Genomic DNA, 72089 nt, shown 5'->3' with positions numbered 1-72089 from the left:
AATAAGTTGCCCAACATATATGGATGTCTTCAATTTTAGCTTTAGGAAATGTATCCGAATTGTCGAACATCTAAAATTTGATTCATAAAATAGGCGTATTAATCAATCTCAAATAATATAATAAAATAAAACTTTTAAAAATATATGTACCTCTTTTGTAAATTTGATCATGCCTAATGTGATAATATTGAGCATGTGTCTCATGACATATAGACTACACAAGTTCGTTCTCACTGGTTGTTTATGATTTTGTATAAGAACAAATCATAAAAAATTAGTAAGAAATCTTAATAATTGAACATATTAATAAAGTATAGCATCACCTTTGGCTCAATCCATAGTATCCTTGAGCTCATGTCCATGTTTTTGTAAGACTACATTTTGATATGTTCTCATTGCCCTTTGATCAAGATTACCAAGTTAGTAAAAATATTCCAAAAAAAAATTAAATTAAATAGTTTAGTAAAAGTATTCTTAGAAGTCTATAATCTTCTTCATTTCTTTTCCAAGTTTATAATGGAGAGAGCATAAAAAGATGACAGTGTTGTTCTTCATTGAAAGAACAAATAACTGCCAATAGTCCCTGCTAAATATGATACAAGTTAAAGTAAATCTATATTGAAAAAAACTATTAATTATAAATTGATCCTTACGAGTGCGCAAATGGAGTCATAAAAACGTCCTTTTTGACTTCACATATTCTCTATTGGAGGTACGCAGCCCTTAACTCTGGAGTATTACCTTTCTCTGTCATGTAATGAGGGCAAAAGAATCCAAATTTATTACCTTTGCCCGATGTAATGCATAAATGATGAAGGTACCTACAACAATGCAATTATATTAGTTTACTAAACTTGATGATTAAGTTTACTTAAAATAATGAAATTATATTAAAAAAAACATACTTACATCATAAATAGTTCAATGTATGGTGTAGTAAGCTGATTATTCGACAGAAGTCAAACCAAATTCTACCGTTCAATTGTCACTATCATGTCTTTCTTACCCACAACCTCTGGATCCATTTCTAAACTATTGAATTCGAATGATAAACCATACGCTATTAGGATCATTCGTTGATGTGGAGTCAACGACAGTTGTGAAAGTTTTGGGAGATTCGGCGAGAACAGCTTCTACATAATGAAAAGGCAAGAAATAGTTAATAAAAAACATATATTAGGAAGTTGCTATATAATAAAAATTCATGAAATTTCGTACCACAACTTAAACCAGATTCACAAGTCTCTTGGGCCATAGGATAAAATTGCCAATAACTTCAACCACAGTCTTCACCTCATCAGTAGAGAATGGAACTAAAGCATCTGGTGCTTTTGGATTTGCAACCACCACTCTTACTTGATCATCTTGAATTTGCTTGTGGTGGATGGTTAAACCCAAGTTATAGATGCTACCAAGAGCAACCAAGCATTTATCAAGATCTTTTAGAAATATCTCACACGGTTCACCATTGTTATCACTAGAAGGACCCTCTGACACGCACTCAAGAACATTACTCCCTTTTGTACTATGAAATGCAGGAGACATAAGAACTAGTTAAGTAGTTGTTGTGAGCTTATCATGCTTATCATCTCTTCCTTCATTTGCTCTTTCATTTGTAGAAGCCGAGTTGTAAATGAAGCTTTAAACTCATCCTTAGTCTGCTGCTTCACAATGGATATCAATGTATCAAGCTCTTCTTTAGTCACTACACCTCCTGAATTGGGACGTGTAGGTGCTCCAAAGTAGTCATTAATGCCCACACTATATCTAACGCCCCTCATACGACTTGGATGCTCTAGCTTGCCTATAGCAATTGTTAAGATATAAATTCTACCCTCTGGAATGAAGCTTCCTTAGGCTTGTTGCTTTAAGAGCATCTTGTAATATAAAAATAACAATATTAATTAATAATATATACAATTGTATAGAAATTTAAAAGGGACAAGGAATAATAATTTTATTTACAATCCTCTCAGTAATCTCTCGTGCTGTCTTACTTGTTTAACCTCCTTTCTTGTACTAATGTCCATATCTCTATTTTTCCTCTCGAGAGACAGGTGATGGTGGAGAAAGGAGTATGGAAGGATTAGACTTAGCTTTTTCTTCTCTCTTCTTCTATTTCTTTGCCATCAATATATCATCAGCTCTAACATAACCTCCACGAGACAGGGTGTAGGGGCATTAATTTTGCCGAGCAATTTCTCGCCCTTTAGCTCATTTTTTCTGTTAATAAATTGAATTTTAGATTTTATAATTGAAGTAAATCTAAATAAAATTTAAATCAATTAAAAATCAATAAACCAAAGCCTTTTCAGAAGTCTGAATCCTGACAAATTTTTCCCAAGTATCTTCATTCATCAAAGAACAACAAAGATATATTTTCTAGCAAGATCAGTCTTAAAATTTCTCCAATGTGTTTCATAATAAGAAATCAACTTGTGTCAACAATCTTGATTAGATGGAACATCATATGTGAACTACAATGAAGACATAAGATAATAATCAGTAATTGCCCAATAATATATAACCATAAAAAAATTTTAATTTTTAATTATTTACCTGAATACTTTTTTAAATTTGTTCCTTCACATGTTCTGGCACATCAGGCCAGTCCTCAAACACAATAAGAGGCTTGGTATGCGATAGGAGGCCAAGAAAACTAATAAAATTGGCTTTATGTGGCCCTATCAGATTCCATCTCCAGTCAAATTGAATTGGCAACCTACGCCCAACACTCCTATTTAAAGTCAGATCTCTTAATCGTGTGCCACATCTCCCCCTCCTTACAGACTGGCTTTGACTCGGCTCCTCACTAGAAGCAACATCACTAATTGATTAGCTTGTAATGGGCTGGCTCTGAGTGTCATCACCTTGATTCTCCATATCCCTATAAATTCAAATAAATGAAGTTAATTAAAAAAATAATCAAAGATAAGATAATTAAGAAAAACAATCCCACAACATAAATTTAATTGAACTAAATTAACATACTTTAATTTCAAAACTAAACTCATATGGATATTCTCCTATATCCCTTCATGGTGATCACTTCTTATGGCATGTTCATCATCTACTTCATCTACTACATCCAAAATTGGTAGCCCACTTGAGAAGTTAGGAGTTTCAGAAATATCAAAATTTGATTCATGATCATCATCACTATCAATCATCCTTTTTCCTTTAAGTGCTATTGACCTTTATTTGTTGGATTCGTGACATAGAAAACTTGTTTAGCTTGGTTTGCCATAATAAATGGCTTATCTTTAAAAGTTAGTTTTTTAAAATTAATCATTGTAAATCCAAACTTATCATCATGAATACTATTGACGTCAACCCACTAGCATTTGAAAATAAGAATTGTAAATTTTGTATAATTAACCTCCCAAATCTCTTTAATAACCCCATAGTAAGTCCTGAATGCTAGTTTAGGTTTCTTATCTTTTGAACTAGAGAAATGTATGGCTTCAACCATTATCATAACTCTACTATTTTACACCGTACTCTTCTCATCCAAAGACTTTGTAGAATAGGAATACCCATTAATATCATAGGCACTCCAACATATAACATCAAAGTTGGGACCTCCAGCTAACCATTTAACTGTTTTAGAAAACACCACTTTCATTCAAAATTTTTTGCTTGAACTAATCCATAAAAGTCCTATTGTGCTCTTTCAACAACTTTTATTCTGTCATTCTCATTTGATAATTTTTTTCCTTAGAAGTTCTTTATGAGAAGATATGTAATCTTTAAATTTATCAATATTATTCAAGATATATAAATGTACTTCTTGTAATTCATCATGATTCATGCTCTTCACTGACACTCCATGTGTGCCTTGACTATATTGTCATTTCTCATGATGAGATTTAGGAAGTTCAATTGATTCTGTACTTGACAAGTAATCAGAACAAAACTCCATAGCTTGTTTAGCAATATATTTCTCAACTATCGATACTTTGGGTCAATATGGATTTCTGACATACCTTTTCAGTATTTTCATGTATCTCTCAACTGGGTACATCCATTATAAATAAACAGGACCACACAATTTTATCTCCCTTACTAGATGCACTATTAAGTGAACTATAATGTCAAAAAATGTAGGAAGAAAATGCATCTCAAGTTGGCACAAGATAGTACAACCTTCTTATTCTAACTTTTCCAGTTTATGGGGATCAATAACTTTACTGCATATAGCATTGAAAAAAAAAACAAAGTCTAGTTATTGTAACTCTTAAATCTTGTTTCAATATGCGTCGAATAGCTAAAGGTAATAGCTGTTGCATCATGACATGGCAATCATGAGATTTTAAGCCTACCAGTTTCAACTCTTTCACAGATACAAGCTTTATAATATTTGAAGAATATCCTGAATGAACTTTGATTCCATGTAAACACTCACAAAAACATATTTTCTTATATTTGCACAATGTATGAGAGACTGGGGGATAATAAGTTCATTTACCTTCTGGTCTTGGGTGTAAGTCTTCCCATATTCCTATTTCTTTTCAAATCCAATCTTGCATTCACACCATCCTTAGTCTTACTTGGTATGTTCAAAAGTGTTCCAATAATACTATCACACACGTTTTTTTCCACATGCATAACATCAATACAATGCCTTACTTTAACATTGCACAAATATGGGAGGTCAAAAAAGATATACCTTTTTTTCCATATGCTTTTTGCACCAGTATTCTTTTTAGTCTTATCGAAGATAATACTAATGTTTTTCACACGTTCATACACTTGATCCCTAGTCAAAGCATCCAAAGCATCATTATGTTCTTGGTAACCATGAAAAGCTTTTTTCAATTTATGATATGGGTGATCTCGTCCAAGAAACCTCTAATGGCCAAGGTAAATTGTCTTCCTTCCATGTTGAAGTTGATGGTAGTTTGTGCTTTCTTTACAAATTGGACAAGCTTTATGACCTTTCATGCTATAACCAGACAAATTTTCATATGCAGGAAAATTATTTATAGTACAAAAGATCATAGCACGTAACTTAAAATTCTCCTTTTGATTTGCATCAAACACTTCCATACCTACCTCCCACAACACTTTTAAATCTTCAATCAGAGATCTTAGGTAAATATCAATATCATTTCCAGGTTGTTTTGGTCCCGAAATCAACATGGATAGCATTATGTACTTCTGTTTCATGCACAATCTAGGTGATAGATTGTAAATCACTAAAAGAACAAGCCACGAACTATGTATACTACTAAGACTACCATAAGGATTCATTCTATCGGTAGAAAATTCGAGCCTTAAGTTTCTTGGCTCATTGCTAAATTCAAAAAATAATTGATCAATTTTCTTCCATTGAGGAGAATTAGTTGGATGTCGAAGTTTTTCATTAGATATCCTCTCATTTGCATGCCACATCAAGTTCTTTGTATCTTAGTATTTGCAAACAAATGCTTGAACCTTGGTATAATTGGAAGATACTATAAAACCTTTGTAGGAGCCCCCTTCTCTTTGTATTGTGGTGCCTCACATTTCAAACACTTCTCCTTCCCTTCAAGCACTTTTCTGTACAACACACAATCATTAGGACATGTGTGTATTTTTTTATACTTCATACCCATTGGACATAAGATCTTCTTGGCATCATAATAATGATTTGGAAGTGCATTGCCTTTCAGAAATATTATTTGAAGTAACTCTAGCAACCATGTGAAACTTTGGTCACTCCACCTAGCTCTTGCCTTTAAAGTAACCAGTTTTAACACCCTAGATAACAAACTAAAATCAATGCACCCCAGGTATAGAGGCTTCTCTGCGTTAGTGCACAAGTTATCATACACATGTGCTCCTCTTCCCTAGTATCACGAATCATGTCCTCTAACCGATCTTCATTTATTTCTACTTCATCATCAAGATTATCAACTTCCATACATTAACATGTGTTACTATACTTTTTCAATCGTTCACCATGCCAAATTCATATTGTATAATTTTTACAAATCCCATTACAAATTAAGTGCTCTCTTATTTTAGCAACACCTAGTCTCCTCTTATTCAAACAATTAACATAAGGACAATAGAACCTTTCGCTACTATCAACAACATTTTTCTTAGCAAATTTCAAAAATTCTTTCACCCTCTTATCATACTTGTCACTCGTTTTTCTAGCATTTATCCAACTATGATCCATGTGTCACCTTCTAAAGAATATGACTAATGTTATTACCTTTAAACTATTTCAAGAAACTAAATTCCTAATTAATTTAAGATTTGAAAAAATTTTGGCAGAGTCTCCCCTGAAAATTGGATCTCCCAAGACTTTTAAAAAAATTTACAAGAGAAAATTAACAATTTTAAACCAAATAAATAATCAGATGCAACAACCTGAGGCCTTATGAAGCCACTAACAACACTCCCAGCAATAATCAATATCATTAAAAACTAAATTTAACCAATTTAGAGGAAAGAATGAATTTAAAAAAAATTTCAACAGAGTCTTCCCTAAAAATTGGACTTCCCAAAAGTTTTAGAAAATTTTACACAAGAAAATTAACAATTTTAAACCAAATAAATGATCACATGCAATAATATGAGGCCTTATAAAGCCATTAATAGCACTCCCAACAACAATCAATATCATTAAAAACTAAATTTAAGCATTATAAAATTTAAAAATTCATATTCAACAAATACCTGGGTGGCGACAGCTGCAACAACGGCTCAACACTAAGAGAGTGGGAAGAGAAGAAAGAATGGTGGCAGGGCAAAGATACTGAGGAGGGAGGGTAAGGATAGGGAGAGGGGGAGGGGGAGGGGGAGGGGGTGGGTAAGGGAGGGGACAAGGGGGAGGGGGCGAGCGAGGAAGGGGACAAGGGGGAGGGAGACAAGGGGGAAGGGGCGGGTCGGGGAGGGGGGCGACGACAGGGTTGGATAGGGAGGGGGAGGGGAGTGGCGATAGGGAAAAGGAGGAGGGGGAGGGCGGCGAGAGGGAGGAGAGCAACTATAGGAGAGCAAATGAATGGAGGAAGAAGACTATAAGAAGGGAGGGAAATTTAAAAATATTTTTTACACTGGTTGGCCATGCACTAGATGTAAAAAGTATCAAAGACTTCAACATAATTACAAAAATGCCACCGCCTATATTTTTTACACCATTTGCCTTCTAACCGATGCAAAAAGTATCCTGTAAATTTCATATTTTGTACTAGTGTATGCTATATGGGCTAAATTATGCATAACATCCTTATATATAATTGTCAAGTGTTCAACTATATGGGCCTAACGATGCTGAACGAACTTGTATTTGTTAAATAAGTAAAGAAAGAGGTAACAAATATGGTAAAATTCCTATAACAAACCTCTTAAGTCAATAGGAATTGTTATAAATAATAATATAGAATGATGTACCACTTCTTATGACATGAAAGGCCAAAGATTTCTCAGCCTGCTAAAATAAAAAGGCATAAGGTCAGTTTACATCATGAAATGGAGAAATAGGTGAAATGTGACATCAAAGAAAGTGTAGGCAATCTTATTGATGTTGATATATCATCACTTCATTATGAAGGTAAAAAGTTAAAGCAAGCATAAGCTACATGTCTTAGAAAACTATAAGGGACGTCTTTTAAAATGCAAATAGGGTGAAGATTATGGGCATACTAAATGCTGAAAGGCGAAAGCACAAATTGATATAGCATAATAAGTTAGTTTGAAAATATCTCTTGCACACGAAATGGTAATACTTGGTGTAACAGGCTTTAAAGAAAGAGAAGATAGATCTAAAAGCATGTAAATGGTATGTTCATGATAAAGAACTCTTGTTTATAGATTGTGAAGCCTATTATTGTAGATAGCGATTAGGTCTTATTAGGTCAAGCATATGATAAATGTAAAAAAGGAATTATTTTATTCAATTTTATTTAATTTTGATCGATGGTAAAGGAATAATGATTGATAATATTATTCAAAAGAATTTATACACAAATAAGGATTATTTCAGAAGACTGATCAAACCAACATGTAAAATGAGGGCAAAGGAAAACTTGTATTACCCAGAACTAACATATTGACCCCTTGCATCATAAATTGTATTACTCATAATGTACACTCTATTTAGAACGCAAATAGGGTGTAAATTATGGGGAAATTAAAGGCTGACCAGTAAAAGCATAAATTGACATACTACAATAAGTTGGTTGAATATCTCTCTTTCACGCCAATGCTAATAGTTGGTGTAACAGGCTTTAGAGAAAGAGAAGACAAATCTAAAAGAATGTAAATGGTATGTACATATTATAAAGAACTTTTGTCTATAGCTTCTGAAGCCTAATTTTATAAACGCATATCAGTCTTATTAGGTTAAGCATGTGAGAAATGTGATAAAGGAATTATATTATTCAATTTTACTCCCTTTTGATAGCTGTTAAGGGAATTATGATTGATAATATTATTTAAAAGAAATTATACATAAATAAGGAATGTTGCAGAAGATTGATCAAACTAGCGTGTAAGAGGAGGCAAAAGGAGATGTTGTATTACCTATGTATTACCCAGAACTGACACTTTGACCCCTTAAATCACAGATGTGAAATGAGATCTGTAAAGAAAAAAAAATATTCAGTATGTTTATTGTCTATATTGATCACCCTTTTATTCATACTTGTGTAGTAAAAAGTAAAAACTTTTCATATGGCAATGTAATAAATTAAATTAAATAATTGTGATTTATCCTATTATTTGATGGGTAAAATAGTGAATGAGTAAAACCCTTGATAATAAACAAGTAAGATGAACGTTTGTTATAAATTTATATGCTACTCTCAGACATGACTTAGACCTTTCCTTCTACACAAAGTTGCCACAATAATAGATTGAGCGTGAGCCATTTTGCTCATTTCTCCAAGGAAAACCTCAATGCACTTATTCAAGCATAGAAGGATTATGGCATAACATCAATATGGGTATCTTATGGTCTAATTATAGTGGTTGAAAAAGTGCAAGTGAGCTCAAGGACAACCTACTTTGAAGGCTACCAAGGTAATTGCCTGCATGTGGGCTCACAAAGGTGGTATGAGCATTGATATTTAATGTTTCGTTACTTATATCGGGTTATGAGATCAAGAGGGTTATTCAATTATGAACGGGATGTAACAGAGAATGAACCTATACGACATGCTTCCTACTACATAGTATGGATAATAAAGCATGCACTATATTCGAAAGTTAGGTGGCCAAGAGCAATAGATTAAGCATTCATCATATTAGATTGGCCAAATGATACTTACATGAAAGTCATTCCTACCTAACCAGTTGTTATTTCAAGATAGGTCAATATCATCATAACTATAATCACAGTTCAATGGTAATGAAGTCAAAGTGTGGTAGGCAATGAAGAGCAATGTGACAACATAATAGTATTATGAAGTGAATCACAAGACTGCACTCTTTTAAAAAGTTCAAAGTTAGGGGCAGAACTGGGATTCAAATCAAATTAAAGAGCATGGTTTATTAAGAATGTCTAGAATTATGATGTTAAATTATATTGAATGGATAATTAGAAGTTATTAATCATAATGTAGCTGTAGGGGTCTTAAGAATCATCCTAGTAGGTGTATGTGTAGTAAGTAATGAAGAAAGGAATGCATTTCTTGGATAAAGTATGGTAAGAGTTTCAAATGTTGGTAACTGTACTAAAATCAAATAAATGCATTGTAACTTATCAAAGATAGCCATGCTTGACGTCTAACATGTCAGTTATTTATGAAAATTTTGAAATTATGGAAGACTAATAACTAAGGGGATGTAAAAAACTTTTGACTCAAGGAGAATGGAAATAAATAACCTTTGTTATACCTAAATATGTAAACAAATTTAATTTAGACACAACAACCATATACAAGCACCCACGTGACAAGAAAAAAGGCTAAGAATGTAATAAGAATTAATGGAAACTTAGCATATTGGTTAATCATACCATGTTAACCAAATAAGGAAAAAGAAACATCATCTGAAGGAAGGTGTAAAAAGCTGCACCTAGCATCTCAAAGGCATGTGATTTGACTTGATAAATATGAGAAAGTATGATGGTCAACCAAAAAACATGAAATGACAGCTGGCATGTGTTGTATAGCACTAAAAAAGTTGCTGCAATATAGCTGTATCAAGAATAAGATCCATTTTAAAAAATATTTGGCAAATATAAGGTGCATGTTTTCAACCAACATATAAGAGAGTTGGTCTAGCATTAAGTCCAATAATGTTGAATATAATAATATGAAGAACATGAAATGACTTGCTAAATATGAGAAAGTATGATGGTCAACTAAAAAACATGAAATAATAGCTGGTATGTGTTGTGAAGAACTAAAAAAGTTACTTCAATATGGCTTATCAAGAATAAGATGAATTAAAAAAAATATTTGGCAAATATTAGGTGTATGTTTCTGGCCAACATGTCAGAGAGTTGGTCCAACATTAAGTCCAACAACATTAAATTTAATGATATGAGTGTAACATTGATGGGAATATTTTAGGAAGCGGAAACATGAAATATTAGCATGCACTTGTATGTTCTCATTAAATGAATAAAGATATCATGAAGAACGTGTTTTTTTATTTATATTCTGTAGACACTTGTCATTTAAGTATGTTGGTTGCCAAATGTGTTTTCTTTCTACCTAAATATTTTAGGTAGGATAACAATATTAAGAGCTCCTAAACTTGAGTGGCTAACAATCATTTGTTGGAGATGTGAACTTTTTAAGTCAATTGTTAACCAAAGATGCTAACGTATTATAAGAGAGGTTGTATGAGACAAACAATTCCATGATCACTTCAAACAATCAAAATAAAGGTCAATCCAATCCCTGACAAAGTGAATATACATTATAAAATGACTCAGTGCCATTGACTAATGGCATTTAAGGAAGAGATATAATGCCTCAAATAAATATACATTATAAGATAAATAATTTAAACAATTAAACTGCGATTGCAGAATTTATATAATAAGATATAAGTCAGTACATTAACAAATAAGTAGTCATAACACAGAGACAATAAGTCTATTTAAAACGTCTATTAAAATATAAATAATACAATTCTTAGCAAACATATTACAGTAGTCTTAACAACAAATATAAGAATAATATTTTTTATTTCAAACACAAAAAGATAAAGGTAGACAAATATAAATAACAACTAAGCAACCTTAACAACAACCTACACAGATCTTGTCCATAAAAATTCATTTCTTCAAACAACTAAATTGCTCCCATCAAGGTTAGGATGTTTAGGGTTGGTATACCAGCGGACTTTGGTAGCATCAGTAAACTCCATTAGATGTTAATTCCCTAAAAAGGAATGAAAACACTATTATTAAAAATTACTAACATCTGAAGTACAAATAATTTTAGGGAAGGAACATATTTCATACAAACAACATATTACCCGGCACTTCATTATTATAGCATATTGGACAACTACATAAAGTGGGCCCTCATGGCCTATGCATGCCTGTTATGTGGTCTAAGCATCAACAGAACAATCACCATGTAAAACACAAGATATCATGTCCTTCCTTTCTCAACCACAAAAGGCAGGATCATGGATGTTAGATTAGAATGGCCATAATAAAAAAAAATTATATAGGATATAAGCTAAAAATTGCATGATTTAAAGAAGACTTTTACCAACCTGAGAACTCACAAAGATATGAACCTCCTTTGGTAAGGAGAGATATAAACATTTAATCTTTAATATTATTTTAAAAAATCCATTAATAAGGGAAACTTATTTGTCTATGATCACTTGTTATTACATTATAAAGTGAGGTTAGTAAAAACATCATTTACTTTGAATAAAAGACATTTCAGTATGTAATGAATATTATGAATAAATTACATGAAATAGTAAAACATGAGCTCACTGTATCTCTTGCACTACTATCCATAGCTCTCTTGTCAACAACCCAATATAGTCTTCTAGGTTCTTCCAATCTAGATCTCTAACATGCACACATAGACCAGTAATGTCTACCAGAGCAAGGAAAATATTTTTAGCAAATAAATGAAGGCATGAAAGTGTAAGATTAAAGGAGTTAGAAAGGATCACCAATTAGATATGTGTTAGGGAAATTATTCCTCTTCAGGTCCTCAACTAAAAAGAGCTTGAAGTTGTGGCTAGGAAAATTATTAGTATATTCACGTACTCAAGTTATATCCATTATCTATAGGTGATACTTCTTATGAACTGGTTGACCTCTATTGTGCACTGCTTAGTTTGTAATAACATATGTTGTATCCAACTTAAACATATTCCTAAATCGACTTATTAGCTCAGCTTCAAAAATAAGCACTTCTCAATGGACCTCGTGGCACGGATGACATGGCATTAATGACAAAGAAACTTGAGGATAGTAATTATGAGCATGGTGGCATGAAAAGAGCCCAAGACAAGGAGCAAGGAGCCTAATACTTCTAATCCAATGTGCCTAAAGACCCTTTACATCATATTGGAGATCTAATGATAAGAGCCCAAACTAAAGTGATGAAGCAAGTCTTTTCTAGTCTTGTGCAAGAATTCCAAGAGCTTGAAGAGCATTAGGGCACTCCCCTCAAGCCCAAAGGAAAGCATCTAAGGATGTATAATGTACTTAAGATCTAAATCCATGAAGAGTCAAGTTCAAGAGGTGTAAACCCTAGCCCAATGTAAGGAAGACTATAAATGGAGCTTCTTACAAGCAGGAAGGCATGAAACCTTAGTGAAGAAGTCAAGGGTGGTATGATTTTGAATCCTTTATGATCCCTTAATTGTCTTCTTAATTGTTTTCTATCTTAGTGACCCTTTGACTTGACTTCCTTTCTTAAGGAGCAAGACTAGTCATAGTTTCCTATGTTGAGTCTAGTCAAAAATTATGATTAATTATATTATTTTTAATTTCTAAGTTTTATAATTTCATAATTTTAGGATCACATCTCTTAAATTATGTGGCTAAATATTTTCTCCTTTATGTTATATTATTTTCTTTCTTCTTTTAGTATCAGAAAATTAAGGTTTTAATTTTAAGAAATAATCTTCTCTATGAGCCTATAGACATTAAACATACTCCTTTTTATAAACAAAAGAGAAGTTGAATGAAATTATTCATTTTGAAGTTTATAAGTTTTGTGAGCCTTAGCACTTTGTGGTGGCATTTTGTGTGAGAAATAGACGTGATCAAGAGTGTGATCAACTCTTGTTGTGTCTTCAAAGGTTGAGGTTCCTAGAAGTAGGTGTTCTAGAAAATCTTATCCTTGATCATTATCCTGTTGTTTATTTCATTTTTTTATTTTCATTATAAATTTCGTCCCTTTCTTTTTGTTCTTGTGTTTTTGTTGTATCTTAGGGTTTTATCCTTAAACTAGCACGATTCTGTTTTCGCATCCTCTATCACTTCCATTTGAGTACCCTTAAAGCATTTACAACCATCAAAATATGATTAATCTTATAGCAGATGTAGAAGCATGTGGATGATATAATCTATTTATAAAACACAGCTATCAAAGTTACCTGAGCATCGAACACCATAAGGTTTATGGATCTTGCACACTTGGGATAACCAAGATTGAGCTCGTAAATCTCCTCATCAACATAATTATAGATACAATCAACCTTCATAAGTATTTGCCATGTGCACTTAGTTAGATTAAGGTTGTTGAGGAGATCAAAATGGTCTTCTGTCACCGCCATAAGGTTAATAGCATAAAGATGTTAGAGTACTAAGGAAGGATAGAGGAGAAGAAAAAGATAGACGTTTGATGACAAACGATTAAAGGATTTAGAAGGAAAGGGAAAAGAGTTCACAAATTGGTTGAAGTAGTAGAGTTGAGAATTAGTAACTTAAGCCACTTAAAATAAGATACATCATCACAGTGGAGGTGGAGAATGAGTTTCGATAGTGGTTGGTTAAAGCAATAGAGGTCAACATAGCAGACATAATGAAGGAAAATAGGATCGACAATTGGGCAAGAATGAGAAGAAAGGGCATGATCTTTGTTTCTGGAGGCTAGGGTTTTCTTTTTGGAAAATGGAAAAAATAAAAGACACTGACGGGTATTAACAAGAACAAAAGGATGAAAGATAAAAGGGAAATAATGGAACTCTAAAAAAATGACATTATTTTTACACAGATTTGTACTTTTGCACAAGGAACAATTTGAGGACCTTAGGGATAAAAGAGCATGCCTTTGAAATATGTTATAGACCTTTCTTGTCCTTTAGCATTAAGGAGTGAAATTCCAAAAACATCCTTAAGATTCATCCTATTTTAAAAGAAGCATTGAGGAGTCTAAATTGTTATGTGTGAAATATACTATAAATACCCTCAGTTATTGTTCATGAAAGGGTACTTTTTGGAATAGATTTTTATAATATATAGACTCACACAAAAAAGTTGGACACCCAAATACTTTTTCATAACTTTTTCAACTAAAAGGTATCCAAAACCCCATACATGTGTCAAAAGAAATTCTTAACACCTAGATCACACTCAAAACACTTAGGACTTCATGTACAACACACTATATGCTCGTAATCCTAGCAAACCAAATTTCTACTCTTTAATCCCTTTAACAACAAAATAAAAGGGAGAGGTCTTTGTATTGTATTTAACCATAAAAAATCATGTTATAATATGATTAACATTTCTACAATTGTACTAGTATTTTAGCCTTAACAACATTCACAAATTCATAAACAACATTCTAGAGCCTAAAATACACTTCAAAGATCATAAATAAAAAAAATAGTACAAGTGTATGCAGTATATAACCTAATTGGCAATATATCAAATATTACACAAAAATAATTGGATTTAAGAGATTATACAGTAGGAATCCTAGATTCCTAAACCTCTAGAGCTTTTTTCCTTTCTACACTAGAGCTAAAGCCTATAAGGTATTGAAAGAGAGGGGTGAGCCTAGCCACTCAGTAACTAATCACGACAAACAAATCATATATGAGGCATACAATCACATATCTTACAATTTTCACAAATATCTCATGACATTTCATACAAATTATCATAATCTTATCTTTTCACAAATCAAATCACAAGCCACATTGTCATAATACCAACAACTATGTGATGATAGCCCAATTAAATATACAATACACATTGCCACAATAATAGCAACCATATGACAATGGCTAATTCAAATATCATGACTTGCGATAAACTTAATAACTATGTGACACATTGGATAACATGCATGATCGAACTAACTTTATATCCTCCTTATATCTTTTAACTGAAACCATAGGCTATTAATTAAATAGGGCTTAGTCCATATGAATAGACTACCCAAGCTTATTAATTGTGAGAAGTAACCTGATTAAAGTCATTACCCTTACTCTCGAACCATGGCTTCTCCCGCTCTTAAATCCTTAGGGTGTCGTAATCCCTAAGCTAGTCTCCTTGACAAATAGGTGGAGATAGCTTGATTTGAGTCTCTCGATAATCAATAGGACAGTTAATCGACAAACAGTGGGATAGTGGCTGCTTCCTAATTCCAACCGTAGGTAACTAGGCTAGCTTTTGATTTTAACAATAAGCAGCCAAATATCACATGGATTTTATCATTACTCCTCTCCCTATGTGAACTCCTGCCAATATAATTATGCATTCCCTCATGCTCACATATAACATGTTATGAACCCACAATAGCAAGCTCATTTTCATATATTGAACAAAGCTTTAACATGTGAACATCATGTATAATTCCATATCACTATCACAATTATCAACACATATCTCCACATATCTTATTGTATCATATAATATACCATCACCATTCCATGTGTCATAAGTTCATTTATCATGTTATCATCATGTGTTCACATCATATGGCTCACAATATCACATTATCACTTTTCTCAAATACGTAACAAATTTTCCCAATAGCACACAACTGTTCATTATTATGTTATAATTTAAAACTTATCATAGCCTCATTTATGTTTTTTCAAAACATGTTACAAATTAGCCAATAAGAAATCTCATCTATTCTTGCTAATCACATAATTTAGCAATGTATATCAACTAACATACAACTACAAAAATAGATTTCCCCAATTACCTCAAACCTTTAAGTGGTCAAAGGTTTATCCCTTAACAATTGCTTCCAAAGTTTGGCCTTAAGCCTAATTTAGTGTTAGGGATGATTAATTTATAATTAATCAAGTCTACAATCATCAACATCACTATTTACAATCTCTAAACTTCCTATTTCAACATTTTAACTATTACTTAGAATCAAGCTCTTAAGTTTACTCTTGACCAATGGGTACACTAACCCCCATAAACTATAATTAACTTATATGAACTTAAGTAATATTGATTTCAACACCCAACAACCCAAATTCACCATTTATAAAATTTTTAACTTCCTATTTCAACATAAAAATGTCCAAAGCTCTCATTTCTAGCATTTAGACTTACCCATTAGGTTTATTCACTCCCCTTAGCTCACATTAATCTAAATAATCCTCAATAATTTATCCAATAATCTAAAATCATGCTCATAAAGTTTTGGGTTCATCCATTAATGAGAGTTCAAGTTTAAAGACAACCAAAATCATCAAACATAGGTTTAGATACCTCAAACAACTCCCATTAGCCTTATTTAGACTAATGGGTTTAAACCCATCACCATATAGGTCAAAACATCAATTCTTATAATCAAACCTTAATAAAAAGTCTATCAAAAGAGGAAGAGGAAGAAAGATTAGGGCTCGACAAGTGATTAAGAGCTCCAAAATGCTCCCAAAATTTTGAATCTCCAAGCCTTAGTAGAAGAAAACTTGCGCTCTTCATTTTCTCTCAAACCTCTTTGTATCCTTTTATTTTTCGAGCTAATTTCGTGACTTATTACTATCAAATTTCATCTATGCACTAACATGTGGCACAGAGAGGGTTCTTTTGCGTATTTGTGACTCATGTGCACGTACCACGGCATATGGCATAAAGCCACTTTCCTTAATTTTTCTCCCATTTTAAGGTTCGGGTGACCCGACCTCGCTTCAAACCCACATTTAAGGCTAAAGACACAACCCAAAATACTCATTAGTTCTCTGTGTCTACACACCACACTAATTCTCACTTAATTATCCTTAATTAATCTTATTAATAGGAGATTAGATTTTTAGGATGTTACAAACACCCTTTAACAATCAACCTCTCTTTATCCTCAATATCATGCCAAGGAAATTAATTTTTCCTCCTAATTCTTGTCCCACATTTATTCTCAAAGTCCATTAACTTGACATTCTCCTCTAGAAAAACTAGATCCATCCTCACCTTAAATATTTTGACATCCAATTCCAAACTCCCTATTTGGCCACACCTTATATCCAAGATCTTATTCCAAAAGAGGCCATGTGATACATCTGGTCCCTCTCAACCCTATATGCATGTGCATTTGCTATCCTACAGTTTCTCATTTATCACTACCTTTATGATACTAATGATAAAGGTTCTAATCTTTGGAACTTCCTTGAATAATTCCCACCATTACCTCGGTGGTGTAAAGAACTTATCAAGTCATTAAATCCTTTATTTCATCGAAGCTCCCATTAAACAAGTAGAAGCTTTACTCCTTGTTCATTATCCATCATCCTTACAATTTGGATAGCCATAGGAATCTCTATACTGGTAATCAAACTTACTTATAGAAATCCTCTCTTGATTGGTCATCACATGAAAAAGAAGTTTTAACTGAGTTTAAAGATTTTTTTTATGTGACTTAAACAACTTTACAGGCATGGATCCTAATTTTAAGTATACTTTACTTGGTCTAATTCCATTCCAGCCTACTATCCCAGATGATATTCTAACCCCAGAAATACAATTACTAGAATGAGTTATTAATATTGCTTTATAGAAAGAGTACTCCACATGGATGGAACAAGCTTTTATAACCCATGAGGCCCAACCATCTTAAGACCTAGAACTTCCTCCTCCAAATAGTCAAGATCCATATGAGATAGAGTCTCAATTTTATTAACAATTTCTTGAAGCAAAAGACTTTTTTTACTCTGGGACAATATAAAATTAGACATGATCGACATGAGATATATACACAAACATACATCCCTTAAGCCTTGATTAAGAAAACTTTAATTTAATATTTTAATTCATTTGAAATAAGATGGGAAGTCATTATAATATTTTCATATAAATAAAAGATTTCTATACCATTTGTAAAAATTTTGAAAGAACCTCCCTTACAAATAGGACCTCCCCAAATCTTTACAACGACAATGTATAATTTAAATCAAGAAGTTAGAGCTTTGCTTCTTCACTACAGACAGATAAATAGATCACAATCAGGATTCTATCTCTAGTTAACGTGGATATTTAGTAATGAGCCCTTCAGAGGTTAGCAGAAGGTATATTATTAGTTGTGTTATCTGAAACCAAAAATATTTTCAGTGAATAATGTCTCAATTTATAGTTGAACAAAATAATAAAAAGTAACATCAATCAGTCAATTATAAACTTTTTAAAACAATCAATTGTGATGATATAAATGCATATTTATAAATATCAACATCAACATATATGTAAATATATAAAGTATGAATATATGAATTCAATTAAAATTATTAAAAATTCAAGTTCCACATTTAATTTCCTCATATGCTTAAACACCTTGGGGTTTATGTTTCCCAATACAAAATCCATATACAGTAAAATTAATCATTTACTTTTTAAAATCAAACTTAAGGAAAATAAGCATCATAACTCTTTCTTTAATAGGACTTAATCAGAACAATTAACAAGCGTGGATACGTAGTCCATGAGGCTAAGTAACATATCCAGTGTGGCAAGAAGTCATGACAAACAGGTACAAACATAAAGCTCATGAATAACAGGCATGGATTATATCCATGAAGCTACATCCTCCATTCCATATATGTTAGTTGGCATATGGGGCTACCACCTTCAATGCACCCTATTAGCTAGGTATACCATGGTGCACTAAGGGCTAATGGAATTGTCATTAGCAACCAGTATTTTGATTCAATCTCATAATTTAAATAAAGCATGTATAAGTTTATAAAACTAACTTATTATCTTTTTCAACATTATTTCTTATGATATTCAATGTAAATGAATTTAGTAGTAATTATCTCATGCATGAATTATGATAACATATGCATTATCAAATATAAAAAAAAATTCCTATATTCATTTGAAGAATAAATTTAACTCTTTTCAATGTAATCACCACAAAATAGTATTTTCAATGCTCAAGAAATGAACTGCAATAAAATATTCATTCTTTGGATTGTAAGATCAATCAATATTAACATCATGCATACTTATGAACATTGATTCCAAAACTAATTCCAACTCCTTTTGTAAATTTAATGTAATGCAAGAATTCCCAAAAATATAGAAATTAATAACAAAAATAAATCATAATATCTACTAGGTATATTATATATGAACATGTTAAATCATAATTTCAAGAAAAATAAATAAATTTACCAATAATTAAGTCATTAGGATGCTATTCACTTTCTTGGTACACTCCTATGTATTACAACTTATCTCAAATAGGCCACTTTTATAAAATTTTCACTCTAAGACTCTAAACTTTAACTTTTATAAAACTTTTATAAATTTACCAATCTAACATTAATCTTTTCGTATATAAGATGACACTAAGAGTTTAATATGCCATTTGCCCTAATGCCTATATATATACACTATCCATATTTTCCAAGTGCCACCACAAAACCAAATAACTCCATTACCTTACTAAAAGTTGTCACTATCCAAACAAATCCTAATTAAGCATATTTGAAAAAATTAACAAGAAAGGAAAATCTCGGTTCATTTCTTTCACATAGCACAATCACAACAGAGAAAGATTTTCTTTTTATTTCAATCTTTCTTAGAAAGAACATAGCATGGGCTTTAATGCAAGAACATAGATTCTCTCCTTATATGCATACTTCTAGACTTCAATAATTAGTCCATTCGTCTTGTCATACTATCTCTACACATATATCTCCAAACAACATTTATGCTTCGATATAAATATAAAATTCAAACAATCATAATCCTATTAATTTCATCTTTGAAACATTTTATCAAACACTTTAGTGGCACCCATACCTAACCAAAATACCAAGCTTTTTTTTCCTTCAATTTTCCTTTCAAAAATTCTCATAATCAATATTTAAACTATCAAGATTTTCCAATCTCATTTCTTCTACACAAACCATTTAAGCTCAAGAAAATTAAATTTAATCCCTTCCACATACAGTAATCCAATACATATATAGGTGAAGTTATCTACGAATAATATGATCTTAAATTCAAGTTTTAGCTTAATTGAATCCCAGCTACTCCCTCAGTGACGCATAATTTATAAAAAAGAAACATACTCATCTTTAACCATTAATCACCTATATGCAAATAGACAGATCAAATGTAACATCTGGAAAATTTTAACCCTAAATTATTAACTTAAGTAGAGTAGTTAGTGAGTTAATAAGGTGTGTGGCCAGAGGGGCTTAACTTGGCATAATCGATGTGATTTCAGCCTTAGAAATGGGTTTGGATCTAAGGTGGGCCACCCGGGCAAGGAAAGAGGATAAAAAAGTGAAGAGTTGTGTTCTGTGCCACATGCCGTAGCTTGTGGTTGGTCCGCCGTGACACACGAACATAATTTAAACATAACGAGCTCCTCTGTGCTGTGTGCCACAACGGAAGGCAGCATGCGTTGCGGCACACGGCCAAAAATTTGATAAATCTGACTCGTGAGCTGCGTGAAAACAGAAGAGGAAGAGAGGAGGAAAACGAAGAGCTTCATTTTGGCTCTACTAGGGCATGGTATTTGGCTCCATTGTGGATAGATTGAAGCTCCCAAACACCCAAGATAAGATTATGGTGTTTTCTTCTTCCCTTCCCTCTCTCATTTATGATTAGTTATGGTAGGGTTTGAGTTGGGAGATGGATTTTTAGTCCATAGGAGTATGAGTCTGATTCCATTGGTTTAAATGAGATTAATAGGAGTGATTTAATGTATTAGAACACCACATTGATGATTTTGGAAGTGGTTGGTCTATAGGAGCATTTAATATCCAAAAATTGGTATTTATGAGGTAGTTGGGAGAGGTTAATATGCATTAATGATGGTTTGAGGTGTTATTAATGATAATGTGCATTAGTGGAATCTAATGATCCCTTTGGGTGTGAATAGGTAGTGGTTATGAGTTGATAAAATAGTGTATGAGGAGTTTTTATATTGATAGAGCTTAAATAGCTAGATGATGATGATATCCTTATGATTTGGTTGTAGAGAGGTTTATCTTGGCACCTTTTGAGCTTGTTGAAGCTCGGGAAAGTTAATACAATGAGGGGTAAACCTTTGACCTTTTAAAGGTTTGAGGTAATCAAGGGAAACTTAATTTTTATAGTTGAATGTTAATTCTTTGTGAAATGTGATTTATGAGTTGAATTGATGATGCATATTGACAAATACTTGATTGTAAAATGGTTTTGGAGAAGAGAAAACCTTGATTCTACCACCCTTGATATTTTATGAAATTACTTGTGATTTATTACTATAGGTGGAGAATTGTAATGAAATATGAGTTAATTATGAGCATATGTGTTATGAGTTCATTGTTTGAGAAATGATTGTTAAATGCATATTATGTGTGAAATGTGCATAACATGATCATTGGCGGAAGTTCACTTAAGGAAAGGAGTAGATTGGTTGAAATCCACGTAGTATTAACAGTTATCATTGAAATTGGGAACTAGCCTTGGTACTGACCGTTGAAATCAGGAGGTAGCCCTTATCTCATGATTGATTCGGAACTGTCCCATTTGTTCTACGAGGGACTCAAACCTAACTAGTCTCCACTGGTTCATGAGGAGGCTAGATTAGGGGTAGACACCCCATAGTTGTTAGTATTAGGGGAAATTAGATTACATAAGTGAGTGAGTTAACCCTGGCCTGGTAGCTCCTCACAAGTGGAAGGTTGGGTTAGTCCGTGAAGGATGTAGTCACGTGATAACCACCGATTTCGTGTCAGAGGTAACAGGAGGACATAAGGTTGACACATAATCATGCATATAAGTTCGGCCACATGATTGTTAGTTTTGCGATTTGGCACGTGTTAAGGGCGCATGGTTGTTATTTTTACTACCCTGAGTTATGTTTTTGAAAACAACATGATATTTGTGTTATGTGTCTATTTGCATCTATTTACAATTAACATGTAGCTGTAAGGGTTAAGTGAAACTTAGTTACTGAGTGGTTGTACTCACCTCTCAAATTTTCAATATTTTCAAGGACTAGCTCATTAGATTCGAGTCGGGAAAAACACACAAAGACTTAAGATTTGTGGAGTAAATCCTCTTAATGTCTCTCTTTAGTAGTATACATGTGTAATTGTTAATGTATTTGCCAACTAGGAGCAATTGTCATGTTTGGTGTACTACTTGCATGATTTTATATTTAACTAATGTATTTTGTGCCCTGGATCAATGAGTTTTTGTTGTGAACCCGAGAATAGGGCCAAAATACTTATGTAAGTAAAAACATATGTTTTTTTTGAGAAATATGAATGAAAAGGTTGATTTTGTGCAACTTTTCCTCCCCCTCTATATTTTGTGAAACAAGCGTTTTTAGTTATATGTGGTGTGTTGCACGAGTCGACAAGAGTCCATTGAGTGTGATCGGAGGGTTGGTGTAGGCTATTGGCACGTGTGAGTGAGTTGGGACACCCATTTGAGAAATTTTGTGAAAACGTATCAAAATGGGTTATGGTATCCAACTTTTGATAGAAAATAAATTTGAATGTGAAACCGATGCCATTAGCTAGAGTTAGGAGAAAGCTCCATATACATACCAAAATCACCTCAATCGGACATCGAACAGAGATTTGAGATGCGTCAAAAGTTTGCTGCCTGTGTTGTCAAATGACAGCACTGATCTGTCAAATTTCATGCAATGCACTGTGGCATATGACACAGAGGAGACACGCTGCGATGCACGAACCATAAGCCGTGATGCACGTGTCAAATTTTGTGTGAAAATCTGTTTTGAGTTTAGAAACTCATTATTTGGATTCTATTGTCTTCCAAGCTTCTGCTTTGTGTTTAAAACTATGATTTGGAGTCCATAAAACATGTTTGAGATTTGAATAGTTGATAATTGGGATTCCTTGAATTAAATTTTGAGAAATTGATTTTTAAACCTCACAGTTTGGTAATTCTTGAGGGTTAAGCTCAGGATTACCATGAAAATTGGAGTAAAGTATGTTTTAACCTCAGGAAGGTTACATCAAATGAGGGAAAAAAGGGGGTGAGATTTACTCACCAGCAGAGCAATAAATGAAGAGAGAAAAATTTAATGCCTCCCACCGTTATGCACATTGGACGGCAGTATTAGAATCAAGAAGAAGCAGAAGAGCGGCATTACAAGGAAAATGGAATGACCAACAAATCGGGCATTTATGCAATCAAGAACTGAGTCAACTATTTCAACACCAAACTAGAAGGACCCATTGCACAACTCTAATAGAAGCAAATAAAGAATAGCTGAAGATGTGTATAAATGGTGGATTGATGAAATGAGCGACAACCCATGTAAATGAGTGACTTGCAACACAAAGCAAGAAAAAAATAGAGAGAAGAAATTGACATACCATCAACACAGGCGAAGGTGGAAGAATTCAACGCCTCTAGAAATGCCAGCATTAGGCAAAACATAGAATAGGAAGAAGATCGAGATAGAAGAGGATTTTTCAGTTGCAGCTTTTATACAAGCTGCTTTTACTTTTGCTTTTATCAAGCCTATTTTTGGTTTTAGTCATGTCTACTTTGCTCTTAGAAAAGTTAGCAAACATGTAATAATGGTGTGTGTTGTTTTTTTCCTCCCTTCATCTATAAAAGGGAGCTTCAGTCATCTTGTAAGATAGCACTTGCTCAAAACTCAATCTACTAAGAAAATAAGATCAGTGCGTTCCTTATGTCTCTCTTTTAAATTCTCTCATACCTCTTGAAAGTTTGATTTAATAGTATCTTACTTCTCTCATATAAGGATTCAATTATGCTCTACACTTGTCTATATGAGGAACCTATGCATTAGAAGGAATTTGACCACAATCCATGAGTGTGAGCTATGTTACTACACTTAGAGATCCAAGGTTTCTATATCAAGGAATTAAGAATCCTAAAACGGTTGTATTTGCTCAAGAGTGATGTTAAAGGGCCTCACCTAGATCAATTTTATCCCAAGGTATAGAGACACCAGGATCTTTAGGTTTGTGGTGCAACCTACCCCCAATGGTACAACATGTTATAAATCGAGATTGTAATAAAAAGAAGAACTAGTTAGAACCTACAAGGCAAGGACTTTCAATGTTGTATACAAAGAAGATTAGCATAGCCCCTGCCGTTGCACAACAATGAGATGCACAAATCCCATATTGCCTAATTCTTTTTTTCCCCTTCTTAAAGTATCAAAATAAAGTCCATACAATACCATAGCTGGATAAAAAATGTAAAAATTAAAAAGAAATACTTGACAAAATGCCAAGTGTTAACAATAGCATGTAAAGATTTTAAAATTGACCAAGGAGAATCTATCTAGCTGATAATCAATATCTACATTGATGATATAGTGATCCCATTATTTGTCCTAAATACTTGACACAACAATGAGATGCACAAATCCCATATTGCCTAATTCTTTTTTCCCCCTTCTTCAACTATCAAAATAAAGGCCATACAATACCATAGTTGGATAAAAAATGTAAAAATTAAAAAATTAAAAAGAAATACTTGACAAAATGCCAAGTGTTAACAATAGCATGTAAAGATTTTAAAATTGACCGAGGAGAATCTATCCAGCTGATAATCAATACCTACATTGATGATAGAGTGATCCCATAATTTGTCCTATAACTGGAAGAACATCAAGTTAAAGCAAGCAATGAAGATGGAGTGGAGCTCAATCCTCTCTTCTGCTGCGAAGCTTTAGTTTTAGTAGATAATGGAGCAAAGCCAATCATTTGCAAAGAAAGGATAACTTTGTAATTTCTTAACCTACCAGGTTAGACTCTATAACTCTTCTCCATTGAAATAAACTGATATACTAATCTTAGAAAAGGACTGATATTTGTTATTCTTGCATGTAAGAAAACATCTTGGAAGGTGAAAGATTTGCTCAAAAAATTTGGGAATTTGAGATACTCGCACAATTTCACCAAGAACATTGACATTTTCATGTTCCCTGTGACAAAAGTGCTTCATATGGTAATGGAACTTATTAATTTCCGACATTGCTTTCATTGAACAATTTCTTTTGTGATTGAGGATGGTGTAATTCCCCTATTGTCATAAATTATTCAAGATTATAATAGACTAATTGAAACATATTAAATTACCTACACTAGCTTTTGCATGCAAAAATCAACTTAAGCAATCATGATTGGATGAAATTGAATTGAATAAATTGAATTGAAATTGAATATGAAACCATACTAATTCAAATTCACTATAACCAAAAAGGAAAAAAATATGGAACCAAATCAATTGAAATGCAAAACCAAATACATTAGTTTTTCTACATCGATTAGAGCAGCATGATCAAAATCAAACCAAATCTGATCTATCAACATTCCTTGCCCAACCTATATTTGCCAGTCCTACAATAAAAAAACGTTTTCACATTCATGACCTCGGGTCTAGCATTGTCAGCCATCTCTCACTAGTTTTGGCAACGGATCCCCAACCTTAAAGCAGCTTCTGTTATTATTATTATTATTATTATTTCAATTGGACTGTTCTATTACTTGTAGACCCCACCTATAATGCCAGCAGCCATTCTACAAAAACTATGGACGACTTTGTATATATGATTGAAAATCCTTTTTACACGAAGGCCAAACTATTACACTTTGGGGAAACCGTTACTATAATGCTATTAATCCCAACAATTGTATGAAATTCATAATTGTGGCCAGAAATCTTAGTTAATCTTCGGTTTTGGTCGCCTTGGCCTCAATACCAAGTAAAGGCACCCTATAACAATCAAGAAGGCAGGGATTGTTGTCATGTCAAACACCAGATGAATTTTTCTCTCTCTCGAGCAGTTAATTGGATGGAGATAGGCCAGAGTTGTGTTAACTTGGTCAAGAAACCTGCAAAAGTGACGTGGTTAAGCAAAGCTTAGAAGAATAAGGAGTTTAAATTGTTATAACAAAAATAAATAGATCGCTTGTCACGGGGTAATAAAGAGTAAGATCTATAATTTAGAGCACGCTCCTCAGACAGGTCCAGCTTCCAAGAGTGAAGAAGAAAACTAAGGCTAAAATGAAAAAAAACTAAAGTACTATATATCAAAATCTACCACCACAAAAAATTACTTGCACAAAAACATTATCAACAGGTAAATTGTCCGTACGCCTCACAAAATGACAAAGGGCATGGCATAGACACACACAACACATACGCAAGCAAATAGATAATACTATTAATACTATATCAATGTCAAACCCACCTCCAACTGTCACTAATTGCCAGTAACGACATTACTATGTTTTTCCCATAACACTCGAGAAATGAGAAAAACTAAGTGATGATCTCGCGACACCTGATACCAGGTCAGTACGTCAATCCTATTAGGAACCCAACTGAACTACTAGTATATTCATTCTGATAGTAATCATTTGGTTGGGGACAAAAATCAAAACATCCATCATAAAAGTACATGTTACGTGCATGGAAAAAAAGTTAACTTTTGCTTGTGTGCTAATTATATAGGGATTAAACTTATGACTCATACAATAAAATTGTGGAAAAGAGTGATTGAGCATAGGTTAAGATTGAAAATTAATATTTTTGATAATTAGTTTAGGTTTATGTCAGGTAGGGCAACTATAGAAGTAATTTATCTACTAAAAGGATTAATAGAAAAGTATCGATACAAAGTTAAAAATTTACATATGATTTTCATTGATTTAGACAAAACTTATGACTGTGTATCGAGAGAAGTACTTTAGAAAGCCTTGGAGAAGAAGGAAGTCTGAGCTACTAATATTAGAGCCATACAAGATATGTATAAGGGGATAACAACTAGTATAAGAATGTCTGGTGGTGAAATAAAAAACTTTCCCACAAGGATTGAACTACATTAGGGATAATCTTTAAGTTCTTATTTATTTAACCTGGTCCTAGATGTTTTGATTGAGTATATGCAAGAGGAAATCCTCAAATGCATGCTTTTTACGGATGATATATTTCTTATCACGGAGACAATAGGAGATTAACTGTAAACTTGAATTAAGGAGGACAACATTGGAGTCAAAATTTTCACTTAAGTAGGAGTAAGATGGAATATTTGTATAATAATTTTGATAAGAAGTCAGTCGGTAGTAATTTGGAGGTCAAGTTGGAAGGTCAGATTATGCCTTAAGCAAAAAAGTTCATATATTTGGAAGCTATTATTCCACATAATGGGAAAATTGATGGGGATATTATACATAGGATATAAACTAAGTGGTTTTAGTTGGAGAAAGGCTAAAGGATTTATTTACAATCGTAAAGTACCTAATAAACTTAAAGGAAAGTTTTATCGAACTACTATAAGACTAACAATGTTATATGGTGGTGAATGTTAGGTTTCGATAAGACAACAAAAGAATAAAGTTAGAGAAGTAGAGATGAGAATGTTGAGATGGCCGTGCGGACATACATGTAAAAATAAAATTTGAAATGAATACATACAAGAGAAACTAAGCGTAGCACTTATTGAGGAAAAAATGATAAATCTTGAAATGATTTAAACATATACAAAAAAAACCACATAAGGCACCCATGAGGAGAGTAAAACAAATAACTTTGAGCCCTGTTAAAAGGAGTAAAGGAAGGCCAGAGAGAACTTTTGAAAATTGTTGACCAAGACCACTTAATTAACAATATTTCTAAAAGTTTGATAAATGATAGAGCACAATGACATCATATAATTCATATAGCTGACCTCAACTAATGAAATAAGGATGCTCGTTGTGTGCTTTTAACTATGAAACATCTTGTTCTAAAAGGTAATTATTACAAAATTATGAATTTAGATAAGATTTAGTTATATTTGTTAGTTATTTGGATATTAATTATGATTTAAATAGATTTAGATATGATTTATTATATTATTGAGATTTGGATAAGATTGGGATATCTATTTATTCAGTTTAATGCTGATAAAAAAGTCTAGCGTACAGACTTGAATTGTGATTCAATAAGATTGATGTTATTCACACAAGAAGTAATACTTCTCCAGTTTATGACTTCTCCAATAGCACCTCGCATTCCCTTGTGAATGCTGCTGATGGTTCCAAAGCTGCGAAAATGGGCATTAGCAAGGCCAAAGTTAATGATAATTTAACTCTTGATCATGTCCTCGTCATTCCTTCTCTTGACTGTAATTTGATTTCTGGTTAGTACCATTATTAATGTCTCCAAGTGCGCCATTGACTTTGATGAATACCGTTGTGTTTTTTCAGGGTTTGGAGACAAGGAAGAGGATTAGCAGTGTTAACGAGGGCAGTGGTCTCTCCTAGTTTAAAAGTCCTAGGAGTTTTCCATTCCAAATAAAGATGCCATCTTATGGCATTTTAGGTTAGGGCATCCCAGCCTTTCTTATTTGAATAAGATGTATCCACATTTAGCAATAAAAATTATGTTTCCTTTCAATGTGATATTTGTCAAACTTTCCAAGCATATCAATATCAAAACATCATACCCACCTCAAACTTATTAACCATCTCAACCTTTTGCCCTAATTCACAGCAATGTCAGGGGACCATCTAGCGTCAAAAACATAAATGGAGCTAGGTGCTTTGCAACCTTCATTGATGACCATGCAAGAATCACATGGGTTTATTTACTTGAAGAAAAATCTTAGGTGCCTCCTATCTTTCAAAACCTTCATACCCTTATCAAAAATCAATACCAAATGGGAATACAGATCTTGTGGATTGATAATGGGAGAGAGCATGTCAATTCTACAATGACTACTTTTTTTATCTCACCATGGCATTATTCATCAAAGATCATGTGTGAAAACCCCTCAACAAAATACAGTGGCTAAGAAAAAATAGATGCCTTTCACAAAGTTGCTCGCTCTTTGTTGTTTGCCTACAATGTTACTACACACAGTAGCAAATAGTGAAAACCGAACCTGTACCCACTGAAACAGCGCCTACACAACCACCTTTCGACCCTGTACTAACCCCAGAAAGTGAATCAGACCCTAAAATAGTCTCTTTAGACCCTGACATCTTTGAATCAGAACCAAGAACACCTATCCTAGATACTATACCCTCTGAAACTGAGCCCAATGCTAGAGCCAACCCTCACCAAAGTCCCATATAGCAGCAACAATTATGCATCTACAGTAGAAGCAAGGTTGGACAAGGAGAAAGACCAAGTGAAGAAGGGATCTAAAATCTAGTGGAAACACTCACTTGAGGCAAGGACTATTTGATTCTCCTACTCCAAATGCTAACGTAGAAAAGAAAGATGATGAGTTGCCTATAGGACATGAGTGAGGAGGTGTCCTGTTCGTCATCCCATACAGAATTTTGTTGCACATGACAAGCTGTCTCCAAAACTATAGGCATTTGTACATAGCATATCGTTGGAAGAAATCTCATCAAACGTTCAAGAAGCACATAAGAAAGCTGAGCGCAGAAATCTAATATAGGAAGAATTGGAGGCACTTGAGAAACATGATACTTGGGAAATTATCAATCTACCCCCAGGTAAAACAATTGTGCATTGTACATAATGGGAGAGCTTTGCTTTAATATAGTCCTACATGAATAATGGGTAATTGTATCCCAAAAAAAAAAAACTGTGCGTTGTAAATGGGTGTTCATCAGGAATTACAATCCTGATGGCAGCATTAATCATCATAAGGCAAGTTTGGTAGCCCAAGGGTGATTATCAAGAGACATTTGCTCCAACTGCATACTTAATACAGATGAGGCTCTCATGTCCGTTACACCATATCTAGATTGGTTGTTACACCAAACAGATGTCAAGAATGCTTTCTTGAATGGAGACCTTGCAGTCTACATGAAAAATCCCCTCGGCCTAGATGAAATAGTAGGAAGAAATAAGGTGTGTAGGTTGAAGAAGTCCTTTTATGGGCTCAAACAATCTCCCAGAGCATGGTTTGAAAGGTTCACATATGCAATAAAAAACGAAGGTTTTGTAGCGTTAAACAGATCACACGTTTGTGAAGCATAACTCCAGTGGAGAGGCAACAATCCTGATTGTTTATGTTGATAACATTGTTGCTATTGGTGATTAAGATGCAAAAGTTTAGAGCCTAGTGAATAGCTTGGCAAAGGAATTTGAGATAAAGAATTTGGGACAGATGAGAAGGAATTTCAGTATCTCAGCAGAAATAAACCCTAGATCTTCTAAAGGAGACAAAAATGTTAACCTTCAGACCTTTGAGAACACCTATGGAGGGAGACTACAAGTCAAAGTTGCAAATAAAGGAGGACAAGACTCCTCCACCTGTTGACTCCAAATGGTACAAAAGGCTTGTGGGGAATTGATTTATTTGTCACATATATGTGAATGTGGCAAGACAGTTTATGAGTGGCCCAAATGAGGAACATATGAATGGAGTCTTCAGAATTCTGCACCACCTAAAGATGACTCTTGGGAAGGGTTGTTCTTCAAGAAAGGAAATAGTAGAAGTATGGAGATCTTTACTGATGCTAATTATGGAGGTCCAGTGACGGATAGTAGATCCACTACAGGCTTTGCTGCTTATGTGTGGAGGAATTTAGTGACTTGGAGAAGCAACAGGTTGTTTCAAGAAGCAATGTGGAGTCTGAATTTAGAGCGTTAGCAAATGGAACGTGTGAAGGTATTTGGTTATTGAAGTTGCTTAAGGACCTCAAGAAAGAAGTGAGCTTACCAATGAAGATGTTTTGTGATAACACATCAGCCATAAGGATGACTAAATCCTATCCAAAATTATAGAACAAAACATGTAGAGATTGATTGACTCTTCATCAAAGAAAAATAGAGTCGAAGGTATTCAAAGTGTCTCATGTTAGCTCAAGTTCCCAACTAGCCGATCTGTTGACCAAAGCCTTTGAGAGATCCAGACTCAAAAAGCTCACATCTAAGCTGGGGATGATTAACATCTGCTCCCCGGCTTGAGGTGAAGTGTTGAAGAGTGCCTATTAGTAGGATTAATATTTAACATAGTTACATTTATTTTATTAATACTGTATATTCTAGGTTAGTTTAGAGTTAATATCTTACACATCTTAGAAGATAAATCTAGGATATTAGGAATTATTAAAAGATATGATATCTAGAATCCTAGGATTACGGTTTACTCTACTGCCTATATTAAAGACCTAATGTACCTAGTACATTTGTATCAATAAACAGAAGAAAGGAGTACTTTACCTCTGTCGACTACACCTACAAATAAGTCTAGTTGATAGAGTTCCAAGCACACACACTTATATATAGAAGAATAACAAGTATTCTTCTAAGCTTGACACGAATACATTTTTTGAAGTACTGCAATTCTAGGCTATCTGCATCATCATTAATTTCTAAAAATATTTTAAAAAAAAAATAATATCAACATTATCTCAAAAAACTGCTTTTCTATATTTCAGTATATTCTCTCCCATGATCTCAACAATAACTTATCAACTAGTTCACAATTTTAAATTTTAATTTTAAAAATCTTAAAAAATGTCATGTATCATAACTTCCTCAATTTATCTTATTAGTATAATAGATTTTATAATTCTAACAACTACTCCATAATTCCTATTAGTTTAAATATTTTAAATTTTAAATTTATAGAATTTAGAAATTTTTGAATCATGAATAACTTCCCTATCATCTCTTTTCCCTAATATCATAACTCCTTGATTTTAAAATTTATATTGCAAAATCTGCGATGTATCATATTTTAAAATTATTTATGTTTAAATCATTTTAGTTAATTAGTATAATAGATTTTCTCATTCTAAAAACTACCCCTTAATTCTTATTAAGTTAAATATTTTAAATTTTAAATTTATAAAATCTAGATTTAAATGCAAAATTTTTGAATCAAGAATAACTTCCATAGCCCACAATCTCTATTATCTAATATCATATTTTCTTTGTTTTTAGAATTCAAAATTTGCGATATATTGTATTTAATTATTATAATAGATTTTTTTATCCTAATAACTGCCCCTTAATTTAACTTTCCCTTAATTTTTAGGCCCATGTTTTTGGCTTCCCATGTTAACCTCCATATCTTATTTTAACTTTCCTACATTCCAAATTCTCTCCATTATCCTTTCTTCCCAAATTTGTATTTCTAATTTTATATTCTCCAGAGTAGTTGCCATTGATTAACGAGGTTTTTATTTTTCACACATACAAGCAATATAGGGCAGTTATTCAAGCATGATTAGATAGTTTATTGCACGCACTATATCCATTGGTGTATATGCCATATTGCGCCTCAAATAAATTCAAAGTTCACCATGGTCATGTCAGTGGATGCATCATCTTCCTCTCTTTCAAACCAATCAAGCTTCAATTTTCACCAACTTCCTCCAAGACGTAATATTTATTGCTGGAAATTATGAAAGGCTTAGTTCTTGTGTACATGTGTCCTTATCTTTTTCCCTTTTAAAAGAAGAATTTCACATTCAATATGTTTCTAACAACCTTCTGCTCATATTGTTCGAATTCATCTTTAAACATAGTTTCTACCCCAATTCAATGTGCTGGCGATGCAATCATAATTTCACATTTTTCATAATTAAACCACATTTTAGTGTTTTCCGTGTACTTTCTTCCATCCTCATTGATGAATTTAGATATATTACAATTGTTTTTTTTTTATAGTGAAATCTCTTGCTTTATGAAATGTAATGTTGCCAAGAGGTGTGGGGTAATTGTATGATTCATAGTGTTTTCATCTTTAGTGAAGGATGGTATTCAAACTCTTCTAGAATTAAAGTTTAGGATTTACACCTTTTCCCCCGTGAAGATTATTTATATTATTGACTAGTCATCATTTATTTATGAATTTATCATTAATCCCTACTGATTTAAACATTCAATTTTTGGCTAAAAAAATTCATATAGTATCAATAATGCAACTAATATAATATCAAGTTAATAGGATATCATTTCAGGCAACATCATAAATAATACTTATTTTTTAATATTTTTAGTTTTAGCAACAATTTTATTTTAAAATATCATTATTTAACATACTTTCTTCAATAATGATGTGATAATAATTGATAGGGGAATAGTTTGATAAAAAATGATTTACTACTCAAAATACTTTTATTTAATGTGATGACTTATTTTAAATGATTTACTATGATTTGTTGATAAAAAATATTAACTACTCATACATGTAATCATCCAACACCAGTGCAAAGCACGGGCTACATACTAGTTATGCAATAATAGATGATTTGGGAAGTTCAAAAAATATTAGGCATAAACATCATTCTAAATTATTTTAGATATTTTTTGTTTAATAATATTATTTAGATTATTTTTCTATTTTGTGGAGTGGCCCTTAAGCTTAAGAGTAGTGGATTACAGTACCTAGAAATTAAGTTAGTATTTATATTTATTTATTTATTTATATTTTAGGTAGTTATTCCCCATTATCTTAGTTATGGATTAATTGGAGTACTTTTAGGGATTATTAGTTATTTTTCTGTCTAAAAATATTGGGGCACATATCATGTAAAAAGTAACTGGAAATAGAAATAAAATCATTATTTTTATCAATGAAGATTCTCCTTTGGCTTTTTTAGTTGTATGAGTTTCAAATGCTTGCTCATCTCCTATTAAAGATTTTCCTTCATCTTTATTAATTTATAAAGTTAAATTTTGATTTCCTATTTTAATAAAGATTTCTATTGCTCATTTTTCTTGACTTATCTTGGATCCTATCATTTGGTATTAAAGCCATTCAATCCAAATATGGTACCTACCTATTCTACACACCTTCACAACCCCACATTTTCACCACCCATCCAATCCTATTATCATCCATCTTCTAGAACACATTTTCCCAAGTATGATGGCAGAGATCCACAGCCATGGATTTTCAAAGCTGAAAATTATTTTCAATATTATCAGACTTCTGAAGACTTCAAAGTGGATATTGCATTGAGGTACTTAGAGGGAGATGCTGTGATTTCTTCACTTCCATTAACATGGGGCGTACAATCCTCTACTAGGATAAATTAGTGGAGATGTTACTTGAAAATTATGGCCTTGCAAAATTTCAAAATCCGGATGAATATCTATGCAGCATCAAATATGAGGGAAGTGTTCAAGAATACTTTTGCTAAGCACTCTGCACAAGTCAAAAATTGGCCAAAACATTGCTTACTGGGCATCTTCACAAACGGCTTGAGGAAGGAGTTAAAATTTGAGGAGAGAATTCATAAGCCTAAAACAGTTTATCAAGCAATAAGTTTAGCCCTTGAGTATGAGATAAAAGCCCAAAATCTTCATGGGACCAAAGTTGCTTTTCAACCCCGTCAAAGTAAAGTTTTGACAACTTCTTTATCACTCACAGAAGCACGTGACTTCTAGGGTCCAACATTGCAGACAGCATCTCACTCCTCCAAATTGTCTTCCTCAATACCAAACCTTCTGCAATCTTCATCAAAGACAAAAAAACAACAAAAGCATGACACACGTCTTTGCTTCAAATGCGAAACAACCTCTATGTTAGGCAATCTTTGCAAGTCAAACTCCTTTTCTAGCATGGAGATCATCGTCGAAGGCCATCCTATTTCAGGTTTAGAGGGGGCCAATGAAGAAAAAGAGCTAGAGCAGGCTACTATCTCCTCCTTGGCCATCTTTGGCAAATGTCCAGCATCAACGACAAAGCATCAACCAAGGTTGCAACGCCATTCTAATCTGATTCCTAGAGATAGTGGGTCCATGGATTGTTTTCTCCTGATGCTTTGGTTATTGACTCATAACCTCCTGTTCAACCTAGCCATGCTTTTGGAACTACAATTAGTGGTGCCAATATATGCTCTTATATTGTCTTCCTACAGCTTCCACCTAAACCTCTAGACATAAGAGAAAAGCAAAGCTATTGTCTCTTTCTCACTTTGAGGATAAGATCAATTTCAAAGGGCAAAGTACTAATAGAGTTCTGATCATTATGGGATAATGGATGATTTGGAAAGTTAGAAAAATATTAGGCATAAACATCATTCTAAATTATTTCAGATATTTTTTTGTTTAATAATATTATTTATGTTGGATATGGGCTCTATGTTATTGGGTCCTAGGCCCATTAATACCTCAAAACCTAACTTTCCTTTCCTCTATTCTACTAGTATCGTTTACTTTTCAGAGTATTTTAATTATCTTTAATTAGCTTTATATTATCATAGATTTTAGGAGTGTTTAGGGATTTAATTAGATCCATCCTCTCCTATATATGTATCGAGTCTTTCTCAACTCAATATATGAAATATTCAATCTAAATACTATTACATGGTATCAAAGCACAACTCTCGACCTTCTTAGTTCTCATATCTCTCTCTTCTTTCTTTGGTCTGATGTCATTTGTAGGGGCCTTCATGAAACAGCCACTGCAATGTATCAAACAGGCGAAAGTAGCTAGAAAAGCTCAAATGGTGACAATGGGTCTAAGGGTACAAATGGTGCAACTAGGTCGAATGGAGAAAAGGGTTCGAATCATCCTCCTAGCATAATTACATCAGCGTCCTAGGCTTTTTCCCAGATCACAATCACCCATCGCTTGAATGGGAATAATTAACTTCAGTGGTCCCGGAACGTCTTGATGTTTGTACGAGGGAGAAATAAGGAGAAATATCTCACGAGTATTCCTCTTCCTCCATCACCCAAGGATACCCAGTATGAGGTTTGGGTTGCTAAAAACAGCATGGTGATGGCTTGGCATGCGAACTTTATGATAGTAGAGGAAAGTGAAACTTACTTGCAACCATTGCTAAGGAGATTTGGGAGTCAGCCAAGAATACTTATTCTGTTCAAGAAAATACAACTACCATTTTCTAGCTAAAACATTCCCTTAGAAGTCTCCTTCAGAATGAAAAATTTATAACTCAATATTATACTTCTCTAATGAAATTTTGGCAACAAATTGATCTCTATGAGATACATGAGAAGTCGTGTCACAAGGAAGGCCTCCGTTACAAAAAATTAGTTGATAAAGAAAGATGCTATGACTTTCTATTGGATCTCAATGAAACGTATGAAGATATTAGGGGGCGAATCATGAGCATGAAACCACTTCCTATGCTGACGGAAACTTTTAACATGGTAAGGTGCAAGGAAAGTAGGAATGTATGGGTGCAAAGCTCCACTGTACCAACTTCTCTTCGAAAAGATGCTGTATGAAGGGAAAGAAATCAGGAGAGTGGTGTGATCACTACAATAAAGGTGGTCATATCAAGGATGAATGTTGGAAGTTCCATGGCAAGCCCTCAAACTTTAAACATAAGTGCAAAGGTAAAGGAAATGGACTTATACGGTGTGTTTGGTTGGGACCCCTCCCCTCCCCTCATTTGGCTAGGAGGGGGGAGCTCCCCTCACCTCCCTTCCCCTTGAACCAAACAGGCCTATAGTGACAGCTGCAAATTCTGCGATTGGACCATTGAGTGCCGAGGAGCTATCCATTCTTAAGAAACTATTAGAAAAACATGCTTTCTCCGCTGCCACTAATGTATGTGAGGCAAAAACTCCTTCTGTAACCTTGGCTCAATCAGTTACTGCTCTTACCAAAGCTTTAAATGGGACACTGACATCCAAAAACATTTGGGTAGTGGATTCTGGTGCAACAGATCACATAACAGGATTCAGGGAATTATTCTTTGATATTTCTGAATATTCTGAGCATAAATTAGTTGAGGTAGCTAATGGTGAATATGCCGAAGTCATAGGCTCTGGAACTATAGCAATTTCTGAGCATATTATTTTGAAGAATGTTTTGTTTGTTCCAACTATTAAGTGTAGTTTATTATCTGTGAGTCGTATTGTGATTCAAGCTCATTGCATGGTTATTTTTGACAACAAAGAGTGTGATTTTCTGGAATTGGCCTCAAGGAAGATGATTGGTAATGCTAAGGAATGGAATAGGCTCTACCATATCCATGGATCCTCATCAAATAATTCCTGTGCTGTTTTCTCTGCTACGACCAATGCAGATTTTGTTTTGTGGCACTCTAGGTTAGGCCATCCGAGTCCTAAATATATGAAATTTTTATTTCCATTGTGATATTTGCGACTTTGCAAAATAAGTTCAAACCTCTTTTCCTTCAAACGAGTATACTCCTACTCACCCTTTCTCCCTTATCCATAGTGATGTGTGGGGTCCATCAAAATTTGAAACCAATTCTAAATCCAGATGATTTGTGACATTTATTGATGATCATACTTGGGTAACATGGGTCTTCCTTATGAAAGAAAAATCTGAAGTTTTCACAATCTTCAAAAAATTTCATGCATTTATTCAAAATCAATTTCAAACATCAATAAAAATTCTTAGTGATAATGGAAGAGAATATTTGAACTCCAATTTTCAAAACTACTTAGAAAAACACGGTATACACCATCAAATGTCTTGTACCTCTCCTCCCCAACAAAATGGTATCTCTGAAAGGAAAAATAGACATTTCCTTGAGGTTGCTCATGCCATTATGATTGGTGGTAATGTTCCAAATAAATTTTGGACCCTTACCTCTGCCTACTTGATTAATCGTTTACCCTCTAAGACTCTAAACATTTAAACCCCTCTTCACAAATTTCTCGAGATCTATCTGAACTCCCATCTCACAACAACCATACCAAAACAGGTCTTTGAGTGTACAGCATTTGTGTATATTGAGGTTGGGGGGAAGCTAGATCCTCATGCCATCAAGTGTATCTTCTTGGGGTACTCCTCTACTCAAAAAGGGTATAAATGCTATTCTCCTATTACAAATCATGTATATGTTACCATGAATGTCAAATTTATCAAACACCAGCCTTTTTTCCACAAATCACCCATTCAGGGGGAGAGAGGGACAAATGAAAGTGAATGGTCAATTTGTTTACCTAAGAATGATCATCATAATTTACTTAACCTTTTTGGACAACAACGTGGACACCACACATTACTAGAGCTGCCCATAAATACTTCCTCTAATCAGGATGATTCCACTCTTAAGCCTTCAAACTAGTGTGAACCCATTTAAACAATATCTCTAAATTCTGAACATTCCTAGCTTCCAAGATACAAATCCCTTTGAGCTTCTTAATATGTTGTCTGGTTCCAAGACTCAGGTGGAAGAACCTAATAATACTACTGAATAGCACCAAAGTGAAGGCCCATTTCCATACCAACACAAAATCATGAATTTGCACCTGAGGAAAGTCTTGAAGACTTACATTGGCCAATTGCTTTGAGAAAAGTAAAAAGAAATTGTACCAGATATCCTGTTGCTAGGTATATTTCATACAAAAATTTATCTTCTCATATGAAGGCATTTGTAGCTAATGTTGAAAGGGAAAATATCCCCAAGAACTTTGAGGAAGCAATCATAGATTCCAAATGGAAAGAGGCTACAGAAGAAGAATTGAGGGCTCTACATAAAAACCAAACATGGGAAATTACCAAGTTGCTTGAGGGAAAGTCAATTGTAAGTAGTAAGTGGGTCTTCACAATAAAATACAATCCTGATGGGAGTATAAACAAATATAAGGCTCAATTGGTTGCTTGAGGCTTTACTCAAACTAATGGCATTGATTACCAGGAAACCTTTGCACCTATTGCTAAGCTTAACACAGTAAAAGCTTTGTTGTCTCTTGCAGCAAATCTAGATTAGCCTCTTCATCAACTTAATGTCAAGAATGCATTCCTAAATGGTGATCTTGAGGAAGAAGTTTATATGGAAATCCCATTAGGATTACGAAACTCTCATAATTCTCGTAAGGTTTGCAAGTTGATAAAGTCTCTGTATGGCTTGAAACAATCACTGAGGGCATGGTTTGAAAAATTTACTCAGGCCATCAAAGCATGGGGATACAAACAATGTCAGGCAAATGATACTCTATTTGTTAAATATTGTGATGATAAAATGACATCTCTCATTATGTATGTTGATATAGTTTTGACAGGAAATGATGATGGGGAAATTGTCGAACTAAAATACAACTTAGCAACCGAATTTGAGATCAAAGATCTTGGATTGTTGAGATGCTTCTTAGGCATGGAAGTGGCATGAACGCACAAGGGGATTAGTGTGCCACAGCGAAAATATACTCTGGATTTGTTGAAGGAAACGGGGCTATTAGGAGCAAAACCTGCAAATACTCCCATGGAACTGCACCAGAAATTGACCATCAGATCTGATGGGACTGCAGGGAATAAAGAAAGATAGCAGAGGCTAGTGGGCAAGTTGATCTATTTATCCCATACCAGACCTGACATTTGCTTTCCTGTGAGCATGGTTAGTCAGTTCTCAAGTTGTCCTCAAAAGGAACACATAGCTACTGTTTACAAGATACTCAAGTACTTGAAAAAGACTCCAGGACTGGGGTTGTTCTTCGCAAAAGGTGATACTAGAGGTATAGAATTGTTCGTAGATGCTAATTAGGCGGGTCAAAGATATATAGAAGATCTACTACTGGCTATTACTCTTATGTGTAGGGCAACTTGGTGACCTGGAGAAGTAAGAAGCAATCTGTTATAAGAATCTCTATTGCTTGGCCCCAAAAAAAACAGAATCTCTGCTGAATCTGAATATAAGGCACTTGCTTTAGGAACTTATGATTGTTAGACTTCTAAAGGAACTTAAGGTTGATATGATTGGACCCATTAAAACATGGTGTGATAACATGTCTGCCAATAATCATGTGCATCATAATCGTACTAAACATATAGAGATTGATCAGCATATTATCAAGGAAAAGTTAGATACCAAGGCCATCGATCTATCCTACATCCCTTCAGGACAGCAAAGTGCAAATGTGATGACCAAACCTTTGACCCAAGAAAAGTTTGAAGCATTCAGAGGCAAGCTGGGAATGATAAACATCTACTCACCAGCTTGAGAGGGAGTGTTGGATATGGGCTCTATGTTACTGGTTCCTAGGCCCACTAATACCTCAAAACCTAACTTTCCTTTCCTCTATTCTACTAGTATCGTTTACTTTTCAGAGTCTTTAATTATCTTTAATTAGCTTTATATTATTAGAGATTTTAGGAGAGTGTTTAGGGATTTAATTAGATCCATCCTCTCCTATATATGTATCGAGTCTCTCTCAACTCAATATATGAAATATTCAGTCTAAATACTACTACAATTTAGATTATTTTTCTATTTTGTTGAGTGGCCCTTGAGTTTAAGAGTAGTGGATTATGGTACTTGGAGATTAAGTTAGTGTTTATATTTATTTATTCATATTTTAGGTCATTATTCCCCATTATCTTAGTGATGGATTAATGGGAGTATTTTTAGGGATTATTAGTTATTTTTCTGTCTATAAATATTGAGGCACACATCATGCAGAAAGTATCTGGAAATAAAATCATTATCTTTATCAGTGGAGATTCTCCTTTGCCTTTATTACTTGTATGAGTTTCATATTCTTTCTTACCTCCTACTCAAGATTTTCCTTCATCTTTATTAATTCAACTCCGCCTATGTTTATAGCCGGTCCCAAGCCCGGGTAAAGGAGGAGGGTTGTGTTAGGCCATCAACAGCCAATGTAAAAATTTGTTGAATCTATCATGAACATGGACAATAGACGTTATAATGTTAATGCTAGGTCGTTGCCCGTAAGTAACGCGCTGCATGGCTCGAGTACAGTGATAAGTGAGTTAGAGCCGCTGCATCGGCGCCCGGATGTAGTGTTAAATGAGCAAGGGCTACCGCGTCATTCTGGACGCACGCGGCTAAAGAAGTTAGTCCATAAGAGCAAAATTAGATTTGGTACTTGGAATGTTGGGACATTAAATTGTAAATCTGTAGAGGTTGTAGGGGTTATGATTCAAAGGAAAATCAATATCCTTTGCTTGCAAGAAACAAAATGGCGTGGAGAAGAAGCTAAGGATATTCAAGGTTTCAAACTTTGGTATACAGGAAAAGTAAGTGCACGCAATGGAGTAGGCATCATTATAGATAAGGAGTGGAAGAAGAACGTTGTAGAAGTTAGCAGAATTGGAGACAGAATTATTTCTTTAAAAATGATAATTGGACGTGAGACTGTTAATATTGTTAGCGCTTATGCGCCGCAAGTCGGGACAGAAGCCAGTCTTAAGGAATTATTTTGGGAGGATCTGGAGGGGTTGATTCGACACATACCACAGAGTGAAAAGATTTTTATTGGAGGAGACTTTAATGGGCATGTCGGGAGGGAAGCTGGTCAGTATGCGAGGGTGCATGGTGGTTTTGGTTTTGGAGAGCTAAACAATGAAGGGCAAACTCTTCTTGATTTCTCATTGGCGTATGATTTTAAGATTGCCAACACTTGTTTCAAGAAGAGAGATGAGCATCTCATCACCTACAAAAGTGGAGCCTCAAGGTCGCAGATTGATTTTCTTTTGGTTAGGAACACAGATAGAAAACTTTGTAAAAATTGTAAGGTGATCCCTGGAGATGCTGTAACGACACAACATAGGGTCCTAGTCCTTGATGTGTGTATTATGAGTAAAATCCAAAAACGTCGACAAGTAGTAACACCAAGGATTAGGTGGTGGCAATTAAAAGGTGAGAAGCAAGATATTTTCAAGAGAAATCTTTTGGATAAAGGAATTTGGGATTCTCAGGGAAGTGCTAACATCATATGGGAGGATATGGCTAAAAAGATACGGGAGGTTGCAAAAGTAGTTTTGGGAGAATCGAAAGGTTCTGGTCCAAGAGATAAGGAGTCTTGGTGGTGGAATAATAGTGTACAGGACAAAATCAAGTATAAGAAGAACTGTTTTAAAGCCATACATTTGTGTAACAATGAGGAAAATTGGGAGAGGTACCGTATGGCTAAGAAGGAAACTAAGAGAGCTGTGGGTGAAGCTCGTTCTAAAGCTTTTGAAGAATTTTATAAGAACCTTGAGACGAAGGAAGGAGAGCAAAATATTTATAAGATTGCCAAGAGTAGGGAAAGAAAATAAAGAGATCTAGAACAGGTAAGGTGTATTAAGGATGAAGAGGGAAGAATTTTAGTTACAGATGATGAAATTAAAAATAGATGGGAGACTTATTTTTCTAAACTTTTCAATGATGGAGAGGATTCATCTAGTAACTCGGAGGATTTAGTAACTGGTGAAGGAGAACAAAATTTGTCATTCTATCGAAAAATACGTGATAAGGAGGTAAAGGAAGCTCTTAAAAAAATGGCAAATGGTAGAGCTAACGGACCTGATTGTATATCTATCGAAGCGTGGAAATGTTTAGGTGAAGAAGGGGTGAGATGGTTAACTAAGTTATTTAATGTGATTTTACGGTCCAAGAAAATGCCTGATGAGTGGAGGAGAAGTACATTAATTCCTATTTATAAAAATAAAGGAGATATTCAGAATTGTACTAACTATAGAGGGATTAAACTCATGAGCCACACAATGAAATTGTGGGAGAAAGTAATTGAGCACAGGTTGAGATTGGAGACAAGTATTTCTGAGAATCAATTTGGTTTTATGCCAGGTAGATCAACTACAGAGGCGATTTATCTACTAAGGGGATTAATGGAAAAGTATCGTTGTAAAGATAAAGATCTACACATGGTTTTTATTGATTTGGAAAAAGCTTATGACCGTATACCAAGAAAAGTGCTTTGGAAAGCGTTGGAAAAAAAGGGAGTACGGATTGCTTATATTAAAGCCATACAAGATATGTATAAGGGGGTAAAAACTAGTATAAGAACGCATAGTGGTCAAACAAAGGATTTTCCTATAAAGATTGGACTACATCAGGGATCATCTCTGAGTCCTTATTTGTTCAACTTGATTTTAAATGTTTTGACGGAACATATTCAAGAGGAAATCCCGAAATGTATGCTCTTCGCGGATGATATAGTTCTTATAGCAGAGACAAGAGAAGAGGTTAATTGCAAACTTGAGTTATGGAGGAGGACATTGGAGTCGAAAGATTTTCGTCTGAGTAGCAGTAAGACGGAATATTTATATTGTAAATTTGATAAAGGACTATTCGAAAATAATTTGGAAGTGAAATTGGGAGATCAAATTATACCTCAAGTGGAAAAGTTTAGATATTTGGGAGCCATTATTCAAAATGATGGCGAAATCAGTGGAGATATTTTACATAGAATTCAAGCTGGGTGGTTTAATTGGAGAAAAGCTAAAGGAGTTATTTGTGACCGTAAGGTGCCTAATAAACTTAAAGGAAAGTTTTATCGTACTGCTATCAGACCGGCAATGTTATATAGTAGTGAATGCTGGGCTCTAACGGGACAGCAAGAGCATAAAGTTGGAGTAGCAGAGATGAGAATGTTACGATGGATGTGCGGACATACACGTAAAGATAAAATTCGAAACGAGCACATACGTGAAAAAGTGAGGGTGGCACCTATTGAGGAAAAAATGGTAGAAAATCGGTTGAGATGGTTTGGGCATGTACAAAGAAGACCAAGGGAGGCACCAGTGAGAAGAGTGGAACATATAACTTTGAGTCCGATTAAGAGAGGTAGAGGAAGGCCTAAGAGAACACTCTTGGAAGTTGTTGAACGTGATCTCTTAATTAATAATATTTCTAAAAGCTTAATAAATGATAGAACACAATGGCGTCTTGCAATCCATGTAGCCGACCCCACCTAGTGGGATAAAGGCTTGTTGTTGTTGTTGTTGTTGTTTTATTAATTCATGAAGTTAGATTCTGATTTCATATTTAAAAAAAAAAATTCTATTGCTTATTTTTCTCTACCTACCTTTGATCCTATTACTAGCGTACAGACTTGAATTGCAATTCAATAAGATTGATAATATTCATATTATTCTCTTGCCCTCTCTTTTCACAATCAATTTCCATATCAGTAATCATCCACTCAAACAAACCAAAAAAAGATGGTAACCCAAAAGAAAGTATAAATAAGAATAATATTGTCTAACCTTTTGGATGCATCTTCCAAGGTATTTAGCAGCCTCATTGCTTCATCATAACGTAATTCTCCAGTGACTGTTGATACCTGAAAATGTAAGATTGAAAACCCATTCACTACAAAACGGCATTAAATACTAAGTTAATAAATAATAATACTCAGTACTCACCCTTCTCCAAAGGCTAACAACATAATTGTACTTGTTCGCAAGATCATACTCCTGGGACTTGAAAATCTTGAAACTTTTTTCATCTTTATTTAGTCAAGTATTCATCCACAGAAATTTCATGCAAGTTGCATGGGACAAAAACACTGCAAAGTTCTTGACAGAAGAATGACAGCCTTGAATTAAAAGTTTAGCCCAAAATCACAATTTGCTTTAATATTTTATGTTCTTTTAATTTGATAATATAGAGAGATATAAGGGGATAGTGACCGCAAATTCTCAATATTGTATTCAAAAGGTAGTCAAATCTAATATCAAAATAACCTGGGGCCTCTTTATAGAGCCCTACGCACAATTATTTTTATAATTCAAATGATAAAAATAATCTAAGCTAACCTAGACAAGGTAAAATAGGATAATATGATAAATTCTATAATTCCAAATCCAGCTAATTTTTTAAAACAATAATCCAAATATCAATCTTAATTAGAATAACTTCATTATAAAATCCTAATAATCTTAAAATAAATATAAAATAACCCTAATTTTGTTTGCCATCATTTCCTCCCCACTTAGTAAACTAAAGAAAGAACTCCAGTGAAATACTCCAAGCAGGCAAGATGTAAGTGGAAAACTGCACCACATAGCATTGAATCTAGGAAACCCTTTCAAGAAACCCTACAAACAAACAAGATGATGATGAAGGTGGGATCATGCGGAGAGCATACAATCTGATCATTCACAGCAATAGATGGCACAATTGACTCCATAAAATTGAGACCCGAACTTCTCTTAGATACCCAACTAACATTCACTTTTGCAAAACCTTTCCAACAAACATGGTAATAATGGTAAAGGGGATTGTAAGATGGGAAAACAACATGCTCCTCCATAACTTCAACAATTTCCTCAAAAGGTGGCACAATAAATGGTTGAAGAGGAACAAGAACATGATGAAGCCGAGCACTAATGCCAACATTAGCAGGCACAACTACCACTGATGGGGATTATGATTGTCCTTCCTTCAAAGCTTGACAAAGTCATAAGCAATTTCAGGGCTTATATTATGAGATTCGTGTTGAAGTAAACCAGTGCTAAATCATGTCCCAATTTAGAGCTTGTCAATTGGATAAAAAATAGCCACTAGAATGCAAATTTTTCTTTAGCATATACGAGAAGAAGTGAGCATGGTATCTATTGAAATGGTAGAAAATAGTTTGAGATGGCTTAGATATGCATAGAGAGGGCCATGAAAAGCACCAGTGAGGAAAGTGGAACAGATATTCTTGACCCTCATAAAAAGAACAGAGGGAGACTAAAGAAAACACTTAGGGAAGTTGTTGAACGAGACCTTTTGTATTAAACAAGGTCTTCATATCTATAGAGCCTCTAATACAATTATTCAAATAATGAAAATAATCCAAACAAACCTAGATAAGATGGAATGATGAGATGCCAATAAACCTATAAATCATAATGCATTGAATTTGTTTAAAAGAAAATCTAGATATCCTAACTAAAATAATGAAAATAACATTAATAAAATGTCCTAATTATCTTTGTATAAAGATAAAATGACCCTGATTCAGTCTCCCAACATTAAGGCTTGGATATGACGGTAAGAAACCAAATACCTGAAAAGCTTAAGCTGCTAGATTACTGCTCAAATAGTTTTACATTAAAGAAAGACATTACAAGTTGAATTAATGAAATCACACACGCCAAATTATACCTTAAAATTCCATTACCCAAACGAAACAAAGAAATTCTGGAGATGACCTTAGGTTTCCCAATATACTATAAACATTTTTCAATAATCTTGTTTGTAGTAAGTAAATTCTAGTTGACGCCATTTACTCATTTTATTAATCAATTCCCTTTTTATCATAAAAAAGAAGGCTTTGCTAGAAAAGACAGAGATTAGAGAAATAAAAATGCAAAGCATCCTCCAAGAATGATCATGATGCCACTAGAATATGGAAAAATTGAATCCTCCAATGGCTACAACACTAGATTACAAGGATACTAGTACGTTCCATGAGTAGAAGATGAATTGCTGAATTAACCAGTTGAATTGACTCTTCAAGAGTTGTGATGATGTAACTCCGAGCTATTGAATCAGATTGAAACTGTGAAAGATGCCAACCTTGGGATGTCATGGAGAAAGGGTTACAGCCTACAGACCATGTCCACTCCTGTAATATTTAGAAATAAACCCCAAGACAATAGTTAAATTACACTAGATAGAGGAGCAAAATTCTGCAAATTGACTACTCAAGATGCACATTTAAAGGTCATCAAGCTTGCAAAACTTATGTTATTTGTATCATGCAAGGGAGGAAAATAATATAGCTTCTTAAGAGAAACTAAGAAAATACAAAAACTATAACAAATAAATAAAGAACTTAGTGTTTGGTCACTGAAAAATCAAACCAAATAGAATTAATAGAAATTGTTAGTGTTAGTACGAGGCTCATGTATACCCAAAGCAACGTCCTGTGCCATAACAATTTAAGATACTAGGTACCAACTGCACTGAACAAGAACTGAAATTGCAAAACCTAAAACAGAAATCTGGATTTTACTTGAGTAGATCCATGAAAATGCTACATAAGTTGTACAAACACGAAATTTACCTCAATTGAAGACTCATGGGCTTGACTATGAACAAGATGAAGGGGGAGCAAGCCTGCAAGATGCTCAGCAGCAGCAGCCACTGCAGCTTTTATAGGTTGCCTTCATTGTCCAGAGAAAGGATGTAAAAAGAAAAGATATTTGGACAATGATGCAAAAAGAAAAAAATATTAAATATCTGATAATAGTAATCATATCAAAAGTAAAATAGAATTCAACTTTCAATATATATATATATATTTAGTCTAATTAGTTTCATAAATAATATGACTTGAGACAATTGATATTTTATTCAGTAGCAGCACTTCTATTGCCCTTTCCCTGCCAAATAAAATACACTGCACTCTGGACAAAAGTCTGAAATACAAGGTGGATGATGCACATCCCTTAACAGCCAGAATCTGCTAGCCCAATCACCACGGCATTTCCTAAAGAGCTAAATTAATGAGCAAGTTTTAAATACACAAAAGGTAGATCCAGAATCTAACCTCAAGTTCCATAAAAGCGATTGCCCATTGCACTGTAGATGGCTTTCCCACGAAGAGTGTTCAGACTGAACAACAATAATCATGTCAGAAAGAGACCTTGCCTGATAATGTTTGTCCAGCAAAAGTGGTTCACTGTAAATGAACCAAAAAATTGGAACCTCTAAAGTGGATCTGGAATGTGCATGGCTACCTGCATTGTCCACAAATATTTAGTGAATGCCCAAAAGAGCATGCAACAAAGGGCGAAAACTTTTTTTCTGAAATGATATAGGAAACAATTCATGCATCAAACCATGTCAAACATTTGATTGGCTAGGAATGCCAGAAATCTATTAAGAGGCTAGGGAAGCACTATTGCAGCAGAACAAAGCTCATATTGTCATTCAGTAAAGAAACAGACTTGCACAAAGAAATATGCATTTGCAGCATAAGGAAAAAGGAAATGAGAAAGGAAAAATACAATGTTAGAACAGTTAAAAGCCTTCTATAGTCTTTCACTCTTTCTAAGCAAAGCATGTAGAATAAGGGTTCAAGGGTGGCTTTTATTTGGATGAGGTCCAGGAGGGGTATTTGAAGAACAGTCAGCAGTAATCAATTGAGTTGCCAGGAGAGGTAAAGAGCAAAAGGACAGAGAGGACTGGGAGACCATAAGCAGTTAGTTGGAATTTAATGGGCTTGGGAAATTCTAGCATTATCAAACCATCTAGGAGACTGTGCCACCTCTGTCTCAGCTCTATTTTTCTATTTCTCTGCTGCGTGTATGTTTGTTCATTGTTATTTTCTGGTTTGTTGTGTTTTGTCAGAACCTTATTAGGACAGTGGTTTCCTCAAAAAGTGGCATCAGATCTGGTTTCAAGTCCGCCCCCAAAGAAATGAGTATCAGATCCAGTTTCCAGTATGAGTGAAGGTGATGCTAGTTGGTAAATGCAAGAAAACTTGGAGAAAGAGATGGGTGAAATTTGAGAGAAATTGGATAATTTAGTAAACAAATCACAATAGCGAAGGATTTCATCCTGCAGGAAGTTTTTCAGAGAATAAAAGACTCTGAATTTCATTTTTCATCAAGGGAATGGCATGCTAACATATAGGCTATCAATGATTCTGTTGCAAAAAAGAACTTCTCTATTCAGTTCACCAATAAAGATATGTCATTGCGGCATTATAGGTTATGCCACCCTAACTTCACATATTTGTCCAGATTGTTTCCAAGCTCTATGAATAAAAGTACGTCTTCCATTACTTGTGATATTTGTCAAATTTCAAAGCATACCAAAAACTCCCATAAACTACATCCTCGTCAACCCTCTCAACCTTCCGCTCTTATGCATAGTGACATTTGGGGATTTGCACGCATCCCATCTTTATCCAATGCAAAATGGTTTGAAATACTTATTGACGATTATATACAATAAACTTGGGTTTTTCTCACAAAAGATAAATCTGCCTTACACCAGATTTTCATAAACTATGCTGCTGGAGTGGTGAGTTGATTTGCAAATCAACCATTAGAAGAATACACAAATGCAGTGTACAGAATTCTGCATTACTTATAGATGACTCCAGGTAGGGGGCTTTACTTTGCAAAAGGCAGTTCCAGGGAAATCAAAGTTTATAATGATGCTGATTATGGGAGTTCTCTGCCTGACAGGAGATCCACCACTAGTTATTGCACCCTTGTTTAGGGAAATATGGTAACTTGGAGAAGCAAGAAGCAAACAGTTGTATCCAGAAGTAGTGCAGAATCTGAGCTTAGATCTCTAGCACATGATGTATGCAAAGGATTGTGGTCACTCAGACTACTAAAAAAACCAAAAATTGAGCCTAACACACCTATCAAGATGAGGTGGGACAGTCGTCCACTATTGGGATGGTAAACAACCCTTATTCATCATAAAAGGACCAAGCATATAGAAATTGACAAACACTCCATCAAAGAGAAGATGGACTCAGGAATAATTGATCTAGCCCATGTTTCCTCACATGCCCAAGTGACTGATTTTTTTCACCAAGGCAATAGCAAGACCACAATTTGAAGAACTCAGGAGCAAGCTGGGAACGATGGATATCTGTTCACTAGCTTGAGGGAAAGTGTTGACGTCGCATATGGCCCATTGGGCCCAAACCTTTATCACTCTCTTTTTATCATAGGGTTTTATATTCTCTACTTTACTTAATATGTTTCTGACAGCAGCATCATAGTTTTAATATTAAGAGATCTGATTTGATTTATTTTCCAGATTTTTTGCTATTGTAGTCTCAGCCAAATCAACTAAGTTACAGTTTGTGCCTCAACTTAAATTGTATTATTCTCCTATGAATAAAATAACAGCTTTTGGCATCTAATAAGTCTACAGGAAATATAGACTAGCCCTTTCACCAACTAGATGTGAAGAACGCATTCTTGAACAAGACCTTGAAGAAGCATATATGGATATCCTAGTAGGGTTGCAAAGTTCTAAAAACTCATCAAAGATATGCAAACTTCACAAATCTTTGCATGGGTTAATGCAGTCTCCTAGAACCTGGTTTGTAAGGCTCTCCAAGTCTATGAAGCAGAGGAGTATTCTCAAGGACAACCAGATCATACATCACTCATTAAGCATAATGGTGTAAGAGTGACCATTTTAATAGTGTATTTAGGTGACATTGTTATAAAATGGAACAATGAAAGATAAGTACAAGAATCTAAAAATGTTGTAGCAACCAAGTTTGAAAAGAAGTATTTGGGACAGACGTGATACTTCCTAGGAATGGAAATAGCAAGATCGAGTAGAGGGATCAACGAATCACAAAGAAAGTAAACCCTTGATTTACAATACAGGGATGCTTGGAGCTAGGCCAACTGAGACCCCTATAGAAGCTAATTGCAATATGGAGCATAACACCAGATGGCATACCAATAGACATTGGAAGGTACCTTAGACTTGTGGCAAAGTTGATCTATTTTCCCACACGTGAACAGATATTAGTTTCCCTGTAGATGTGGTAAGCCAATTTATGAACAATCCCCAGAAAGAACAGATGGAAGCAGTTTACATGATATTGAGGTATTTGAAACTAAATCCTGGAAAAGGACTATCCTTTGAGAAAGGAAAGTCAAGAGTTATACAAATCTACACTGATGCAGATCATGAAAGATCATGCCTGGATAGGAGGTACACCACTGGTACATTAAATTTATGTGGGGAAATGAGGTTACTTGGAGGAGTAAGAAGCAGTCCATGGTTTCTAGAAGTAGTGCTGAGACTAAACATCAGCACATGGAATTTGTGAAGGGATATGGATCACCTGGGTATTAAATGAGTTAAAGCTAGATTATATGACACCCATAAAATTGTGGTGTGATAGTAAATCTGCCATTGAAAAGGTTAGAAATCTTGTACATCATGATACAAGGCATGATGAAATGGATAGACACTTCATCAAAGAAAAATTGAAGGGGGCATCATTACAGGGTTTATATTATTAAGTATGTTCTGTTTTGACTTTTGAGAATCCCTTTTAGTAGAACTGTAGAACCAAGAAGATATATCCCAGTGCTAGTTGTAGATTCTTCTCTTCCTAATAAAATTTCTTATTAAAACTCGTTTTAAAATAAAAGAGAATTTCAAGAATTTGACAAGGACCTTTAAGAGAACCATGCTCATTGAGCCTCTGCAGCTGATACTGAAGAATTGAAGAATCAAGGTAGGTGTTGATTGTCTTGCGGTAAGTCCCATTCACAAGTAATAGAGGGACAGCAGCTGCTCGCCTAGCAACAGAGAAGGCCATTGCTAAAGCAGGATCCTCTGCTAGTAACAACCTACAAACATTTTTTTACATTTATTCAAAACTTATGCAGGTTATGAAGGAAACTAACCATCCAACACCAACTAATGTATTTGAATGATTTACTACCAAAAGAAAATGTCTTAATATAGGTTCAAGAATGACTGAAAAAGGTCTTCTGGCAAACAAAATGAAGAAACAACTATAATTTTAACTGCGTACACGTGCTGGCTGAACATTGGCTTCTGAGAAGGCACCAACAATGAGGAAAGTCCTTCCATTATAGCCTTCATATCCACTGGAAGCTGTTTAATATGTCTAACTTTCTGCAGATGTGATAGCAATCGCAACATCAATGTTCTGTTAATGAATCCATTCAAAATCAATGGAATTATTTCTTACCTCTTGTGTAATGAAAAACAACTGAAAGGATATCTTCTCATAGTAATGAAAGGCGCCATCAGCAAGTGAAGGTGAAACAATATGTCTCATGGAGCCCCATAGAGTAGCACCAAGATGTGCCAGAAAAGCATCCCGGGCAACTGTGTAATTTTGAAATTCCTGCAGAGGGGAAAGACCAGGATAGAAGCTCTCTTCAAGATCTAAACATTATTGATATGACCGGCTAACAGCTCAAGAATTATTGATACTCAACTTGAATAGACGAACAAAATGGCCTACCTCTAACGTATCACTGAATAAATTCCAGCTCTCCATTCGCTTTAATGCCTCTATGGCCTTTCGCTTATGACTTTCATCATATTCTTCACCATCAAATGACTGTAGCTCATTTCTCAAATCCCGCATCCTCTCATCAAGTTCTGAAATTAATCATATTATTAAAGCAATATGATTCATCAACACTACTTGAGATGTTAAGTTATGAAATACTTTATCACAATAACAATAAAATTCTCAGGCCAAAGTAAAAACAATAAAGTTTGTGCAAGTTATTGAGAAAGGTTACTTCAATCCAAAAGTTCAAGTCATTCAATGAAGTCATGTCGTTAATATCTCTGGCACTCCCCCTGCCACGAAAGTCCTTTGCACTTTAAATGTGAATTAACCGTCAGCTCACCATACAATGCGCTGAAATTTTATTTTAATTTTGTCAATGATATAGTAAAGATGCTTACTCCTAGAATAATACTCAAAGCACCACGGTACGTGACCAAACAAATAGTGACATATCTTCTAATGGTTGAAAATACTCCCATAGAAGCCCTTTATCAGGCTTCTAATTCTGTATATTCTCCTCCTAGTCTTTGGCAATTTGATTGTACTTTATAAAGTCCTCGTAATTTATTTTGTTTTAATCAAACCCTTATAGTTTAATCTATTAGATATGTTTATTCCTAAAGGTAAAAATTATTAATTAATAATTAACTTTCCCAAAACAAAAACACTTTTGAAGTTTATAGAAAATTTGATTTAATACTTTTGGCCAAAAAAATAAAAAAGGAAGTTTGATTTAATACAATGTTTACATTTTTATTATTTTTTTTATGAACATTCTACTTGCATAAAAATTATTTAGAAGACATAACCAAATTATATAAATTACGTTATAAAAATTATGTAATTAATTATAAAGTTATATAATCTTTTAATAAAAAATATAAAAGTTCTTAATTTCATTTTTTGAAAGGAAAAATTCAAGAATTTTAACCTTCAAGAATTAAAAAAGTTAGATCAAACTATAAGAGTTTGATTGAAAACAAAATAAACTACATGAACCTAATTCAAAAATAAGGGAAATTATAAGGACCTGGAGAATATTTTTTTTCCTAAAAATTGTTTAGAAAACAAAACATAATTATATAAATAGAGTTATAAAAATTTTGCAATCAATTCTTAAGTTATATAGCCTTTTAATAAAAATATAAAAGTTCTTAATTTCTTTTTTTAGAGGAAAAATCAAGGATTTTAACCTTCAAGGATTAATAAATCTCCCAAATCAAACTATAAGGGTTTAATTAAAGAAAAATAAACAATAGAGACCGAATTCAAAATTGAATTTTTCCTATTTTATATCTGATTCTTTTGTCTCCTTTGTTTCTGCCATATTGCTTGGGAATGAATGGCAAGCGTGTTGCACATCATCCTCTATATGTATTGCTACTCTCTCTGTTGTAAATTGAATTAAAATTATTCTCCACCTTTTGTTCAGATAGGATACTTTTCATCCTCGTGTATAAATATCACGCATACTCTCTCTAGTAATTATCATAAATGAATTTCTCTCCCTTACTGTCAATATTTATAGAAGATTACCAGACAAGCCATTGAATAGGTGAATCCTCTTTTTAAAAAAAAAAAAAAACTATTACTTATTATGAAATTACAACCCACAAAATATGGAACACGACACATGCTTATATACACTAACTATTTAGTCAGACTACTTACAGCCACATGCAACACCAACAAAAAGAATTCAATCAGAATGTTTCAAATGTCATTGGAAAGTGAAATACAAACATTAAGAAAGCTAAATAAGATGAGTTCACCTTCACACAAGGCAAGCTTGGCTTTCCTTCCCTTGCAATGTTTAAAAGCAAATAGCTCATATATATCAATCTCTGCAAGAAGAATGTCTATGGCTTGATGATCTTTCTGCAGCATGCAACAAAATTACATTAATCACCATCAAATTGTCAACAAAGAAGTACATACTATGTTTGTTTGGCTGTGAAAGGGGTAGAGATTTCATTAATGGTGTTGCTATTTCACAAAGAAAGTACTCCGCAGATAAAGACAATAGAAAAGAGAAGAATATAGGAAAAAATAAAACTGAAAGAATACAATATTAAAAAAAAAAGTGAAACTTTAATAGATATAAAATTAAATTTGATGATATAGATATTCAAAGTTCAAATCTACTCCTGAGAGTAAAATCAAGAATTACACATTCTGTAGTAGAATCTCAAATCCTTAATTAAATATACATTTGAATGTTTTTAAGCTCCCAAATAAGCTTACCTGTGATCTTAATCATTAAAACCTAGCCCTTGATATTACGAACATTATCTAACAACATAGTGCAGTGCAACCTCCAGGATTCTTCGACCTACACCTCTTCATTATTCCCCTCAACCATCTATGAGCTCATCTATTGGAATAAAGATGCAGCTATCTATGATAATGATATACTACACGATTATGATACCTAGTCTGACATTGTCAATTTGAAGGATTAATATACGGATACTACCACCTATGCAAAATTGAGTCTCTTCAACATGAGTTCAAATCATTGTTGCAAGCCATGATGCAAGGCAAAGATCAGGAGAAGCATTGGGATAAATTATTTTTTATTGATGACCCTGAGCAATCTTCAACCTAAACTTAATCCCATCAGAGATCATATTATGGGAGGACCACTATAAAATATTAATTTAAATAAAACAAACTAACAAATAAGTAATAAGCAAATAGAAACAGAATGTGAATGATAGAGCTGATAGGTTCATTAAGACCTATAAGAGGAAATCAAGGGAGACTAAGAGGGCAGAAAAGGAATTCACTGCTGGTTCAAGCATTTATCCCATGGATCCTAGTAACAAGGAAAAGTAATGCCAGCCCATTCATGTTCAGGAGGCTACCTAGTGATTTAGATTGTGTTGGGGACTGTGTAAGTTACTTTTAGGAGTCCTTATTGTCTCTCAGCCATGGGGTTTCTCTCCATGGATTATTTTGTATTATGAGATAGTGAGGAGAGTCTGGCTTCTCAAAATGCCAGTGGTTAAATATTGCCCGTGATTTATGAAATGTTGCTTTTTGTGGATTTCACTTGGTATTGTAACAGGAGAATAGGGTTTTAATAGAATCAGTGGAACTCTTATAACACTGATTCTGTTTTATTTGATTCTACTAGTAAAAACCCCAATATTTCCCTCATTTATCACTTCTGTTCCTTTTTTTTTTTTTGGTGTTATTTGCTGTTATTTCAACAGGGTTCTATCAGTGAACTACAAGAAAACATTGAAACTATTGAGCAAGACTTTCAACAAAATAAAAAGGTAAACGCTAATTCAAAACCAAAGTAAATCTAATCAATAATCAAGATCTCCTAATTTAAATAAGATATCCTAATTTATCTCACTACAAGAATAAAATAATCCTACTGGTGCTTCCCCTCACATAACCAAAAAGAAAAAGGAAATCAATAGAGCTAAAGAACATTAGCATCATAGTCTAAGATTTAACCACATGAATATTCTGCTTCATATGAAATATGCAATTCTAGGTTGCCTAGTGATATAAGTTAATCCCATTGAAAAAAACGAGAATGGAAATTAAAAAACTGCAATATATAAATAAATCCACCAAATTATGCATACATCTCCAAACACAGCAAATTTCTCCTGAATAGCATCTTGCAAACGATCTTCAGCTTCTTCTTCAGAAATTTCTGCAAACCAGAGTGAATGAGAAGGAGAAAATGAGAACACCTAATACCACGCAAACAAATTTTGATCATGAGCCAAACCATGCATCAAGCACCAGATAAAGAAGATTGAGAATTTGAATTTGAAAGCAAGCAAGCTTCTTTTTTCAACCTCATAAGTTTAAGCAAACCCAAACTGGAAAAGTAGACTTGTAACATAAACTCATATTGTAAACTCATCATAGTTATCTTTCTTTTATTATGGTAAAAAAATTTATCTCTATTAATAGATACTCCCTCCGATCCTTATTATAAGATACTTTCAACCGTTTCACACATCTTAAAAAAAATTGATTTTTTTCTTAATATCATAAAAAAATGGGATATGCTTTCATTTTCACCCTTGGCTCTAAATAATGACAAAATTACATTAAATACCTTCACGTTAATCAAAAAAGAGTAAAATAGGAAAAAGTTGTTTAATTATTGCAAGGTGTGTTACATTTTGGACCAAAAAATATTTTCAGACAGTGTCCTACAAATAGGGCCAAGGGAGTAACTCTTAAAATATACATTAAAATATACAATTATATTTTATATAAAAAGTATGTACAATTATATTATATAACTGCTAAAATTTATTTAAGGGCAACTTGAATCATGTTAAAAAAAATGTTATTCTTATTTCAAAGTGTTCAACGTCAAATTTATTATAAAACTGATAAATAATTACTTAACCAAAGCTAAAATTACAAATATATATATCATAGTTTATCACACAATTTAAGTTGAACACACAAAACAAAAATGAACTTCAAATATATATATTATGATATTAAAATATAGTAGATATCAGTCAAGCTTTACAACGATTTTGCAAGCTCTTGATTCTAGCTACGAGTTACCAAAAGTTAGAATGTGAGAACATAAAGACCTACCTGAACTGATGAAATGTCAAGAGCCAGATGATTTATCACATTTATATATGAAGGGGAATGTGGATCCTAAGGATATTGAAGGATTGAAGCTTGATTCTCAAGCTTGATTCTCAACCCCCAATCAAGCTTGTTCTGCCATGTGGATCCTAGGTCATTGATCTATCTCAAGTCTCTTCTAATTCTCTGGTCACTAGGTCAATCACGAAACACTCTCTAGGGCCAGATTTAAAGAATTTATTGGCAAGTTTGGAATGCCTAACATCTGTTCCAGCTTTAAGGGGAGCAAAGACCATTGAGCTAATCACGGCCCAGCCTTTACAGGTTTAGTTGTTATGTCTTATGATTAACTATTAGAATATTTTTTATTCAAACTTCTGTATATTTGCTCAGATTTCTCTAGGATATGACCACGATTATGATATGGTTTTTTAGCAGATTATTTGCTCTGTAATTCTCTACTTATCTCTGCAACCCTAGTTTATATGAACAATAAACTAGAATTTTTGAAAATTCTTTAAGCAGTCAGCAACCCCAATATAATTCCAACATCATACTTGGAGTTTACATGTTGAAATTGTTAGAATGTTTTACATTTGTCTTTTTATTTGGCACGTAATCCATATTTTTTGGGGCATTTTAACATGCTGCAAAAACCATAGAGTCGATTTGGATTAACATTAGATAAAATTAATGCATAATTGACTTTGAATATAATTGATTATGCTTTGTGGTAATTGATTTTGAATATAACTGAAAAAACAAAATTGAAAATCAGGTAAAACCATGGCTTCATGAAAATATATCCAAACCCTAAACCCTTTATTTCAAAAAAAAAAAAACATGGTTTTGTGTTCATAATTGATATTTGATTTTGAGAAAAACAAAACTTTAGGTCCCTATACTTTGCTTGCATTTTGCTATTGATCCCTGTACTTTTTTTTAATGTTTTTGGCCCCTATACTTTTGTTTTTCATTGTTTCAGGTCCCTCTAAGGTCCTTATGCTTTGTTCATGGAGGAACCTGAAACAATGAAAGACAAAAGTAAAAGAACCAAAAACACCGAAAAAAAGTATGGGGACCAATAGCAAAACTCGAGCAAAATACAAAGACTTAAAGTTATGTTTTCCCTTGATTTTGGCATGTAATAGAGATGTTTGGATATATTTTCACAAAACTATGAACTTAGTCTTCAAAATTGATTTTGAAAGGTATCCAAACAATAAAACTCCTAGTTATAATGCACTATGGGCCCTTTGTTGCAAAAAAAAAGGGCCAACATTGTGAGGTTACTTGAACCAATCAAAGGGACTTGAGTGAGAGTAAATATAGTTATAGATGGTTGGACAGATATACAAAGAAGACCATTAATTAATTTTATGGTTGTATCTGATAGAGGTCACATAATTTTGGAAGTAATTGATGGGTCTAAGGAATATAAAGACATTTTATATAGCTAATTTGATGTGTCAAATGATTGAAGATGTCATGCCTCAAAATGTCGTGCTTATAATCACTAAAGATGTGGGTGCTTGTAAAGCTACAAGTAAACTTATTGAGGCTAGCTATCTCCACATAAAGGCAAATGAAATTGCAAATGATGAATGTCATTGAATCACTCAGGTCAAGGAAAATGCAAGGTTTATTGGAACTTTTAACATTAACTATTATGTGAGGTTGGCAATTTTTAATGAATTTGCGCCACTAAAATTAGTTGCCAAAGCTAAAACTAGATTTGCGTTAACGATTGTGATGCTCAAGAAACTCAAGCTCATCAAAACTTCTCTTTATACAATGGTTATTAGTGAAATATGGAATACATGTTGGAAAGACAATTACAGTTAAGACTCAATTGTTGATGACTCTTGGTGGGACAAGATTGATTACATACTATCATTTACAAAACAATATATAATATGCTTATCATTCATTTGATTCCTTACAAGATAGGTGAAATTCTAAGTCTCAAGAGTGGTGGCTAAACTATAGTTTCATCACCCCTTTTCTACAAGAAATTGCACTAAACTTCTTGATCAACCATGCTCAATATCTTGTTGTGAAAGAAATTATAGCACTTACCAATTTATTCACTCAATGAACAAGATAACTCCAAAAAGAGCAAAAGACTTGGTTTTTGCTCAAACGAATCCAATGTTGTTAAAGGCTCCAAGGCGAGGCGCTGAACATGGCCATGGCCTCTCATTGAAGAGCCGCGATGGGTTTGGTCACGAGCGCCTTGTGTTCTTTGCATGACCAAAAGGCACTCGCCTAATAACGCCTTGGAGTAGTAGAGAAGAGACAATCAGTAGAGAAGAGAAGATTGAGATCGACAGGGACTAGGCATTGGAGAAAGGAAGACGAGGAAGGAGGACGACGGTCGTTGGGAATAGAAGAGAAGACGATTCATCCACCGACTAGGAATTGCAATCATGAGTCACGATTTTTATAAAAATGGAAGAAGATTCACCCTTGGACTCTTGACTCATGAGCATGACTAGGCAGTGGGTATTTCAATATTTTATATCATATTTTAATAAATGTGATATAAAATATAGAAAGTTATTATATGATATAAAAAATAAGGAAACTTATATAACATAAGAAAATAGGAAAGATTTAAATTTTAAATAAGAGAAAACAATTATAGAATAGAAAAGATTTTAATTTATTATAAGAAATTATTTTTGATTGAATTTTTAAATATGACAAGAGAACACAATTTTATATGAAGGTTTAAATAAATTTATATTCATCATTTTATCTATGGTTAGTTGGCTATATATGTTTCATTTTTACATGGCAGCACCTTGCTTCATTCAAGCACGCACCTTTCTAGCACCTTGCGCCTAAGGCATTTTATAGGCTTTGTGCCTTGAGTGTGCCTTTCGCCTTTAACAACACTGAACAAATCTTTGTCTTACATCAAGAAAGAGTAAAAAGTACTTTATTAGACAAAGTAAAATGAGGGATCCTAATGGGAGACACTTGGGTGCGAGTTGATGGTGTTGAAAATCATGAAGTCACAAATTTGTCTAGATGGGCCAATTTTGGAGCAACTCATAAGAGATGCTATGAATTTCAATGAAGATGAAGATCAATTTAAATTGATCCTCATCTTTTATGACATTTCATAAGGCCTATATTTATTTCTGAATTGTTAAAAACATCTTATTTGTTAAATTGTTGACTATACATAAATGTTGTTTGTATGTGTATATTAAATTACATATGTACCCATACCCATGTCCAAAAATTTTAAAAATTGACATATTTGCCACATCATATCCTATACATGTATCCATATAGATACTTCTTAGATGATTACACATATTTTATCTCACAGCTTTAGTGTTTATCATCCTTCCCATCCTCTATTTTATTAAAAGGGCTGAAATTGTAGTTTATCTACTAGGATGATAAAAAATTAGCATTACTACCTGAAACTGCACCGATTGTTTTGTCCACATTTGGTAAACTTGCTTCTGTGCGAACACCTTCACCACCAACAGAAGGCCCCCATGAGAAAGGACCAGCGTTTAAATCAATAAATGCCCATCTGGTACGAAATAGCAACAACTGTTAACAAAAGTAAATGAACATGTATGCCTTAATTTCAGCATATGCATAAAAAGAAAAGAATTGAACCTATCCTTTCCAATCCACATATCGGTGAGGCATTCTGCATGAAAACCACTAAAGTCCCCAGATTTTAACACCGTTTCCAGCAAGAGCTTAAGGTCTTTGTGCTTCCCTTTCAATAACTTGAAATATAAGGAAAAACGTAAATGTCAAGGTAAGAGATGGGCAGGATGACCTTTCAATCAATATTTCACATAGAACTTACGTTTTCTTATTTCCACAAAGTTAATTATGAGTACATACCTGCAAAACTTTGGCTTTAGTAACATCAGTGGTGTCTTTCAGTTGATAGAACTTCCCAAACTTATCCACTGCTTCAAGCCAACTATTGTACCAATCAACCTACATACAATTGTAAGGATTTTCAGAGGGGGGGAAAAAGCAGTGAATAGCTTTTATTCATCAGACAATGGGATGATAGCAAAGGGCAGAAATGCCAATTACAGTAAGAAAAAAAAAATGAAAATAACAAGAGACCCCTAGCTTGGCAGAGAAATTTTGAGGGGAGTCCCCTCCCCTCATTTGGCTCAAAAAATTTTAGTGGCTCACCTCCCCTTGTTTGGTTAAACAAGTTTTAATGGACTTATTACCCCTCCCCTCCAAAAGTGGCGGTTTTCAGAGAAGTGACTCTTAATTACAGCCATTTTGGAAAATATTGCCCTTATAATAATTCTAAATTCCCAAATTGCCCATAAGTCTCTCCTCTTCCCTCCCCTCCCCTGCATAAAACCCTTACCCTCTCCTTCCCTCACCTCCATTCCATTAAAATCCCTCCCCCTCCCCTCTCCTCTGTTGAAGCAAACACAATGTAAATGTTAAGAAACTAATGATCAAATAGAATCTGCTCCGCCACGCAAAGAAAACAAATACTTACAATATTAGTGTCCTCAATTCTTGTATATACTCCTATAAGAAAATTAATATTGGGCCCGACAAATTACAATAATAATTTTCTTAGCTCAATGTTAGGAAAATGATGATGAAATGGAATCTGCTCTGCCACTTAAAGGAAACAAATACTTACAATATCAGTGTCCTCAGTCCTTGTCCATGAAAACATCATCATAGGATGCTTCACATACAATGGTCGTTGAATCTTAGAAAGAGCTGTAAAATAATTTATGCAGTGAATGAAAAAGGCCACTAAGCAAATGAAAGAGAAATAATTTCAGATTTCAAACTTCTGAAAACAAAATATATCAAAAAGTTCAAGAATTTCATACAAACTCTGCTCATCAAGAGGGTTTCTCTTATGAAGAATCAAGATTTCGGGGGATCCTAATGTTGATTCGTAACATAATGATTCAATACTCTGCCAATATTTACAGAGAAAAATTTCTCACCAAGAAGAGTTTCAGGAATGCCTTCTGACTGAAGAATCTCTGTCTGCAAAGTCTTATTCTGTATGATTCAGGAGCGGTGAGTATTTCCATTGAATGAATCAATAATCAAATAGTCTTTACGTGAACTTTTTACAAGCAGATTCAAGAGTGAAACAAGAACATCACATTCAAAATGAAAGTTCTCAGTACAAAAGAAGGAAAGTGACAATAACCTCTTTAAGCAAGCTGATTTCACCCAAGGATAAGCCTCTCCTATGAAGGTCAAAGGTAGGAAATAAAATAAATCAAGAGTGATAAACAAGATATACAGGCATACATTCAGATAAACAGAGAGTAATGAACAGATCAGAATGTTACAAAATCTCATTACAAAATGATGGAAATGTTATGCATAGGATACTAAGCTAGATGGTTGAAATGAAGGCATCAAGAGTTATTTGCAATCGTAAAGTTCCTACCAAGCTTGAAAGGAAGTTTTATCAAACTACTATAAGACTAACAAGGTTATATAGTAGTGAATGTGGGCATTGAAAGGGCAACAGGAGCATAAAATTGGGGTAACAGATGAGGATGATGAGATGGGTATGTGATCATACAAGAAAAATAAGATTCATTATGATTGTAATCCATCTATAGAAGAGAAAATGGTACAAACCATTTAAGATGATTCAATCATGTGCAAAGGAGGCTAATGGTAGAGAGTTAAAAGGAGACAAAAAGGCCACTCAATGAATCGTCAATTGAGATCTATTGTTGAACAATACATTGGAAGGGTTGTTGTGAATAAAGTGTAATGACATCATAATCCATATAGCCTTATCTCACTTCTTGTTGAATTTTTGTTTTCTCTAATAAGAAATATTCCTTAATCTCAAAAGACTATTGGTTTCTTTACCCAATTTCTTACTCATAAATTTAAGGAAAAATTAACTATTTGATCCCTAGAATCACAACTCAGTTTCAACTCAATCTCTAAACTTTGACCTGACATAGCTCAATCCCTGTATTTTGACACAACTAAAATTCAATTCCTGAACTTGAATTTGGTATAATTCAGCTCCTATACTTTTAGTTGTATAAAACATTAGCCCCTAAATTTCAAGAAATAATTTTATTCTCTGCAATTTATTTTCTAAAATGTAGGGACTAACATTTTAATTGGTCAAAATTACAAGGACTAAGTTGTACCAAATCAAATTTTCGAACTGAGTTTCAACAAAGTCAAAACTATAAGAACTAAGTTGCACTGAATCAAAGTTCAAAAACTAAATTACAATAAAGTCAAAACTACAACGATCAAATGATCAATTTTTCTTAAAATTAATATATTGAGAGCAACAAGAGAGTTCTATAGCATATTGTTAATAGTTAATGATATACACACATAATGAAAAGGAACCAAGTAAATTGCATGATCTAATTAGGCTACTCACCGATATCCATATTTAGGCCTGTTTTTGTCTTGCTTAGGGTTCAAAATGAAGATATTATATGCATTTTCAAGTTGAAGGTATTCAACCAGACTAGCCAAGAGAGCATCTATCATGTCAACATCTACTTGCCAAACACCACCATCACTATTCCTGTAAGCAACAAGTTAAAGGAATTAGATAAAGCAAGAGAAACAAAAGGAAGAATAAATAAATCAAGGTGGATTGCCTCTTTTAGTTGATCATTCACCGAGCAATGGGAGTAAAATTTACAAATGGGTAGCAAGCATTTACCCATCTATCACTCATTCTCTACTGGTCTAATTTTGCAGTTTTTGAATACATGAGCAACTAGTTATCCTATCTACTTCTTTTGTACCTAACGTGGGTCCCTTGCAATGCACAGAATTTGAGAAGTAAGATGCATTATTCATGCCTCGTCAATAGCATGGCTTGTTGGAGTTCCTATATTGCACATGGATTTTAGCTATAAGGACATTCAATGCTATCATACATGTCAAAGCAAACCTAAATACTTCTACTAACAAATCAAGTATAATAAAATGCAAAACAAGCATCACTTACCTGCTACCAACTGGATTTTCCATGCGACCAAAAGTATTTATAGCATGCTCTAGTAAAGAAGTAACCTTCTCCCCCATTTCTATAGCATGAACGGAAAAACTGCACCAAAGTATCACAATCTTAGCAAGAAAAGATAACACTAACTTTGTAGATCAGATTTGCTTTGGACGCACCACTCATGTACCTCCATCTATAATATCACAAAAAAGGGCTGTGAAATGAGTCTTCTGGGGCAGGTTCCGCTTATGATCTTGCATAGGGATTGGAAAGCTCCTATGAGCTACTATTATATAAACTTATTGATTGCTTCCATTCTTCTGTTATCTTATTTGTTTTAGGACTGCTCATCTATCTATGTACTTCTTGTCTTTCTAATATATATTTTTATGGAAATGAATAAATTGAAATATATTAGCAAAAATGGAATTAGGGGGGAACAGAAGATAGTAAGGTTTAGTTTTTGTCGTAACAGGACATTAGACACCAAGGGAAGCCAATTGTAAGCACTGCTACTGCTCTTTGGAGATAGAAACTATCAAAGACAAGATATGAGTCTTCATAATTCAATTGTGCAATTTTTCTTTTTCATCCATTCATTTAGTTCACACGTTTCATGGTGTAACTCCTCCAAATTTGATGTCACAACAATGTGCTTACAAACATTTTTCCCTATCAAAACCCCTTTCCCATTGAGTCATAATGTTAGGAAACTGCAACTCTTTTCAACAGAATAATAAGAGACACTGGAAACAGCCAGCAAGTGGGGATAACTTGGCTTCTTAAACAAAATAACTATAAGAGAGGAAACTGATTCCAGCCAAAAACTATATCCCAAATACACACAGATACAGAATAACAATCACAAGAACACATGTGACAGAACAATGATCCATGAGGCAGTGGTTCTGGCTTTCAAGAGGCCAGATCTCTCATAAAACTTCACTCAAAATGGCAGAACTCACTTTCCTGGCCAAATCCAAGGTTATAAAACCCAAAAAACTATCATTTACCACTACTACCAATGCACATAGCTCGCTGGTTGCACCTAATTCTTATTTGTCTACAACCTTTTTTCCCTAGCAGGTATGAACATTGAGATAAGCCACGCGACCATTGATGTTCACGGTCCCTAAATCACTTCCCTCCCCTAAACTTCAACCATGAATCTTAAGAAATTATTTATAAGTCTGTTGTGAATCTCAAGCCATATCACAAAGAAGTTAGAAAAATGAAGGGTTAGATTTCTAAAAAGGAAATGACATCAGCACTAAAAGAACAGACATCATAAAAAGGGGGGAAACAAAACTGTTACTTGTAATTTATGTGACTGACAACAGGAAGATGGTGGTGCAGCTGCATTTTATCTGCACTGATTTTGGAGAATGGGCTTAGAATCTCTTCATGTTGAACCCGTGTGTGTTCAAAGATGTGATCAATTTTTGTAAACCAGCGCTCAATTTCTTCTGGGTGAAGCTTGAACTCTGTAAAACATAAAAAGAATTACAGAATTTAAAAAAACATTACATTAAAATATAATATTGAGAGAAAAGATACAAGTCAGTCTTCCAACTATGTACCTTGGTGACCTTTCCCTTCAAATCCTATAAAGATAAAATTCACGGGAACTGGAAGGTAGATGGAATCAACTTCAAGGAGCTTAAGATAGTTTGCAATATTACCTGTAATACAGAAAAGCAAATACTTTTATAAAAATGGCCCTCCAATTGGGAATATTATGGCCATGGCTTCTAGTATTTTTGACAACAAAAGCTGTAATTTTATGTTTGGCCGAATTTTTATGATTCTCCATTTGATGATTTGACATAGTCATGGCTTCACCAAAAAGCAGCAAGGAAGATGCTTGGCATGTGGCAACACAGTTCCAATTAGTATAAAGTTAAATGCACTGAGATATTTTAATCAAGTTAAGTTCCAAGATATATCCTTGACAAATGTCCATTACTTTATGATGAATTCTCTGACCAGAACACAAAATGCTTCCCAAGTTTTCATTAGTACTACTGCAACAGGCGCAAAATGTACCAAGCACACAAATCTCACCCATGTTTTCCACTCATTCAGTGATTCCAAGAATCATATTGCCCAAAAAATATATAATTCAATTTTTACAGTGCAGCCTAAAAGTTCTTTCAAGAATATATTATTGTCACTATTCATGTTCAGAACAACTTCTAAATTTTAAATGCTATTACCAAGGATCTTATCAGTCAATTCTTCTGTATTTTAGGCTTTTGCAGAGCTTTTGCCAAGCATTATATTTATACCACCCAAAGAATGACTATTCAAAGCATTAACAGCAACCAAGCTTTTGGAATGCTGCAACACCCCCAAACTGACCCTTAAAGTATGCATACAGACTGTTAATGTACATTAACAATGAATTTATGATTTCTGAAATTGTATAGCGCATTAGTGAAGCCTAAACTCCGCCTATATTTATAGCCGATCCCAAGCCCGGATAAAGGAGGAGGGTTGTGTTAGGCCATCAACAACCAATGTAAAACTTTGTTGAATCAATCATGAACATGGACAATAGACGTTATAATGTTAATGCTAGGTCGTTGCCCGTAAGTAACGCGCTGCATGGCTCGAGTACAGTGATAATTGAGTTAGAGCCACTGCATCGGCGCCCGGATGTAGTGTTAAATGAGCAAGGACTACGCGTCATTCTGGACGCACGCGGCTAAAGAGGTTAGTCCATGAGAGCAAAATTAGATTTGATACTTGAAATGTTGGGACATTGAATTGTAAATCTGTAGAGGTTGTAAGGGTTATGATTCAAAGGAAAATCAATATCCTTTGCCTGCAAGAAACAAAATGGCGTGGAGAAGAAGCTAAGAATATTTAAGGTTTCAAACTTTGGTATACAGGAAAAGTAAGCGCACGCAATGGAGTAGGCATCATTATGGATAAGGAGTGGAAGAAGAATGTTGTAGAAGTTAGCAGAATTGAAGACAGAATTATTTCCTTAAAAATGACAATTGAACGTGAGACTGTTAATATTGTTAGCGCTTATACGCCACAAGTCAGGACAGAAGCCAGTCTTAAGGAATTATTTTGAGAGGATCTGGAGGGGTTGATTTGACACATACCACAGAGTGAAAAGATTTTTATTGGAGAAAACTTTAATGGGCATGTTGGGAGGGAGGCTGGTTAGTATACGAGGGTGCATGGTGGTTTTGGTTTTGGAGAGCTAAACAATAAAGGACAAACTCTTCTTGATTTCTCATTGGCGTATAATTTTAAGATTGCCAACACTTATTTCAAGAAGAGAGATGAGCAACTCATCACTTACAAAAGTGGAGCCTCAAGGTCACAGATTGATTTTCTTTTGGTTAGGAACACAGATAGAAGACTTTGTAAAAATTGCAAGGGGATCCTCGGCGATGCTGTAACGACACAACATAGGGTCCTAGTCCTTAATGTGTGTATTATAAGTAAAATCCAAAAGCATCGACAAGTAATAGCACCAAGGATTAGGTGGTAGCAATTAAAAGGTGAAAAGCAAGATATTTTCAAGTGAAATCTTTTGGACAAAGGAAATTAGAAATCTCAGGGAAGTGCTAACATCATGTGGGAGGATATGGCTAAAAAGATACGGGAGGTTGCAAAAGTAGTTTTGGGAGAATCAAAAGATTCTAGTCCCAGAGATGAGGAGTCTTGATGGTGGGATAATAGTGTACAGGACAAAATCAAGTATAAGAAGAACTGTTTTAAAGCCATACATTTGTATAACAATGAGGAAAATTGGGAGAGGTACCGTATGGCTAAAAAGGAAACTAAGAGAGCTGTGGGTGAAACTCGTTCTAAAGCTTTTGAAGAATTTTATAAGAGCCTTGAGACGAAGGAAGGAGAACGAAACATTTATAAGATTGCCAAGAGTAGGGAAAGAAAATCAAAAGATTTAGAACAGGTAAGGTGTATTAAGGATGAAGAGGGAAGAATTTTAGTTACAGATGATGAAATTAAAAATAAATGGGAGACTTACTTTTCCAAATTTTTCAATGATGGAGAGGGTTCATCTAGTAACTTGGAGGATTTAATAACTAGTGAAGGAGAATAAAATTTGTCATTCTATCAAATAATACGTGATAAGAAGGTAAAGGAAGCTCTTAAGAAAATGGCAAATGGTAGAGCCAACGGACCTGATTGTATATCTATCGAAGCGTGGAAATGTTTAGATGAAAAAAAGGTAAGATGGTTAACTAAGTTATTTAATGTGATCTTACGGTCCAAGAAAATGCCTGATGAGTGGAGGAAAAGTACATTAATTCCTATTTATAAAAATAAAGGAGATATTCAGAATTATACTAACTATAGAGGGATTAAACTCATGAGCCACACAATGAAATTGTGGGAAAAAGTAATTGAGCACAGGTTAAGATTGAAGACAAGTATTTTTGAGAATCAGTTTGGTTTTATGCCAGGTAAATCAACTACAGAGGCGATTTATCTACTAAGGGAATTAATGGAAAAGTATCGTTGTAAAGATAAAGATTTACACATGGTTTTTATTGATTTGAAAAAAGCTTATGACCGTATACCAAGAGAAGTGCTTTGGAAAGCATTGGAAAAAAAGAGAGTACGGATTGCTTATATTAGAGCCATACAAGATATGTATGAGAGGGTAAAAACTAGTATAAGAACGCCTAGTGGTCAAACAAAGAATTTTCCTATAAAGATTGGACTACATCAGGAATCATCTCTAAGTCCTCATCTGTTCAACTTGATTCTAAATGTTTTGACGGAACACATTCAAGGGAAAATTCCCAAATGTATGCTCTGCGCAGATGATATAATTCTTATAGCAGAGACAAGAGAAAAGGTTAATTGTAAACTTGAGTTATGGAGGAGGACATTAGAGTCGAAAGGTTTCTGTCTGAGTAGGAGTAAGACGGAATATTTATATTGTAAATTTGGTAAGACACTATTCGACAATAATTTGGAAGTGAAATTGGGAGATCAAATTAAATCTCAAGTGGAAAAGTTTAGATATTTGGGAGCCATTATTCAAAATGATGACGAAATCAGTGGAGATATTTCACATAGGATTCAAGGTGGGTGGTTTAATTGGAGAAAAGCTAAAGGAGTTATTTGCGACCGTAAGGTGCCTAATAAATTTAAAGGAAAGTTTTATCGCACTGCTATCAGACCGGCAATGTTATATAGTAGTGAATGCTGAGTTCTAACGGGATAACAAGAGCATAAAGATGGAGTAGCAGAGATGAGACTGTTATGATGGATATGCGGACATACACGTAAAGATAAAATTCGAAATGAGCACGTACGTGAAAAAATGAGGGTAGCACCTATTGAGGAAAAAAAGGTAGAAAATCGGTTGAGATGATTTGGGTATGTACAAAGAAGACCAAGGGAGGCACCAGTGAGAAGAGTGGAGCATATAACTTTTGAGTCCGATTAAGAGGGATAAAGGAAGGCTTAAGAGAACACTCTTGGAAGTTGTTGAACGCGATCTTTTAATTAATAATATTCCTAAAAGCTTGATAAATGATAAAGCACAATGGCGTCTTGCAATCTATGTAGCCGACCCCACCTAATGGGATAAAGGCTTGTTGTTGTTGTTGTATTAGTGCAGCCTAGTTAGAGAACCCAAAGACTTAATGAAATTAATAGATGTTAAGACTCAACATGTAATTAAGGTATTTAAAAAGTAAGTACCAAGAATCTGATATGATGATCACGAGTTTTGCCAAAGGATACTATGGTTGGAAAGGAAAATAATGAACTTTCAAGGGAGAAGCTTCTATTACAGAAACAACATTTTTAATATTCATAACACAACTAATAAACTGTCAACACTCAAATAAAAATCTTATATTTACACAGACACACACACACAAAGAAAGAAAGAAAGAAAAAAGAGTACGAGAAGAGTAAACTTTGCACTAAATGCAATGGATCAATACTGATCATGAAACCAATATACCATGCAATTAGCTTCCTACAGACATTAAAAAGCTTGCCACTGCCATCAGCTGCATCCTCACAGTAAAGCTGACAGTAATGTCAACATTTTGAACAACAGAAACGTAAATAATAATTTTTATTAATGAATGTGTCACCTGCATTGGTGTAGTTAAGTGCGCTTAATTTGCTGTGGCTTGATAACTTTAAATCTCTAAAATCTGAAAGGAATATAAAAGGTTAGAGAGAAGGAAAGTCCATAAAAGAATGAAAGATGCTTATTTTATTCAACAGACATGACCAATACATACCACTACGCATCACATCCTCACTCCAGAATCGGCTCTTGTCTTTGAGGTTAAACAGAGAAAATATAGATGATTTGCCTCTTTTATGAGATTCAAAGGGAGATGCAACTGAGCATACTGCTAGGAACTGACAAACAACAAACAAATCGCAAATAAGCATTTTACTTTGCAACAATAACAATCTTGGCCTGGGTACGCATAAAGAAACACATGCTAGTCACACAAAAAATTAAAATTAAAACAAAAACCATCTGCTGGGATCTAATTATTTCAGATTTAAGCTTAAAAAAAATAAAATACACACAAACACAACTACAGAAGACAATCATGCATATTTTTATCTAAATAAACTCATCAAAGTATCTATCATTGTCACTAACAAGAAAGGCTAACTCATCACTATGACATCAGTGAGCACACTATGTGGAATCAAGTAAACATCCAGTCACTGTTTTCTCTTACCTCAACCTCAGTCCTATCTCTCATCCTTCCCCTCTTCTTTCTCTCTACTCTCTATCAAGAAGCCATGGAAGGAAGCCCTAACATGAATCTACCAAAGTTACAAAACTGAAGCCCCAAATGAATCTGCGAGGTTTCCAAAAATCCAAATACAAAGTTTAGTTTCTTTTTCTTTGTCAAAGCCCAAAAAATTCCCCAAACCCAACAACCCATCACCACCATCTAAATCCAATGCCTCCACAATAAAAGGCCTCATATTCTCCTAAGCCCATTCACAAAGGTGATAAAAATTAAGGTTTTTGAGGCGATACCCAAACCCTGCCAATGGAGCAAGCACGGACCTATGTGCTCCACCACCATCTTAAAAATCGCTTCATCTGTTTGCTCCCATTATTATAGATTCCTGATCAGTGCAAATGCTAGACTTAATGGCCTCTCTATCATTGAAGGAGGCCCAGACAAACAAGTAGGTGACTCCATGCCGGGGATGGATTGGTGGCAAACGAGACAGAGAGAGAGAATGAAGGTAGTAATGGAGCTACTAACATGAAGGAGCTTCGTTAGTGGACTTGAATTCACTAACAAATGGTGTTAATTGCTTGACAGCAACCAATTTAGGGGTCAACTGCAAACTTTCAAAGGTCAGAATCTTGACTGCTCATGATTCTGCGCATTTTTTAGCCATTAAAGAGTAAAGAATAAAGATTAAATAAACTACTTCTGATAGCCAATATTTAATGGAATATATGGTGGTTGTACTTCTGTGCTGTCAGTGTCTGATGATGGAATTTGCGAGCACTGGGGAAGGCATGTGATAGGAGGGATAACAAGCCCAAAGGAGTATCAGAGGGGGCAAGTAGTGAATGAATAGCATCAATCCCAACAAGAAGAAGAATAAAAGGAATAAAAGGAAGTATAGCCTAAGAGAAAAGCTTCCGGGGACTTGCATGAATAGCATCAATTCCAAGAGTAGCCTCTCACTTATTCAGTTCAACACCATATCGCTCAGTCTCCTAGGAGGAGGATTAAAAAATGCCAACCCACCTAACAACTAGCCAAGTGATCCCTTTCACTCCCCACCGCCAACAACAAACAAAGAACACACGAAATCCCAAATCATCCTCCGGATCATGTTAGCTAAACCCACTCCAACATTGAGCAAATAAAGATAATACGAAAGCGTGAAATAAAATAAGTTAACATAACCAGGCCTTCACACATTTAGTGGCTAGAAAACAAATAATTCAGGATTACTGTTATTACCAGAAGAGTAGATACAGCAAGTAGGAGCTGCCAGTGTAGACAATTACTTCGGACAGGGAATTTGTGAAGACCCATTCTACTTCCTTTCAGAACTCTCAGTGATGAATGACAAATGTAATCTCGAAGGATGATTACAGCAGTTCACTACTCGTAATGGCGTCAGCTAACCGTCGCGAGACTCGGCTGTCGGAGTTTTATCAGACGCAGCTAGGGCAGGGTAGAACGATCAAAGTTCAAAGCAGCGATGACGGAATCCATGAGCACCAGGGACTCCGCAGTTAAGCGCACCGTTCTGGTAAGTGAAAAATTTTATAAAAATAATATAATATAATAACAAGAAATAAATTTAACATTCATTAAGCATCAAATTTCAAATTTACATGACTGAACGGTGATAAAGGCCAAGAACGTTCGTCCATTAAAGTCATTTAGTGTGTGTGTTTGGATTAAGAAATTTACAATTAAGATTAAAATTTAATTAAAGTTAATAAATTAAAGTTAGAAGAAAAGTCAGTACATGTAACATAATTTATGTTTAGATATTTTTTTTATTTAGAAGTTAGTTAAATAA

At 34.1% G+C, this 72089-nt stretch overlaps 2 protein-coding genes across 2 annotated transcripts; one reads left to right on the top strand and one right to left on the bottom strand.

Annotated features, from left to right (window-relative positions):
• Positions 1-25870: 25870 nt before the first annotated feature.
• Positions 25871-71789, bottom strand: LOC129292132 (uncharacterized). Its single transcript, XM_054929655.1, has 25 exons — positions 71519-71789; positions 69800-69923; positions 69647-69709; positions 65120-65221; positions 64855-65023; positions 63543-63641; positions 62961-63110; positions 61740-61779; positions 61528-61585; positions 61209-61291; positions 60428-60526; positions 60191-60306; positions 59983-60101; positions 55564-55634; positions 53731-53836; positions 51902-52041; positions 51623-51781; positions 51443-51546; positions 51079-51254; positions 47453-47642; positions 46967-47066; positions 46357-46525; positions 44334-44416; positions 44175-44251; positions 25871-26187 (listed from the first exon to the last, which is right to left on the bottom strand). The coding sequence occupies exons 1-25, from the start codon at positions 71591-71593 to the stop codon at positions 26016-26018; spliced, it is 2844 nt and encodes a 947-aa protein (XP_054785630.1). The 5' UTR covers positions 71594-71789; the 3' UTR covers positions 25871-26015.
• Positions 40773-42224, top strand: LOC129292133 (uncharacterized). Its single transcript, XM_054929657.1, has one exon. It carries the CDS (start codon positions 40845-40847, stop codon positions 42222-42224), a length of 1380 nt encoding a protein of 459 aa, XP_054785632.1. The 5' UTR covers positions 40773-40844.
• Positions 71790-72089: the final 300 nt, after the last annotated feature.

This window comes from Prosopis cineraria, unplaced genomic scaffold, assembly GCF_029017545.1.
Source record: "Prosopis cineraria cultivar Desert tree isolate PC_DT_omini unplaced genomic scaffold, ASM2901754v1 PC14, whole genome shotgun sequence".
NCBI classification, from domain to species: Eukaryota; Viridiplantae; Streptophyta; class Magnoliopsida; order Fabales; family Fabaceae; genus Prosopis; species Prosopis cineraria.
This window is presented reverse-complemented; position numbering and strand designations above follow the sequence as displayed.

Excerpts from the sequence above, each read along its gene's own strand:
- LOC129292133 (XM_054929657.1), top strand. The coding sequence starts at position 40,845 with ATGAACATGGACAATAGACGTTATAATGTTAATGCTAGGTCGTTGCCC.
- LOC129292132 (XM_054929655.1), bottom strand. The coding sequence starts at position 71,593 with ATGGGTCTTCACAAATTCCCTGTCCGAAGTAATTGTCTACACTGGCAG. Across the intron at positions 65,024-65,119 it reads TGAAGGGAAAGGTCACCAAG|AGTTCAAGCTTCACCCAGAA; the intron begins GTACATAGTTGG and ends TATGTTTTACAG. Across the intron at positions 61,586-61,739 it reads AAATCAGCTTGCTTAAAGAG|AATAAGACTTTGCAGACAGA; the intron begins GTTATTGTCACT and ends TGAATCATACAG.